We start from the raw sequence: 71,647 nt of genomic DNA, 5'->3' as shown, positions 1-71,647 counted from the left end.
GTCTGGAAAGTCCAGCAGTTCATGTAAACAAAAGGCACTCAGACTAAAACAGATATTGCTACGTTAATCCTACTGTAAAACAATAAAACAAGGTACGACCTCTTCCCATGCTCCCAGGATGTAGGTGTGGATTCCAGAACACTCTGGAATGCGCACCAAGCCTTTGCAGACTATTAAGGATCACACATCCTATCACTACACAATCGATTATACACCTCTAAGCATATATGGTTAAATATTTCTAAGCATAAATGACAATCAACATTACAAAACCTAACACACATCATCCGCATAAAGGCTGATTTTATGTTCCACGTTCTTGCATTTTATGCCCTGAATTACTGAATTCTGTCTAATTGCTGCTGCTAGTGGTTCAATAAAAATTGCAAACAGTGAAGGGGAGAGTGGGCATCCCTGCCTGGTGCCCCTCAGGAGACAGAAGCTGGAGGATGTCTGGTCATTTGTTCTGACACAAGCTGTTGGGGAATTATATAATATTTTTTAACCAGTTAATGAAAGAGGATCCAAAACCAAATTTGTGTAAAGTTGCAAATAGAAATTTCCAGTTAACTCTGTCAAATGCTTTTTCTGCATCTAAAGAAAATATTGTAGTTTTAAGGTTTTTGCTGTATGAGTAGTCTATCAAATTAAGTAATCTACGTGTATTTGTTGATGAGTGTCTACCTTTTATGAAACCAGTTTGATCAGGATGAATTAAGAGGGGGGTTATTTTCTCTAGTCTCTTTGAGAGAGCTTTGCAGATTATTTTAAGGTCTACATTTATAAGGGATATTGGACAATAGCTTGAGGGATATACAGGGTCTTTGCCTGGTTTTAGCAGGAGATTAATGTTTGCAGAATTCATATTTGATGGAAGTCTGCCCTTTTCTTTGATTTCCAACAACGTTCTGTAAAAAACTGGTGCTGAATTCTTTGTAGAATTCTGCAGGAAAGCCGTTTGGACCTGGAGCCTTATTATTGGCTTATTGGGGCTTCCTGGAGTTCACCTGATGTCAGTGGCGAATCCAGTGCTTGAGTGTCTAATAATTTTGGAAGAGAACTGATCAATTTCCTTTTTAGATGGGTTTATTTGTGATGAATACAACGTTTTATAGAAATCCCTGAAAATGTTGTTTATTTGTTTCGGTTCATATATTGTGTTCCCAGATGAATCTTGAACAGCACATATAGTTGTTTTTTATTTATTTATTTTTAGCTGGTTTGCTAGAAATTGACCGGATGTATTACCATGATCATAGTTTTGTAAGCGTAGTCTTTGTACTAAGAATTTTTTATTTATTTTTTATCAATTATCTCATTTAATTCTAGTTTTGTTTTGCGTATTTTGTTCAATGTTTCCTGATCTTGGTGGGATGCAGTAAGGATGTTGGGGGAAACAGGAACTCCACAGGACCAGTCTTTTGTCTCTTCGAGGACTCTGGGAAGTAGCAAGGGAGTGTGAACCTTAAGGTGTGAAACAGCTGTGTACTGCCTTTTGTTCCTGGAGAAGGTATTTAACTGAGAGCCATGCTAGGCTCAGTGAGACTCTGCTGACCCTGCCCCGTGGTCATGCAGGCTCTCCATCAAGCTTGGTTGTATGTTCTTTGTGTGCTTTGATTAAAGAATGTTAGCTACCGCTCACCGCTCGTCTACAGGCTTTATTTAAGTGGAAAACTTCCACAACAACACGTACTAGTCCAACTCCACAAAGCACACCCCCAACCTTAACAACTGCATACCTGAATCAAGTGAAATGCAACAGTTTGCAAAATACCTAATTCGCAAAGACCTAGTCAGCACAGGTCTTTTGCAATTTGATGACAAACCTGAAAACTATTGGGCATGAAAAACCTCATTCATCAGCGCAACCAAAGACCTAAATTTGTCTCCAAGAGAGGAAGTAGACTTGCTAACAAAATGGTTGGGTCCAGCATCATCCGAACAGACTAAGCGCATTCGTGCTGTACACATCCTCAATCCTGCTGCAGGTGCCAAGATGGTCTGGCAACGCCTTGAAGAGTGCTACGGCTCACCTGAGGCTATTGAGGACGTACTCTTACAAAAGGTAGAGGACTTCCCCAAACTCACAAATAAAGACAATGTTAAGCTGCAGGAACATAGTGACATCTTATTGGAGCTACAGTGTGCTAAACAAGATGGCGCGCTCCCAGGACTTGCTTACCTGGACACAGCTAGAGGAGTCAGGCAAATAGTGGAAAAACTTCCCTTAAACCTTCAGGAAAAGTGGACAACTGTAGGAACACAGTACAAGGAGACTCATAGTGTGTCATTTCCTCCTTTCTCAGTTTTCACACAATTTGTCCAGCGGCAAGCGAAAATGAGGAATGACCCAAGCTTTGCTATGCCCAAGGCCTTTCTCCCACAGAAAAACTGAGATCATATAGTCGCAAACCTACTGTGTCAGCACACAAAATGGACATTACGGCAGAGCCGGACCAGAGTAATCTCAGTCCAAAGAAAATGGAGGAACCGGTTCGCCAGTGCCCAATCCACAAAAAACCACATCCACTCAAAAAGTGTAAGCTTTTAAGAGACAAAACTATTGAATATAGACAAGCTTATCTCAAAGAGCACCACATATGCTACAGATGCTGTGGGTCTGTCCAACACATTGCAAAAAACTGCAATGTGCAAAGCAGTGGTTAAGTGTATTGAGTGTGACAGCCTTAAACACTTATCTGCAATGCATCCTGGTCCTACTCCTGCCCCTAAGAGTACTATATCAGGAAACAACGACAATGAAGATCAAACTGAGAGCTCACCTTCAGTCGAGTCGAAGTGCACAGAGGTATGTGGCTAAGGTGATAGCCCACGTTCATGTTCTAAGATCAGTTTAGTCAAAGTGTATCCCGCAGGCCAAAAAGAGAGAGCTATAAAAATGTATGCAGTAATAGATGATCAGTCCAACAGGTCACTGGTTAAGTCAGCCTTTTCAAAATCAATGCCAAACCCACTCCATACACCTTAAAGACTTGTTCTGGCAGAGAACAAACCTCAGGTAGGAGAGCTGTAAACTTCTTCCTCGAGTCCTTGGATGGAGAAGTCAACATTCAGCTACCCCCTTTAATTGAATGTGACTCTGTTCCAGACAATAGATCTGAAATACCCTCTCCAGAGATTGCCCAACATCACTCACATCTTCTTCCAGTCGCAGATAACATCCCACCTGTCGATCACCACGCCCTAATCATTTTGCTCCTAGGAAGGGACGTCATCAGGGTCCATAAGGTACGTGAGCAAATCAACGGACCCAATGATGCACCATACGCCCAAAGGCTAGACCTGGGTTGGGTTATTGTCGGGGAGGTGTGTCTAGGAAAAGCGCACAATCAGTCAGAGGTCAATGTCTACAAAACACACACCTTAGATAATGGACGTGCATCCTATTTTGAGCCTTGCCCAAACACAACTCACGTTAAAGAGAATTATGGGGTCACTATGAATGCTACCTGCATCATAGACAATTTGGGACACTGTGTTTGTTAGATCTGAAGGTGATAACAAACAAGCCATGTCTATCGACAACAAAGCATTCCTGACAATGAAGGACACTGAAGTTTATCAAAACCAAGAGAACAGCTGGGTTGCACCTTTACCCTTTCACTCACCGAGAAGAAGGCTCCCAGACAACAGAGAACAAGCCCTAAAACGCCTCTGCTCTCTCTGAAAGACTTTGGAAAAGAAACCAGAAATGAAAGATCACTACATCCAATCCATGCAGAAAGCATTGGATAACAATCCAGCTGACCAGGCCACTCGGTTCATTCCAGCAGCAGACCTGCAAAACAGTAACTGGTTCTCAGGTCCACCCTTTCTGTACTCTGACACACACACACAGAACCACACACTGGTCCTTTCACGCTCATCGAACCTGAAAAAGACAGAGAGATACGTCCGGACATAAAAGTAATGAAAACTACTGTAGCAGAGCCACAGTTAGGTTCTGACCGTTTCAAAAAGTACTCAAACTGGATCACACTTTGCAGAGTCATAGCCAGACTCATTCATGTAGTTACATCCTTTGCACAAAAGACAAGTGGACAAAGGGGATGGAAAAGTTTCAGTGAGACACCAAACGTCCAAGAACTCACCCGAGCCAAGGTAGTTATCATTCAAGCTGTCCAACAAGAAGCTTACAAAGGGACGCTTGCTTAAAGAAGGAGATGTGGTCCTGCTAAAGGACTCCTAAGCCAGCAGGAACGAATGGCCCATGGGACTAATAGTAAAAACATTCCCCAACAGCGACAAGAAGGTCCGAAAAGTGGAAGTGCGGACTGTAAAAGATGGGACTGTTAAAATGTTTCTCAGACCAGTTTCAGAGATTGTTGTTTTGCTTGCAGAGACTGAATGAATATTCTTCAATGTTAAATGATGTTTGAATATGTTGTATTGATGTTAATTGTGATATAATGCGTGTATATCAAGCGGGGAGTGTTATGCCTTTTGGTCAAAAGTGAGTAGTTAGTGCATAGTCTGATTAAGTTACATAAGCAAAGTGATAAATAAGTTCAAAGTTATATTATAAGTAATTCATGCTAAAAACAGTTAAAATGTCTGGGTTCGAAATTTGCTCAGAGTGAGACATCGTCATCACAAGCGATCTTTGTATTGTATGTGCGGAAATGGGAGCGAGGGAGCGCTCTGATCATTCGCATATCTTTGACGTATTTTCTCCGTTGATGCTGTGAAAAGTGCTTCGGTAGTATTAAAAGAGTGAATAAGTTCATGTAGCTAAAAGTGCCCTACACGCTTGTACCTTGGAAAACGTTCGTCTTTGTGAGTATTAATGTGTTCAGAAATAACTTTTATATGTGTTTACCTGGAGTTAACTGGGATGCTAATGTAACGCACGTGTTAAGCTAGGCTAATCTTTAAGTTTGTCATTAAGATGTGTATTAGCTAGCAATTTATTTTCACTTTCTCTATATTTCAGTTACTAATAAGAAATAGCAAGGAGAAGCCTTGAGAGAGGATAAGGCTTTAAAGGATCTTCATTAAAAGCAAGAAAAGCAAGCCTTGTGTGGAAGATCTTGTCTATTTTGTTCGCTAGCTGTCTAGCTTCACATGGTCACGTGTCGTGAGGGCAGCATAGTGCATACAACGTAAATTAAGCAGAAAAATGTTGTATTAAATTTTTTTTATACATTTTATATTCCACAATAAAAACAATTACTGTTTGAATGTTCTCTTTGTGAAATTGATTCATTTTACTCAGAAAAGAAGTTAAATTAATTTGATTTTCTCTTATCATTCAGTCATTATTTATAAAGTTTAATTGCAAAATTATTGAATCCAGTTTGAGTTTTACATAAAAACAAAAACATTTAATTTCTTTATAATGGATATTTTAGTAATTTTTTTACTAAACCTCTGCCAGCTTGTTAGTAAATTCAAAGTAATTTTTCTCAGAGATTAATTTCAAATGAATTTATTTTTTGTTACAATTAGGCAATTTTAACCTTCAATTTGTTTGAGATTTTGTCCCTAAATCCAAAACAAATTTACAATTGAATTTTATCTACTTTTGTTTTTTGTTGAAATTTAATAAACATTTTCTATATATTTTACATAAATAGCTTGAAATTAAAATCTACTCAAGTAATTTAAGTGTCACTTTGTTGCCATAGGTTTTTAACCTCTAGTCACAGTTTTTACAGTGTGTTAGGAATTTCCCCAAATGTTTCATGGCCTTCAGTTTCACCACTCAGGTTAACTGAGTGGTGAAACTCAGCCGCATACAGCCGGCTGTAGCTTTTCAGCTCACAGCCCGACACATACCAAAACAACAACAGCATAGATAGCACAGACGTTAAGGTGGCGAGGTGTGATTGCAGGTGCCGCTCAGGTGCGTCCTCCTCCCCTGCAGCGGCGCTGCAGACGACGCCCCGCCGCAGACATTAACCAGGTAAAATACATATTTAGGGAGAATTCTGCAAATATCTATTTTTCGTTTTTAGTACTTTTTTCCAATTATTTTTTAAAAGCCAGGCCAAGGCTCCAAAAGCCCAAAGGCAATATAAGGGTGGCGGCTCACAACAGGTTTTGTTCTACATGGATCATTTTAGTTCAGCTGGGTGTCTTTCCTTTTGTTATATTTTTTTAATAGTTCAAAATGTGTTAATTACATAAATAAAATGTAATTTTCTCTGTAGCACTTCAAGGATTTCATAAGCAACACACCTTAGTTGTTCACACAAAGCATAAAAGTAAAAAAAAACAACATATACAGTGTTATCTTCATTTTAGATGTCAAAAAGTATTTGCGGCTCCCAGTGTTTTCTTTTGCATGGAAACCGGGTCCAAATGGCTCTTTGGGTGTTAAAGGTTGCTGACCCTGCCAAAAAATCCAAGGCTTAACCCTATATACCATGGTATATAGGGTTAAGCCTTAGATTTTTGGTATAGTTGATGGAAGCTACATTTTACCACAGTAGACACCTGTTTATCCAGTTTGAAGGAACTATCCATAAAAACCCCAAGATTCCTAACAGCATCAGTGACGTGAATAGCAACCTCACTAATTATCCATAACTGTAAATTTGCAATTCTGTATATATCTTTACATAAACATCTTAATATTGCATACTCTGTATATATTATCACTGTGACAGTGTTGCAACTGTGATAGCATCAGCCACACAGGGGTAAATTAGTCCATTTTTACTTTATTAGTTTGCTTTGCAGTTTTTTTTCATTAATCATTTGGTTAAACCTAACACTGGTATTATGAGGCGCGCACATAGTAACATTGTGTGGTTTTTCTAAAATGTTTTGTTATATTAATTATGTTTCTCTTTCTTTGAGTTACCTGGGTTTGGGTGGTGGCTGTTTCCTGTCTGGGCAAAAGGCATGGCTGAGGACTCTGGGAACAAAATGCCTGCTCAGCAGGACCAAACATGGGCTTACCAGGAGCAGGGGTGTTTTAGGTTTAGTTAGGTTATTCTGTGCTTAGTTAATATTAGTGTGTGTTTTTGTTTTCCCCCCTACTGTGTGTAAATGGTTTGGCCAAATCATTATAAAAGCTACCCTATGTCTTTGTAATTAGGTCAGTTGTAATTAGGTCAGTTTGTGAGTTAAGTTGTGTCTCACTTTGTTTTGTTTAAGTTTCTGGAAATTCCTTTTTGTAGAGTTATATTTAGTTGACCTCTTTTATGGGCCTGCTAAGTATGTTTTTGAATTTTGTTAATTTTGGACTTTTTGAGGATTAAAATAAAGAAAACCCTTTTTGAAGACACTTTTTTTTTGCCTGTGTCCTCTTTGCTTTGGCTGCTTGGTCCCTCGCAATTGGTGGCAGCAGTGGGATCTGCCAGTTGAGGACATAGTTTTTTTTTTCTTTGAGGTTTTTTTCACCCCCAGAAAAAAAGGAAAATGCATTGGGGAGGAAAGGTGAAATGGAAGAAAGGAGTAACTGTTCAGAAGGAAGCTGATGCTGAGGAGGAAATTGGAGTCTCTGAAATGGTGGAGAGCACTGAGGTTGAAGAAAGGGAGCCATCTCTGTCAGATCTGATGTCAATATTGCAAGCTCATATGGGTCAGCAGGAGGCTCGGGAAGCAAGGCAAGAAGAGGTAACTGCACGACAAGAACAAAAATTCAAAGCATTGCAACATCAGTTTAAGCTTTTACAGTTAGAGGTGCAGTCCCGGACATCACCAGTACCAGAGCTACCATTACCTACCACAGAGTCAAGGGAGCTACCTCACATTTCTAGTTCTCCTCAAGCTCAAGCTGAATCCAGTCAGTCATTATCAGGTCAGTTTTCATTGCATGAACCCAGACTGTAAAAGTTGACTGATAGTGATGATATTGAGCATTTTTTTTGACTACATTTGAACGCATTGCCTTAGCATATCGTTGGGAGAAAACAGACTGGGGTTTTTGATTAATACCACTACTAACGGGCAAGGCAAGAGGGGCATACGTTCATATGGATATTGATGACTCTCTCAGCTATGACAAAAAAAAAATACTTTGTCCAAGTATGATGTTAACCCTGAGACCTACTGGCAGCGATTCCGTTCACTGGAAGTCAGGCTTGATGAGAACCCTAAGGAGTTGTATGCTCGACTTAAAGATCTGTACGGGAAATGGATTCAGCCAAAAGGTAAAATGAACCAAGAAATTGGTGAAATAATCATCCTTGAACAATATTTGAGAATGTTGTCCCCTGAGCTACAGGTTTGGATTCGAGAGCACAATCTGTCTTCTGCAGCGAAGGCAGCTGAGCTGGCAGAAGTGTTTGTAGCTGCCAGGAGGAAAGGACAACCCTGGACCTGTAATGCAAATAAAATGCCAAAGGAAGGCCCCAAATCAGCCCAGATGTATCATCAAAGACCATTGTCAGCAGATAAAACTCCTGTGGATGAGAACCAGTTTGCTGGCAGACCATTAAAAAATTCAAAAAATATATTTTGTTACCTCTGTGGGTTAGAGGGCCACACAAAGCCAATGTGCCCAAAAACCTCAGCTAAGATGGTTCAAATGTGTTTCATGCCACGTCCACATGCTGAACATGGGCTCCAGTGTGACCAGACTGTTAAAATGATAAAAATTGAAGCTAGTGGAACAGCTTTAAGAGCTTTACTTGAGTCTGGTAGTTCTCGTACGTTGATACACAGAGATTTTGTGCCCCCCAATATTATCTGTGTCAGTGATACTATCCCATTTGTTGTGTGCACGGAGATGAGAAGATGTACTCAACAGCTGACATGTACATTAAGGTGAATGGACAGAGTTACCTTCTAAATGTTGGGGTGGTTGATAACTCACCATATTCAGCTATTCTGGGACGAGATTTTCCAGTGCTTTTTGATTTGTTGGAGTCAGACCAGAATCATCAATGCAATGTGGCTGTTACTAGAGCCCGAGCTCAAAAATCTAGCGAAACATCAGAGGGTTTCAGTGCCTTGCCTTTTTTTTTTTTTTTTTAAATGAGGAATGGGAAGTTGCACCTGGGAGGCCTCGGAAAAGTCGCAGACAGAGGAGACAGAAGTTCCAGCATACTATAGTACACCTAGAAATGCATACTGACCCAGACTTGCCTTTGGGACTTCAAATTCCTGGCAATATAATAGAGTTGCAAAAAAACTGATCCTAGTTTAGCTTCCTGTTTTCAGCGAGCAATAGACAAGGACCAAGTAGAGGAGGCAGGCATTAACAAAAGTGACTATGTCTTGCAAAATGGCATACTTTACCATCAGGTGGGCTCACTTCTGAAGCTAGTGGTCCCCCAAGAAGCTAGAGAAACAGTGGGACTAGGACACTCTATTCCCTGGGCTGGCCACCTTGGTAAGCACAAAACCACAGCTCGTATTAAACAACATTTTTTCTGGCCTGGCCTCCATAGAGATGTAGCCTACTTCTGTAAGAGCTGTCCTCAGTGCCAGATGACATCCTCCAAAGCTCCACTCCAACCACTGCCTATTATTGGTATCCCATTTGAGCGCCTCGGAATGGATATTGTTGGACCTGTTGAGAAGAGTAAGTCAGGGAATCGCTATATGCTTGTAATCACTGATTATGCAACTAAATATCCAGAGGTCTTCCCACTAAAATCCATCAAGGCAAAATCGGTAGCTTTCTGCCTTGTACAGGTTTAGTTACGTTATTCTGTGCTTGGTTAATATTAGTGTGTGTTTTTGTCTAAACCCCCCCCCCCCCCCCCCCCCCCCCAAAAAAAAATCTACCATCATGTGTCTTTGTAATTAGGTCAGTTTGTGAGTTAAGTTGTGTCTCACTTTGTTTTAAGTTCCTGGAAATTCCTTTTTGTAGAGTTATATTTAGTTGACCTCTTTTATGGGCCTGCTAAGTATGTTTTTGAATTTTGTTAATTTTGGACTTTTTGAGGGTTAAAATAAAGAAAACCCTTTTTGAAGACACTTTTTTTTTTTTGCCTGTGTCCTTTTGGCTGCTTGGTCCCTCACAGCAACTACTTGCACTTTAAATTCTTATTACACCCACACATAAGCTACAAGTGCTACAAAGCACTTGTTTTACCTATTTATTACTTTGCTTTTAGGTCGACTTTCATTGCTCTGTGTAACCGTTTGTGCTGTGTACATGACAATAAACTTCTTGAACCTTGAGATAAGCTTATCTCTGCAACATTTTTGTGTGTGCCTGCAACTTTGGAAATTAGTTTGAGGAAGGGAAGGTTATTCCTGGAAAGGGCAACATGTGCATTTAAATCCCTGTAAAAAACAAAAAAACAAACAAAATCCCCGCACTTTTCTATGTTTGCTCTATGCTTTTATTATGCATTCTTCCTTTCTCCCCTGTTCCTTTCTTTGTTTTTTCTTTCCCATCCTGCCTTTCAGTTTGGACATTGACATACTGCACATGTACTATAATAACAGAAGTGCCACGAATTTGAAATATGTTGGTGATGTATGCTGCGCCGGTGGCGGAGCAATCTTGGCCGCGAGCCGAGCCGCCAGATTCTCAATCCTCTGCATCTGGCGCTCGATACACTCCTGGAGTTCTTCATGCTGGCAGCACGACACCGCCTCCTGCTCCCTATGTGCAGCCGCCAGCTCGGTCACCATTCGGGCTGGCTCCTTCCCAGGCTGCCCCAGTCCTGGGTCTGCCGTGCCCTGCTTCTGGGTTCTGACACCACTGTAACAATACCACGGCACACCCAACTATATGGTAACACTTTTCACACACACTTTATTCTTACAGTTGCTGTTTTACAATCGGCTGCAGCTTGCAGCCGCACACATCACCACCAACAACAATTGCAGCAGGGCCCAATTCAGACTTTAAGCCGGCGAAGCATGATTGCCGATGCCGCTCAGGTACGTCCACCAGCAGCACCGCAGACCAAGCCCCGCCACAGATTCGTATATGTTGCATTAGTCCTTTACACGAATAGCCTTTCTTTCCTGAAACTAATTTCAAGAGTTATAGGTCCACATAAAAAATCTTGACAAGATAAGCTTATCTTATCGTTTGGTTTAATGGAAACTATAAAGCCACACCAGTTTGCTACTATTGCATGTGGCATGGTTTCAATTGTGGCAGGTTTTAGTCTGGTGTTAAAGCATAACATTTCAACCTTGTCGCCGTTATTTACAGCATAACCTGATATTTCATGTAATTTTAAATATATGCCTTTTAAACATGTTAAAAATCATTTTTGTAGTCTTTCTGTGCTAGTTGAGCATGACGAACAGTAATGGCTGATTTAAAGTTATATGCATTATAAACTCCCTTTACTTGCAAGGGAGCAATAGCATACACAGTGAACGTCTATGTAAGTGCGTATCAGGGCAATCTTCCTGAGCCTTTTTATAAACGTCTTTTCTAACGTTATCCTGGGAACAGATATGTGTGTGACACTCTTACAGAGAAACAATTCAGCTATATTGTGTGCTAGTACATGATCTGGGAGATACATTCTCTCAGCTTACTAATAGGTGCCTTACTTAAAATGTCCACCCTATTGTTTTCCAGAAATACAGGGTGAATACACAGTGCTAGGCATGGTGGTCACTGACATTAAATGCATAATTGTATAAATATTTTTAATTTACTTCAAGCAAAACATTCTAGGGGTTTAACCTATAAAACATTTTTAGTTTGAATAATTTTTCAGTGCATTCATAAAATTCTTTCAGATTTTGATATCTAAATCCCCTAACATGTCAGACAGTGAGGCAGCCCATGTAAAGTAAGACAATGGAGAGTATTAAAATTGTGTTTAAGTGATAATAATAGTAAATTTAAAATATAAATGGTTTACTTTATTTTTCTTATTATATTATGTTTTATATATAATCATTTTTAAATAAATGTATATAATTTATATAAATGTCAAAAAAACAACAGTTTTAAAGCTGTTGATATAATTAAAATAAGCAAGCATTTTGTCATGAAATTGATGTTGCCATATGAGACTTTAAATTCGAAGTAAAAAGATAACAATAATGCAAAGTATATTTTACTATCCACAGGGGTCTTTATTACTGGTTGAATTTTGGACCGCTCTCTTAAATATAGATCTAAATAGCTTAATTCAGATTATAGACAGTTGCATTGCATGTCAAGTGGTACAACCATTATAAAACTGGGAAAATATTTGCATATCATAAGCTCTTTTCTTCATCTAAGGTATATGTTTACTACACCCAAAAGCTAATACAGCTGTCCACTTAACTGTCTGTTTGAGGTAAATATACTGTAAAAACAAGTTCTTTTTTTAAAAAAGGCGTTCCATCCAGGCATGCCATCTGCTCAACGGTCTCAAATTTGCATAAAAAATAATGGTATCAATTTTTAATGTATGTATGAGTGCTGTGAAATTTTAGTCTTCATATATCTAATACCTTAAGATATACTTTTATGAAAAATGGTCAGTTGACCCACTGGCCTTTCTTTCACACATTAAACACTCATAAATGTTTGAGGATGAATATCTAAACGACTATTAAAGCAGTCGGTACTCTAATGTAATTGCTTCTAGTGATCTGTAGGTTCCAAAAGTGTTGGAAACATTGCACATTTTTGTTATCACTAAGTACTAGCATCGCAAAATTGTTGAACATTCATGATGCAACCCCCCTCCCCAGTATCTCTATTCAATTCAATTCAGTTTTATTTATATAGCGCCAAGTTACAACAACAGTCGCCTCAAGGCACTTTATACTGGATGGAGATCTTGTGACCTGAAATTTTTTGATATTATGGAAAATAGTTATGTCTCCAACTAACTACAGTACAAAAAAAGAGAAGTGTTAAAAAGAGAGCAGTGTTGCCTAGATATGGCATAATCAAAACCATTTAGTAATGCAGTACTGCAACATTTATTGGTAACCTTATTCAGTTTCATATTTCTAATAAACCATGAAATGTATCTGTCAAACATTATCAGTATTTTGTTGAATTACTAAATTTCTTTTCTTATTTGTAATTCTTGAATTTTATGTTATAGTACACCTAAGGTGGTGAAAAGTGTGTCTGATGAAAATGTTTAACTGAAGAGGACTTATAGAGGACGTTTTATAATAACATTCACGGCTTATGAAAACATCAACAAAATTCATTTTTGTTTTCCCATTTAAAGTGCATATTGCAGACAGCAATTAACACAGTAGATATTGTGGCTCAAAAAACTCTGATAATGATGGAAAATCAGTTGTGCACAATTCATTTTTGAATTTCTTTTTTAATATTTTGTTCAAATAAGATGAAAATATTTGGATTCAATTGGACTTTAAAGGGTTGTTTGAGATTTAAGACTTATCTAAAAATGAAATTGCTTAAAATTAAATGATTATAACAACTCTGGACTGAGCAGTGAAAGAGAAAGCGGCGGTTAAAAGCATGTGACCTTCCATCTAACTTCATTGGCTACAACAAAGCCAACAGCCATTAAAAACACTGTTAGTATTTATTTAATTTTTTTTGCTTAAAAAATCCCTGATAAATACAGAAATGAACCAAAATATAATTAAGTGTTCAAACTTGGTGTTATGAAAAATGTTAAAAATCTGGTTTAGGTAAAGGTAGGGATAAGTAAATATGAATTCTTGCCTATGTATCCAAAAAAAAAGTTTGTGGAGGCGGTACCTCGGGGGTATAAAGTACAACATACAGCAGTAACCACTTCCTGTCCTCTCGCAACTCGGATGCTTTGGTCGTTTGCAATCTGAATTTGAATCATCTGTTCAATTTCTCTGTTAGCAGCATGCCTCTTCAGTTTGCACTATGTCCCGGCAGAATGATCGGTGGCTCCCATCCGTGTTTCATCATTGCAGAAATTGGACAAAACCACCAGGGAGACATTCAGATTGCTAAAAAAATGATCAAGATGGCAAAGGTAAATTAAATGAAATTTTGTCCTTAAAGAGCTTTTCAAGATTATTATTTAAAAAATACTTCTCTTCTCTTCTCTTCTTAGGACTGTGGTGCCGATTGTGCAAAATTCCAGAAAAGTGAATTAGAGTACAAATTCAGCAAGCGAGCCTTGGAGCGCCCCTACAATTCAAAGCACTCCTGGGGGAAAACGTACGGTGACCACAAGCGTCACTTAGAGTTCAGTCATGATCAATACAGGGAGCTAAAAAAGTATGCAGAAGACATTGGCATCTTTCTCACCGCCTCTGGCATGGATGAGGTATAGGATAAAAATTATGATTAATAAGAGTGTGCAGTGAATTTCACTTCAATCAACAGGGACAGTGTGGTACTAAACAATGTGCTGAGTATTGATGCATATTTCTCACACTTGCAGTCCAAGAACATGTTCTGTTGTGTTGTGGGGGGAAATTTAAATTTTGTAAAACCCCATCAAGGGGTTAAGTGGACACAAAATCAAGGTTTATTGCAAATCAATATAAAGTTGATGTCAATAATTACCTTTATCCTCTGTCCTTGTCATTGTGGTCTCTTCCAAGATAAAAAAAAATACTCCACTCCACACAGCACAAGCAATCCCTCAATAATTTGAGAAAATAATGTGAATAGTATGCTATGACCTATTGAGACACCGTAACCTGTCTGAACACCTATGAGAGATAATGGCCAAAGGCAAAATCTTTTGCAGGATAATGTTCCGTCCTTCCTGTAGATCTCGGGAGATTTACACACTCAGTGCCGAGACACAACAAAGCCATTAGGCCTGATGTACTCCATCTTAGCTTTCTTTGGTTATATGATTGAATTTTTCAGTGCATATATGTATCTGATATCCATAGATGGCTGTGGAGTTCCTTCATGAGCTGGATGTGCCCTTCTTCAAAGTTGCCTCGTGTGATGCGAACAACTTTCCATATCTTGAGAAAACTGCCAAAAAAGGTACAAGGCATTTTGCGAGTACTTCAAATCACTCTTACCTAAACTGTCGTGGGAAACAGCAAATCTGCAGTGTACAGTGCATTTTATAGCTGATCCCACCTTGTGGGTGTAGGCCTTAGTAAAAAAAAAAAAAACAGCTCCCTGATAGAGACCTCATTTGAGCGCTGAAATAGTGGGCACCATTAAAACGTACAACAACATGACAACAAAAAAATTACAAAATACTGCTACACTGATATTTTATTTATAAATATCACCTGAATTTTCTCTTTTATTCTGAATCTGTCAGTTTTGTTTGTCTGCTCTGTCATGATTAGCTAATTTTCATTATTAAATTTAACTACCGATCTTGCATTCATGCCCATCTAAACAGTATATTGGATTACATAATGCATATGTCATTGTCAGGGCGACCCATGGTGATATCCACTGGGATGCAGTCTATGGAAACCATACGGCGTGTCTACAAGACAGTAAAGGAGCACAAGCAGAACTTCACCCTCCTGCAATGCACCAGCGCCTACCCTTTGGATCCTAAAGAGGTCAACCTCAGTGTTATCAAGGTAATATTGGTGAATAATTTCCTCATACTCAGTCATCATTTTCTCTGATTATGTGCTTTTATTGCAATCCATAGCAGCAAACAAGGGAACGTTCATGTTACAAAAAAGGTAATCCCTTCAAGCAACATTCCCCAACACTTTTAGTAAAAATGACAATTCTTAGGACACTACCTGAACCTTCAGTTTCCCCATTCGGATTAATGTTGTCCTCAGTGGCAGCTACTCATGGCGTTTTTTGTTTTGTTTTTCTCTCCTTTTTTTGCTCTAGCTGTTTCTGCACACATGAAGTTTAGTTTTAGTTAGTTTCATAAGCATAGGAAGATTTCCCATTGCCTATTATGTTAATTAAAAAAAAATCTGTCAGACAATTCTACTTTATAATATATGATCAATTTTTCACTTATCTTATTTATTCTTTTTTTTTTTTTTAAATGTGGCACCAACTGACACTTCTGAGATGCCACCTGGTATTTGACCTCACTCATAGCTCGTCTCTGGTGATCTGCTCCCACAGTGCAGGGAGGACTCACTAGGGATGGGTATCGAAAACCGGTTCTTGCTGAGAACCGGTTTCCAGTGTTTCAATTCCTTGGAATTGTTTGCCATTTTTGCAAACGATTCCCTTATCGATTCCAGTCGCCCCGAATGACGTCACCACGTTGCGGAACGTCATTTACCTGGCAGGAAACACGGCGCCTAAGCGGCTCAAACGCTCAAAAGTTTGGTTTTGCTTTACGAGAATAGATGACAACAGGGCAACTTGCAATACTTGCAAAGTAGATATTTCATTTAAGGGAGGAAACACTACAAATATACAAAAGCATTTGCTCACAAAACACACGATGACCTTAAATGAATGTCGTGTTTTTAATTCCGCTCCGGACTCGTGAATCTCAACCCAGCAGCAGCGGTAACGTTTGCACGTCCTCTCCCGTTAATGCGGCAGGTAAATAATCAACTAACAGTGCATATTATGTTAGCGCGATCTGCCTTATTACAAAACCTGCCATTACTGTGCATTTAGGTGACCATTATGAGAGAGACAGACAGAGTCTGGCTCAGATGCTGGCAGTTCTCACTGCAGTCTACCGTTAGCGTCTCCTTTCAGGCCAGGATAGACGAATGTCACTGAGCAGTGACTAAGTTTGTGGTCAAAGGTTTGCACCCATTTGCCACAGCAGATGATTTTCGGTAAGTGAATGTGTTTAATTGTAGGCAGGGACATTACTGGATATTCTTGTGTAATTGCTACAGAATAATTGATGTTATACTTTGTTATTGCTACAGAAGAATATTTATTTTATTATTTTACATTTACAATTTTTTTTTCCTGGGGACCCTGTGACACCCCATTGAAGAGCCGTAGGCTGTGGATCTCTTAAGATCTCACTGTTGGGTTTGTAAGGCCATGTTACTCCTAAATTTCTATCTTGTTCAAAGAGAAGATATAAAAGTTCTAAGCTATTAGACCGTAGTGTTCTCCTTTTTTAAAAAGAATCGATAAGAGAATCGATAAAGAATCGAATCGTTAAACAGAATCGAAAATGGAATCGGAATTGTGAAAATCTTATCAATACCCATCCCTAGGACTCACAGTTCTAACTCTTGTGTTATCACTTCCTCAGTAATCTTCTTGAATCACTCTTCGCACCACTAATTATATTTAGCATCTATCAGCAATCACAATACTGGAAAATGCTTTTAACAGATCAAACACAATAAATGTGAGATTAATAATAAAGACATTTAGTAAAAGTAATTATTTGTAGTTTGTACTTATTGGTTCCAGTTGCACTGGAATCAGCTGATTTCAGTTTGAGTGCTGGAGGAGGAAAATAGCAGCACGGTCTACAGTGTGGATATGGGCATGGAAAAGTTTTCTGTACAATATGTTTAATTATTTTTTATTTTTTTTGTAACGCCCTCAACACTGATCACAACAAAGATGGGACTGTCTCCAACATTTGATCCACAGCACACAATTAATTTGCGTGAATGTAGTGTCTTAGATATGTTGCTTAGTACTGGTGGTCACTCTCAAATCAGAGCCACTGAGAACCCAGTGAGAATCAATAAGTGATGTCAATAATGGAATTGGAATTGTTAAATTATTATCAACAGTTTATAAAATAAATACAGTCTTTTCTGTACTCTGCCCTATTTTATACATTTTTATAAACTTCGATGTTGTTCTACTCTGGTACTGAGCCGTTTAGCCTTTTGCACTTGACTCTTTGCAAAAAGTTTAATCTCTAGTGCCTTTTTAAAGATTTATTATTTTCTGCAATTATACCATTAATTGGTCCTATCATTAACGATACAGATTTTGCATCTTAGTGCAATTAAGGAAAAGACTGCCCAAATGTATGCTAGCTTAGCCTGTTATAAGGATCGGCTGTATTAGCATGCCTTCTGAAACAGACCTTCTTAAAGTTACTAATACCAAACAGATGACACATTATATATCCTACTGTCTATACCATGATTTTAATGGTCATTCAGATCATTAAATGCTCTTACAAAAAGTAAATGTACCTTGGTTTGCTGAAAGAGGAAATCATTGAAAATAGCAGATCAAGGGTCTATGGAGCCTTGGCAGTTTCCAGCTGGACCAGTTAGTGACCGGTGTCCATTCAAGTAATCACATCACTGTGGTTGCTGAGAAGGTTTTGAACTGTCTAAACAATAAAGAAAATTATCTCTGGAATATGGTGAACAGTCCCAAAGGAAACTAAAAGTCATATGAAATGGAGTGCACTGGAGAGGCAGGTTATGGGATTGTTTTTCCATCTCTTCATACATGGCACATTGCCAGAGATGAAGACTCATTAACCACATTAGTAGAGCAGGTCATTGTAGTAATAATTTCGAAAGTCCTTCTTGTCAACTGTTAACATCTTGTAAAGACGTACAAGCTAACACAACATTTAGCTCAACAGTTACTTAACTTCAAATCCATTCTTTAAATGTTATATGATATTACAGTGTCGTCTTACACTATCACAAAGTTCTTGTTGAGAACCGGTTTCCAGTGTTTCAATTCCTTGGAATTGTTTGCCATTTTTGCAAACGATTCCCTTATCGATTCCAGTCGCCCCGAATGACGTCACCACGTTGCGGAACGTCATTTACCTGGCAGGAAACACGGCGCCTAAGCGGCTCAAACGCTCAAAAGTTTGGTTTTGCTTTACGAGAATAGATGACAACAGGGCAACTTGCAATACTTGCAAAGTAGATATTTCATTTAAGGGAGGAAACACTACAAATATACAAAAGCATTTGCTCACAAAACACACGATGACCTTAAATGAATGTCGTGTTTTTAATTCCGCTCCGGACTCGTGAATCTCAACCCAGCAGCAGCGGTAACGTTTGCACGTCCTCTCCCGTTAATGCGGCAGGTAAATAATCAACTAACAGTGCATATTATGTTAGCGCGATCTGCCTTATTACAAAACCTGCCATTACTGTGCATTTAGGTGACCATTATGAGAGAGACAGACAGAGTCTGGCTCAGATGCTGGCAGTTCTCACTGCAGTCTACCGTTAGCGTCTCCTTTCAGGCCAGGATAGACGAATGTCACTGAGCAGTGACTAAGTTTGTGGTCAAAGGTTTGCACCCATTTGCCACAGCAGATGATTTTCGGTAAGTGAATGTGTTTAATTGTAGGCAGGGACATTACTGGATATTCTTGTGTAATTGCTACAGAATAATTGATGTTATACTTTGTTATTGCTACAGAAGAATATTTATTTTATTATTTTACATTTACAATTTTTTTTTCCTGGGGACCCTGTGACACCCCATTGAAGAGCCGTAGGCTGTGGATCTCTTAAGATCTCACTGTTGGGTTTGTAAGGCCATGTTACTCCTAAATTTCTATCTTGTTCAAAGAGAAGATATAAAAGTTCTAAGCTATTAGACCGTAGTGTTCTCCTTTTTTAAAAAGAATCGATAAGAGAATCGATAAAGAATCGAATCGTTAAACAGAATCGAAAATGGAATCGGAATTGTGAAAATCTTATCAATACCCATCCCTAGGACTCACAGTTCTAACTCTTGTGTTATCACTTCCTCAGTAATCTTCTTGAATCACTCTTCGCACCACTAATTATATTTAGCATCTATCAGCAATCACAATACTGGAAAATGCTTTTAACAGATCAAACACAATAAATGTGAGATTAATAATAAAGACATTTAGTAAAAGTAATTATTTGTAGTTTGTACTTATTGGTTCCAGTTGCACTGGAATCAGCTGATTTCAGTTTGAGTGCTGGAGGAGGAAAATAGCAGCACGGTCTACAGTGTGGATATGGGCATGGAAAAGTTTTCTGTACAATATGTTTAATTATTTTTTATTTTTTTTGTAACGCCCTCAACACTGATCACAACAAAGATGGGACTGTCTCCAACATTTGATCCACAGCACACAATTAATTTGCGTGAATGTAGTGTCTTAGATATGTTGCTTAGTACTGGTGGTCACTCTCAAATCAGAGCCACTGAGAACCCAGTGAGAATCAATAAGTGATGTCAATAATGGAATTGGAATTGTTAAATTATTATCAACAGTTTATAAAATAAATACAGTCTTTTCTGTACTCTGCCCTATTTTATACATTTTTATAAACTTCGATGTTGTTCTACTCTGGTACTGAGCCGTTTAGCCTTTTGCACTTGACTCTTTGCAAAAAGTTTAATCTCTAGTGCCTTTTTAAAGATTTATTATTTTCTGCAATTATACCATTAATTGGTCCTATCATTAACGATACAGATTTTGCATCTTAGTGCAATTAAGGAAAAGACTGCCCAAATGTATGCTAGCTTAGCCTGTTATAAGGATCGGCTGTATTAGCATGCCTTCTGAAACAGACCTTCTTAAAGTTACTAATACCAAACAGATGACACATTATATATCCTACTGTCTATACCATGATTTTAATGGTCATTCAGATCATTAAATGCTCTTACAAAAAGTAAATGTACCTTGGTTTGCTGAAAGAGGAAATCATTGAAAATAGCAGATCAAGGGTCTATGGAGCCTTGGCAGTTTCCAGCTGGACCAGTTAGTGACCGGTGTCCATTCAAGTAATCACATCACTGTGGTTGCTGAGAAGGTTTTGAACTGTCTAAACAATAAAGAAAATTATCTCTGGAATATGGTGAACAGTCCCAAAGGAAACTAAAAGTCATATGAAATGGAGTGCACTGGAGAGGCAGGTTATGGGATTGTTTTTCCATCTCTTCATACATGGCACATTGCCAGAGATGAAGACTCATTAACCACATTAGTAGAGCAGGTCATTGTAGTAATAATTTCGAAAGTCCTTCTTGTCAACTGTTAACATCTTGTAAAGACGTACAAGCTAACACAACATTTAGCTCAACAGTTACTTAACTTCAAATCCATTCTTTAAATGTTATATGATATTACAGTGTCGTCTTACACTGTCACAAAGTTCTTGTTGAGAACCGGTTTCCAGTGTTTCAATTCCTTGGAATTGTTTGCCATTTTTGCAAACGATTCCCTTATCGATTCCAGTCGCCCCGAATGACGTCACCACGTTGCGGAACGTCATTTACCTGGCAGGAAACACGGCGCCTAAGCGGCTCAAACGCTCAAAAGTTTGGTTTTGCTTTACGAGAATAGATGACAACAGGGCAACTTGCAATACTTGCAAAGTAGATATTTCATTTAAGGGAGGAAACACTACAAATATACAAAAGCATTTGCTCACAAAACACACGATGACCTTAAATGAATGTCGTGTTTTTAATTCCGCTCCGGACTCGTGAATCTCAACCCAGCAGCAGCGGTAACGTTTGCACGTCCTCTCCCGTTAATGCGGCAGGTAAATAATCAACTAACAGTGCATATTATGTTAGCGCGATCTGCCTTATTACAAAACCTGCCATTACTGTGCATTTAGGTGACCATTATGAGAGAGACAGACAGAGTCTGGCTCAGATGCTGGCAGTTCTCACTGCAGTCTACCGTTAGCGTCTCCTTTCAGGCCAGGATAGACGAATGTCACTGAGCAGTGACTAAGTTTGTGGTCAAAGGTTTGCACCCATTTGCCACAGCAGATGATTTTCGGTAAGTGAATGTGTTTAATTGTAGGCAGGGACATTACTGGATATTCTTGTGTAATTGCTACAGAATAATTGATGTTATACTTTGTTATTGCTACAGAAGAATATTTATTTTATTATTTTACATTTACAATTTTTTTTTCCTGGGGACCCTGTGACACCCCATTGAAGAGCCGTAGGCTGTGGATCTCTTAAGATCTCACTGTTGGGTTTGTAAGGCCATGTTACTCCTAAATTTCTATCTTGTTCAAAGAGAAGATATAAAAGTTCTAAGCTATTAGACCGTAGTGTTCTCCTTTTTTAAAAAGAATCGATAAGAGAATCGATAAAGAATCGAATCGTTAAACAGAATCGAAAATGGAATCGGAATTGTGAAAATCTTATCAATACCCATCCCTAGGACTCACAGTTCTAACTCTTGTGTTATCACTTCCTCAGTAATCTTCTTGAATCACTCTTCGCACCACTAATTATATTTAGCATCTATCAGCAATCACAATACTGGAAAATGCTTTTAACAGATCAAACACAATAAATGTGAGATTAATAATAAAGACATTTAGTAAAAGTAATTATTTGTAGTTTGTACTTATTGGTTCCAGTTGCACTGGAATCAGCTGATTTCAGTTTGAGTGCTGGAGGAGGAAAATAGCAGCACGGTCTACAGTGTGGATATGGGCATGGAAAAGTTTTCTGTACAATATGTTTAATTATTTTTTATTTTTTTTGTAACGCCCTCAACACTGATCACAACAAAGATGGGACTGTCTCCAACATTTGATCCACAGCACACAATTAATTTGCGTGAATGTAGTGTCTTAGATATGTTGCTTAGTACTGGTGGTCACTCTCAAATCAGAGCCACTGAGAACCCAGTGAGAATCAATAAGTGATGTCAATAATGGAATTGGAATTGTTAAATTATTATCAACAGTTTATAAAATAAATACAGTCTTTTCTGTACTCTGCCCTATTTTATACATTTTTATAAACTTCGATGTTGTTCTACTCTGGTACTGAGCCGTTTAGCCTTTTGCACTTGACTCTTTGCAAAAAGTTTAATCTCTAGTGCCTTTTTAAAGATTTATTATTTTCTGCAATTATACCATTAATTGGTCCTATCATTAACGATACAGATTTTGCATCTTAGTGCAATTAAGGAAAAGACTGCCCAAATGTATGCTAGCTTAGCCTGTTATAAGGATCGGCTGTATTAGCATGCCTTCTGAAACAGACCTTCTTAAAGTTACTAATACCAAACAGATGACACATTATATATCCTACTGTCTATACCATGATTTTAATGGTCATTCAGATCATTAAATGCTCTTACAAAAAGTAAATGTACCTTGGTTTGCTGAAAGAGGAAATCATTGAAAATAGCAGATCAAGGGTCTATGGAGCCTTGGCAGTTTCCAGCTGGACCAGTTAGTGACCGGTGTCCATTCAAGTAATCACATCACTGTGGTTGCTGAGAAGGTTTTGAACTGTCTAAACAATAAAGAAAATTATCTCTGGAATATGGTGAACAGTCCCAAAGGAAACTAAAAGTCATATGAAATGGAGTGCACTGGAGAGGCAGGTTATGGGATTGTTTTTCCATCTCTTCATACATGGCACATTGCCAGAGATGAAGACTCATTAACCACATTAGTAGAGCAGGTCATTGTAGTAATAATTTCGAAAGTCCTTCTTGTCAACTGTTAACATCTTGTAAAGACGTACAAGCTAACACAACATTTAGCTCAACAGTTACTTAACTTCAAATCCATTCTTTAAATGTTATATGATATTACAGTGTCGTCTTACACTATCACAAAGTTTTGTAGGTACTGTTTTCTAGAGAGAAGGAACCTGCCAATGAAAGACTTGAGAAACCAGTGTTTGTTTACACACTGTGCATAGATGTTAAATTAAATTGTGTATGTGTGACCACTGTATTGTATGAAAGTGGTGGGTACACAAACAGGCAGCAAACAAAATGCAAAAGTTTTTTACTCTGATTTTTCCATTTTTTCTGGAAGACATTCCAGGAAGAATTTCCAGATGTTCCAATTGGATATTCTGGACATGAGCAAGGCATCTACATCACTGTGGCTGCTGTTGCAATGGGAGCAAAAGTTGTGGAGCGCCATGTGACCCTAGATAAGACCTGGAAGGGAAATGACCATGAGGCATCCCTGGAGCCCTCCGAGCTGGTAGAGCTGGTCCGAGCAATCCGACTGGTGGAGACGGCAATGGGATCACCAGTCAAGCAAATGTTGCCATGTGAGAAGACCTGCCATGATAAGGTTAGTTTGATTCATTTAGGATGAACTTTAGCAAAAAGCTAAATGTTGAGACTGGAAGTCTGCATTTCAAGCTTGATTTTTTATTATTTCTCACAAGTGCCACTTCATTAATTTAATTCAATTCAGTTGTATTTATACATCACCAAATCACAACAACAGTTGCATCAAGGCACATTATATTATAAGATAAATAACGCTACAATAATACAGAGAAAACTCCAATAATCACATGAACCCCCATAGCTGAATTAAGGTGCACTAAAAAATTACTGGGGTCCCTTTTGTACAACCACACACCTTTCACATGTCTTTGTGCAAGATATTTCTCTGTTATTCTGTTCCAAATATGTCTATCTTTTTAATTTAAGTGCATATGTGCCAGAAATTAGACACTTGGTTGCTGTTGCATAAAAGAAGGTATATAGTAAGTCTCATTTCATGTAGGGTCTATCCATCACGTTTATTTTAAAGTACCTTTTGAATTTTCTGCCAAAGGGGGCGCTTGGGCCTCTCCCTACCATCACTGGGCATGAGACAGGTTACAGCGTGGACAAACAGAGAGACAACGATACAATGTCACATCCATGATCAATTTAAAATCAATCATTAACCTAAGAAGTCCTTGCACTTTGGAAGAAAACTCACTGTGGGAACTTGCATGGAACTTTCATGCTGCTGAGTGACTGCTGCTCGTAAAACACATTTCATTGCAATGTTGACCCTGTGCTAACTTGCATATGACAAATAAAACTTGAACTTGCAAACACAAATAGATTCGTACATTAATAGTGCTAACAATTTCAGTGCCACATTGTGTAATAGCAGCTTATAATTACCATAAAATACATACTTATGGTATAAATTTTATTTAGAGAAACAAAGACTAAACCTTGGCAACATTTGGCAATGTGGCAATACCTTATTTGTGAGATAGATCAAGTTGTTCCCATAAAAATGATAAATGTTTAGTATTTATATGTTGTTAATCTATCTGTGATTTCTGTATTCTTTGTTTTCTGCACAGCTGGGCAAGTCAGTGATAGCTAAGGTGGCCATTTCCAAAGGTACAGTGCTCAGCCCAGACATGTTTGCCGTGAAGGTTGGTGAGCCAAAGGGCATCCCTCCAGAGAACATGCAGAACCTAGTGGGCAAGAAGATCAAAGTGGATGTGAAGGAAGATGACAGCATCTTGGCAGACATGATAGAATGAATAACCTTCAAAACTGTTGGAATAGAGGCAGGCAGAAAGAGAGGGTTAGAAAATGTAGAAAGAAATTGGAACTGTGTGTGAACAGAAAAGGATACAAAGAAAACTAACCACAATGCTCTATATGTACCTGTTGAATGCTGTGATGAGCATGAGGCGACTGCTAAAGGAAGCAACTGAAAGAAGAAGAAAGCTCTCTCTTATGTAGCATACAGCCATAGTTGGCTTCAGAAACTTTGGCAGTTATGGAAATTCTCTGTGTGCTTTAGGCAAGGGGACTGTTTGGCAAAAACAGGAAGTTACTAATAAAATATTTTTAACCAACCAGTCTCTCAATCAGTTTCTCAAAACTTAATCATAAAATGGAAAGAATTAATTACTTTGTGACAATTCGACACATTTCTTGCAAAATGAAACACCAAAGCAATACACACAGCTATTTCACACAGCTGTGATAAACTCAAAACACTACCACAAACGTATTCATGTACATTTTGGCTTCACTGAGTCATATTACATATACAACTGAATACAAGTGCCTTGAAATAAAATACAAATAAATGTCATGGTTTCAGAATTGTGTGCATAGTTCCATTTCCTTCCATTTTCTAAAAGGCAATCAATGTTTCTTGTATGGCTTTGGACTTTGTAAGACACTTTATAATATTGAATTCATAGTCCAGGTGCTATTCCTGGGCTTCTGGAAGAAGTCCTGTGTTATTATATAGGTACTAATGTGTGACATGAACCAGCTTGTTTGCATTTTCTGTCTTGGGGTTCTCAAAATATACAGAAAAAAAGAAATAAATAAGAAGTACAATCTGTACATCCTTTAAGAAACAAATATGCAGACCAGACAGCAGAGGACACCACAGAACATCCATGTATCATCCACCAAACAACACCATAGCACTCCTTGAGTGTCTTTAAAACAAGTCTCTTAAAAAAACTCTTTGAAAAAATGTTAAAGAAAGGAAAATAACTGTGTCCGTTTTTTTAATTTCAGGTCTTCCCGTTTAAGGCCACCTTCCCTTCCCTGTGAGCAATGATTCTCAAACTGTGGGCGCCCTCTACTGGTGGCCATCCAGCCATTTAAGAATGGGTGCAGACAACCAGAGGAAAATTATTGTGAAATTACTTTGAATTAATATAATAATTTTTTAGCAAAAATATAGAATAGTTAATTGATGCTTTTGTCCCCATCTTAAAAAAACAAACAAAACACATCTAACCTCAGATCCTTTTTCATTAATAACTGTTGATTTAAAGAACACAACAATAAATACACTTAAAAGGTGGAGGTTTTTTTTTTCAGTTACCTTGAAAAAACAACACTAACTCTTACTGGCTTCTCTTCAGAAACAGAAGGCTTGATTACTGGTATATGAGAATACTGTACTTACATTCAAAGCTTCACTGACTATTCACACAGTTCTGAAAGTATGTATCAACCAACTGACTCAAGATTTCAAAACTCTAAACACAGTTCTATTGGTCTCACCAATATTAACTTTATAAATCTTTAAAAATTCCATCATTTAGATGTGTTCGGTCAAGGTAGAAACACTGGTGTTCAAAATGCAACATACTGATTACCAATTAATCTTACTCATGTTGTGCCTGAGCACACTCAATTGGAAGGACAATTCAGCCATGTGTCCGGATAAAAACAAGGCCTCAAGTGACTTATACAGGTGTTACGAAACAAGATGGAGAAGCAAGAGCACAGAGGAAGAGTGATTGGACGAGGCCTGTGAGGCAACAGAAGGCGATGTTCAAATTGTTATTGTCTTTTAAACGGAGCAATTTATGTAGCAAAAACAAATAAATATTTCTTATGTTATCTTTGTGATTTTCTTTGCAGTATTTCCTGCCACACCTACGTTAAAGTACTCAGGTTTGCTACATACACTGAAAAGTTGCTCATACATGTTCTTCTAGAACCATGTTCTTAATTCTGTTGTATAAACAGGTTAAACATGAATTTTCAGTTTGTCTGCACTGAGTCATCTCAAGTGGGTGGATTTATTTATTTAATAAATTCTTCAGACATTGTTTGCTTTGTGTTAAGACTGTCCTCTCTTTGTTTTACTTTCTGTTTTAAGACCGCAGGCTGTTTATGTGAGACCAGGACCTTCATGTCTTTGAATAGGCTAAATCAGTTACTGCTGTTGGGCAGGGCTGAACTGAGATAAAATAATCAGCCCAGGCATTTGTGGTCCAGGCGACTCACCGTGATCTCTATATATCATTTCATTTTGTTTGACTATTGATATTGACATAGGTATTAATCGGGTCGGTACAGTTGTTGTTGGGTTATTTCTCAGTTGCACTGCAGTGTGTGATAATAATTAAAATCTACTATTAGCAAATGGTTTATGGTCAAAGCAGCCATTGATTTTACCCGAATCCCTGAATCTATCCCTTCCTAATTATGTCCCTCCATCTATTTTCTTACCACGTGAAGGTGAAATTCACGCGGTGAGAAATTCACGTGTCTCTTCCTCAGCACCAGCAGCCTTCTGTGCTTGATTATTAGATTCTGCTGGTACTTCTGTTACAGTCACAGCCAGACCGATGCTAACATGTCGGTTAATCTGACACATTTAGCTGCATCTCATATTAGTTTCTTTCAGTGTTCTTTCTCGGCTTTCCAGCTCCACCTTCTCGCTGCTTCTTCCACACCAAACATTATCTTCAAGGTGCAGCGAAGGTAGGAGAGGGGCCGATAGCGTTAGGACATTTGATTGGGTAATCCAGCTTCACTAATGAAAATGAACGAATGGGCTGCTGCCATTTCTTGTATGGCTGGTGCGCAGCGGGCACTTCAGGCCGGCCCATCGGCCCAAAAGTGAGTCGGCTCACCGGGAAAATGGTCGGTATGTGCCCTGCCACTGGGCTAAATTTCATATATATATATATACTTTGCTTGTAGCTTTGAACTTTGGTTGGAAAGCTCAAAGCTTTGGTTGGAAAATGTCTATTCAACCACTTGTTTCACGGGAAGTTTATATCTATAAATATAAATGTACATATCCATAAATATGATTTTCCATAGCTATAAATTTGTCGATGCAAATAAAAACAGAACAGAATGGTTGCTTTTATTTTGAAAGAAAGTCCACGATTGCTACGTTGATCACAAAGGCGGAAGTTGCGGCACATCCTGTTTGTGCATGACGTTAACTGTTCCGGTTATATACCCGGGTTGACACTTTGTAGTTGTCTTTATTACTTTCACTGGTTGTACTTGCTTACTTTTCTACCAACAAAATGCCGTTAGAGTTTGAGCTGTGTCCCGGTCGTATGATCGGAGGGAACCATCCGTGTTTCATCATAGCTGAGATTGGACAGAACCACCAGGGAGACATTGAGATCGCAAAGAAAATGATAAAAATGGCAAAGGTAATGTAAAAAAGCAAACACGTATCGGTTTGTCTTTTAGGTATATTTACGCACAGACAATCAAACACACGCACGCACACGATATACCGTCTGTTTCCTGAACTTCATTCATAAGAAAGCAATATGACACGTTCCTCTGCTTCACCCAAGCAAATCATAAACTTTTCGTTTCAGACATGAAATCCTGAAATCAAAGTTGGATGCTTCATTTAACCCGTTTATGCCATTTAAACGGTGTTTCTGGCATAAGTTGCAAAATATTAAATTACTAGATTTATGAATGGAGTTTGGCTTCTCTTTCTGTGCCTGTCCTATAGCGCCCTCTTGTGCCTGCTGCTGTGTTTGATTCAAACCAGACGTGAATTGTATTCAATTGTAGTAAAATTTGTCTTAAATTCGTTAGCTGTGTTCATGTGCCCATTGAACCTGTTATGAAGGATTTTTATCATGTCCACATCTTTTTAGTACAACACTTACAATTTTTTTTTCCAGAACACTATCAAGTTACAGGTATTTATCAAGTGTGTCTTGTAGGATCTTAAAAGATACGTGAGAGCAACTCAAGAAACTAGTACCATTCAAAAAAAAAAAAAAAAAAATCAAATCTTCTCCCCACCTCCTCAGGACTGTGGTGCAGACTGTGCCAAATTTCAGAAGAGTGAATTAGAGTTTAAGTTCAACAAGAAAGCCTTGGCCCGCCCATACACCTCCAAACACTCCTGGGGGGAAACCTACGGTGAGCACAAGCGCCATCTGGAGTTAAGCCACGATCAGTACAGGGAACTGCAAAAATATGCAGAAGAGGTGGGGATCTACTTTACTGCATCGGGAATGGATGAGGTAAGAGAGAGTTTTGTTCATAGTATTATGGTACTTTACTCAGTGGAGAAGTTTAACCATAAGCTTTTCTGTCTTCAGATGGCGGTGGAGTTTCTTCATGAGCTTAATGTGCCTTTCTTCAAAGTGGGTTCTGGAGACACCAATAACTTCCCCTATCTAGTTAAAACTGCCAAAAAAGGTGAGAGTGAAATACCATGTGTGGAGAAATGGCTCAAGTTTGAAACTCAATCATCGGCATCAGTGTTCAAAATTTATATATATATATATATATATATATATATATATATATATATATATATATATATATATATATATATATTTAAAAATCCTGATTTAAATTCTACTGATTCTTAGTGAACACCTAATTCGTCCTCTCTGTTTAAGGCCACTGTCCCTTTAAGTCACATTTCTTCTGGCTCCCCCTTACAAATAAAAGATTTGAGAAGCACCTGATTGAGGCTTTGTAACCAGAGCCAGAGTTGTATACCTAAGATTATGGTTCTGTGAATAGTTGCTCTTATACAGCAGTAGGAAAAAACTGTGAAATTGTTCAGCTAAAGTTGTTTAAAACATGAACTTAATGCTCAGAGATTACCTTTGCATATACATACCTCATCATTTAAAGCTTTGGTTTTGTTTAATTTGACCATCCACCATTTTAATTAGATATAGATTAAATAGACTATATTACAGAAATCAAGAAAAAGCACAGGTACACTTTAAAAAAAAAAAAAAAAAGAGAAAACGATAGACAACTCAATACATGCACCATGTAATATATAAAATGTGTCTTAAAGGAAGCATACATTTATAATTTTATAAAATGTGACACAGAATTACAATTTAATATTTAGAATGTAATTTAAACTTTAAATATAGTTGGACCTCGAGGAGTCTGTGTCTGTTTTCATTCTGCATAAATATGGATGACATGAACTCTACACTATACAAGCAAGGCAGTGTACAATAACTCCAGAGGAATACTGAGGGGTGTCGTAGCACTTAGCTTACTGCCAGTAACATGAGGTTTCTCATAGTGTTGCTGTCTTTCATTTGCCAGGACGCCCCATGGTGGTGTCCAGCGGGATGCAGTCCATGGAGACGATGCGTCAGGTCTACAAGACGGTCAAAGAGCACAACAAAAACTTTGCCATGCTGCAGTGTACCAGCGCCTATCCTCTGGAAGCTGAAGATGTCAACCTCCGAGTGATTACGGTGAATCTTCTAATCCAAACTGCATGTGGGATTATTTCGAAGGGTGTGTTCCTTTGGGTATCAGTAAAATAATCCAGAGAGTCCAGAATGATCCAGTTTTACGGGTTATGAAGCTTATTTTTTTATCCCTCAGCCTGAAAGGCTTGGGGTATTGTTGTCACCCTGCCAGGTGGATGGTTGGGCAGTGTGGGCAGAGGTCAACTTTACTGAAAATCTTGTAAGCACAAAAAAGACAATGTTGCACGTTTTGATGTTGTTATCTCTACGACATATAACATATAAAAACTTTGTGAAAACTGTGAACATATTATTGGGTTGAATTATGGAAAATGACATCTAACCACAATAATACCACAGAAAGTGACAGCATTCTCAGTGGTTTATATTTATTATGATTTTTGCATTTCTTATTCCTGGTTCTTAGTTATCCATTTACATTTGAATTGATATGGTGAATAAAATCACTAAGGCTCATATGCACCTTATTAGGATCTACTGAGACCTTAAATGTATGTTTTCTATAACTTGTTCTTTGTTCCAGGAGGCTTAGGGGTTGCACTGATCACCGCCATTAATTTTACCATTAAATTCCCTTTGTCTTTAAGAGCTGGACTTAAAATGACTGGTGATCTGCACAACAGCATTTTTATATCATGTCAATAGCAACTGCCTGTAGCATCTTGGCAAAAAAAAAAACCCAAGTGAACATGAGTACATGTTGCAAATTGTAAAATGACTAACTTTTAAGAATAACATGTTTGTCACCCATTTGTTGGCTGCAGGAATACCAGAAGGACTTTCCAGATATTCCCATTGGGTATTCAGGCCATGAGTCTGGAGTCAGTATAACAGTGGCGGCTGTGGCTCTGGGAGCAAAGGTTGTTGAGCGCCACATAACCTTGGACAAGACGTGGAAAGGAAGTGACCACGAAGCATCACTTGAGCCCGCTGAACTGGCTGAGCTGGTTCGCTCTATCCGACTGGTGGAGAGGGCACTGGGAAGCGGAATCAAGCGGATGTTACCCTGTGAGAAGCCGTGCCACGACAAGGTCAGAACGCCTTTCTCTAAAAAAATTAATTAATTAATTAAAAATACTCAGCTTTACTGTTTAGCAAGCTTTTCAAGCAAATGTCCAACTTTTTCCTTTAATAATGTTGCTTTGTTTGCTGTTCCTTCAGCTGGGTAAGTCAGTGGTAGCCAAAGTAAAGATCCCCAAAGGAACAGTTCTGACTGAGGACATGTTGACGGTGAAGGTTGCAGAGCCCATGGGCGTTGTAGCTGAGGACATTTTCCAGTTGGTCGGAAAGACCGTCAAAGATGACGTGGAAGAGGACGACAGCATCGTGCCTGAGGTCGTCGATTGTTATGCCAAGAAGGCAAAGTACTGAAAATGGAAGGGAAGACCGAAGTCACTAGAGAAAGTGTAGTTGATTAATTGAAGGTTAGTTCTGAAGGTGCTTAATCTGAAACGTGGATGAGAGTAAGGGTTATTTTGCTTGGTGTTGCTGAAAGGCATGGGTGATCAGTAATTTGTTACATAATTGGACAGTTCATCAGATGGTTTTAATGTTATCATGGCCCCTGCTTTAGTTCTCTTTAGCCAAAGAGTTTTTACATTTTCTACAAGTGGTCTCACATAATGCACTTTCTGGCAAACACTTTGATCTCAGCATCCAGTTTAAGTCCAACACTTTGAGAGATGGCACAAGAGTTGTTACTGCTAACCTTGCGTTCTTTGTGCTACCGATTTTGCCTACACTTGAGTGATTATATAAATGTTGAATATGCACTGCTGTGGCCCCGTCATCTCATCCCATAGCAGTGAGGTCACGGAGCCTATTTGCTCTTTGTGTACGACTTCATTGACCAGCTGAGGTCGTCAACTTTTGCCAGAAAGAAGTTGTATTTATATAGTTTCTTCAGAAAGAGGAAAATGAGACTAATGGGGAGAGGGAAGCAAAACTAAATCAGACACCTTACACGTTACACATGCATTTGCCCTTTTACCCATTCTTGATTCATTTATTTTATTAATTCTTTTTGGTGGGGGGTCATGAATTGGAAATTTCTTATTTTTGTTCCGGCACTTATAACACACTGCACTTCTACTTTTCAGATTAAAAATGTTTAAAAAACATGTAAAAACATTTTGATATCTGTTGAAGTCTGTAATGTAATGGAAGAATGAAAAATTTTCAAATTAAAATTTTGCCTCAACACTGATGTCGTTTTGTTTTTTGTTTACATAGATGAACTAATTCTCATGGATGAGAATGTTCATGTCATGGATCATTTACTACTACTGCTACTATAGTTGTCATATATGAAGATATAATAATTTCCACATCTTGGGTAATACACATTATTTAGAAATGGAAAAATAAGAACCTGGGTTTTTAAATACTGAGGTGAATAATTATACTATTTTCAAAGTAAATGCTTAGTGAATTCTTAGATGAGTTTTTTTTTTCAAGTAAGTTTCTAAGACACTCTTATATTGTACTTGTTATTTAAATATATTTCATACTATTTCTGTTGTTAAGGTTTAATATTTTTATGCCTGTGTGCAGCTTTGTTTTAGTTGAACCTTTTCCACATCACAGTTAAATCATTTAGATACATTTGATACATTAAATAAATTTGACTGAATATTTACTTCATGGCATGTTGATCTGGTCAGTTAAGTAGTAAAAGGGGTTATTAATTAGTTTCAGTTGATTTAGTGCAATAATGAGACAACCCCCAAAACAACTATGATTTGGGGCCACTGAACTTTTTTTTTACCCTCCTCATCTTTTCTGACTGTGTTTCGTTTTTGTTTGTTTGTGTTTTTTTTTTTAAACTTTGCGTTTGGCTTGGGTCAGTGTCACTGTGATACCATGAGGCGATACCCGGATCGTACATAGGTTGCACAAGTTGTTCATCTTCTCTAGGATGCCGCATCTATGCGTTCCATTGCCAGAAGGTTTGCTGTGTCTCCCAGCACAGTCTCAAGGAGATAGCAGGAGACAGACAGTTACTCTAGGGGAGGTGGACAGGACTGTAGAGGTCCTTAACCTGAAAGCAGGACTACTCTCTAGTACCTTAATCATTAATCATAAATCAGTGCTTCATGATCTGTGAATCACTGTGAAACATGTTTTTATGTTAATGGAGTATTTTCTGTAAAGAAAAGGTTTTACATTGGGACTGTAAAAAAATAATTTCATTCTCCACTAGATGGAGATGTTTGCTCTGGATCCTCTCGTAACTCCATTCACAGCATGACTGCCATTTCAGTAAATGTGAAACATAAATATATCAGATAAGAAACTTTTTTCCTATTGAGCCCCCTGAGCCAGAGCTGAACCAACTTGCTGCTGATTTCCCTGACAATATCATAAAATATATAAGGTTCTGGTTTTGTGATGTGGGTTGGAAATTAAACTGAAGCTAATGCAAACTAATCACTACTCTGGTCTGGCCTTCTAACATCGTTCCTAGCTACTAATATCACAATCTTCATGTGTAACAGAACTTTATCAGTTTGCTGTTGAGAGGAAATACCCTGCTGACAAAATAAGATTAATCTCTAACTGCTGTCGACAGAAATACGAGGAGAAACATTTGCTCCACAATCTTAAAATAAAGTGTCAGCTGCAGAGGAAGCAGGTGCAGTCCTGTGGTAAATGTTGGTTTCGTTCCAGTAAGAACGAAGCATACAGAATTTACCCATTCTGTATGCTAAGTGATTATGCCAAATAACATGCAGTATATATTAGGGTTATATTCTGCTAGGGTTATATATACTGGGTTAGTTTTTTTTCCAAGTAAGTCTCTAATACACTCTTATATTGTACTTGTTATTTAAATATATTTCATACTATTTCTGTTGTCGAGGTTTAATATTTTTATGCCTGTGTGCAGCTTTGCTTTAGTTGAACTTTTTCCACATCAATTCAATTCAATTCAATTTTATTTATATAGCGCCAAATCACAACAAAAGTCGCCTCAAGGCGCTTCATAGATACAGAGAAAAGCCCAACAATCATATGACCCCCTATGAGCAAGCACTTTGGCGACAGTGGGAAGGAAAAACTCCCTTTTAACAGGAAGAAACCTCCGGCAGAACCAGGCTCAGGGAGGGGCGGCCATCTGCTGCGACCGGTTGGGGTGAGAGAAGGAAGACAGGATAAAAGACATGCTGTGGAAGAGAGACAGAGATTAATAACAGGTATGATTCAATACAGAGAGGTCTATTAACACATAGTGAGTGAGAAAGGTGACTGGAAAGGAAAAACTCAATGCATCATGGGAATCCCCCGGCAGCCTACATCTATTGCAGCATAACTAAGGGAGGATTCAGGGTCACCTGGTCCAGCCCTAACTATATGCTTTAGCAAAAAGGAAAGTTTTAAGCCTAATCTTAAAAGTAGAGATAGTGTCTGTCTCCCGAATCCAAACTGGAAGCTGGTTCCACAGAAGAGGGGCCTGAAAACTGAAGGCTCTCCCTCCCATTCTACTTTTAAATACTCTAGGAACAACAAGTAGGCCTGCAGAGCGGGAGCGAAGTGCTCTAATAGGGTAATATGGTACTACAAGGTCATTAAGATAAGATGGGGCCTGATTATTTAAGACCTTGTATGTGAGGAGCAGGATTTTGAATTCAATTCTGGATTTAACAGGAAGCCAATGAAGGGAAGCCAAAACAGGAGAAATATGCTCTCTCTTTCTAGTCCCTGTCAGTACTCTTGCTGCAGCATTTTGGATTAACTGAAGGCTTTTCAGTGAGTTTTTTGGACATCCTGATAATAATGAATTGCAGTAGTCCAGCCTGGAAGTAATAAATGCATGAACTAGTTTTTCAGCGTCACTCTGAGACAGGATATTTCTAATTTTAGAGATGTTGCTCAAATGGAAGAACGCAGACTTACATATTTGTTTAATATGTGCGTTGAAGGACATATCCTGGTCAAAAATGACTCCAAGGTTCCTCACAGTGTTACTGGAGGCCAAGGTAATGCCATCCAGAGTAAGAATCTGGTTAGATACCATATTTCTAAGCTTTTCAGCGCCGAGTACAATGACCTCAGTTTTATCTGAGTTAAGAAGCAGAAAGTTAGTGGCCATCCAAGTCTTTATGTCTTAAGACATTCCTGCAGTTTAACTAATTGGTGTGTGTTATCTGGCTTCATGGACAGATAGAGCTGGGTGTCATCTGCATAGCAGTGAAAATGTATGCTATGTCTTCTAATGATGCTGCCTAGGGGAAGCATGTATAATGTAAACAGAATTGGTCCTAGCACTGAACCCTGTGGAACTCCATAATTAACCTCAGTGTGTGAAGAGGACTCTCCATTTACATGCACAAATTGGAGTCTATTAGATAGATATGATACAAACCACTGCAGTGCAATACCTGTAATACCTACAGCATGTTCTAATCGCTCTAATAGGATATTATGGTCAACAGTATCGAATGCTGCACTAAGGTCAAGAAGGACAAGCACAGAGATGAGTCCACTGTCAGAGGCCATAAGAAGATCATTTGTAACCTTCACTAAAGCTGTTTCTGTGCTGTGATGAGCTCTGAAACCTGACTGAAACTCTTCAAATAAACCATTCCTCTGCAGATGATCTGTTAGCTGTTTGACAACTACTCTTTCAAGGATTTTTGATATGAAAGGAAGGTTGGAGATTGGCCTATAATTAGCTAAGACTGCTGGGTCTAGAGATGGCTTTTTGAGTAAAGGTTTAACTGCAGCCACCTTGAAGGCCTGTGGTACATAGCCGATTATTAGAGATAGGTTGATCATATATAAGATTGAAGAATTAATCAATGGCAGGACTTCTTTGAGCAGTTTTGTAGGAATGGGGTCTAAAAGACACGTTGATGGTTTGGAGGAAGTAATTATTGAAGTTAACTCAGAAAGATCGATTGGAGAAAAAGAGTCTAACTTAACATCAATGGTACTAAGAGTAGCTGTAGATAATATTACATCTGTGGGATGATTATTGGTAATTTTTTCTCTAATGATAAAAATTTTATTTGTGAAGAAGTTCATGAAATCATCACTAGTTAACGTTAAAGGGATGGTTGGCTCAAAAGAGCTCTGACTTTTTGTCAGCCTGGCTACAGTGCTGAAGAGAAACCTGGGGTTGTTCTTATTTTCTTCAATCAGTGATGAGTAGTAAGCTGTTCTGGCTTTGCGGAGGGCTTTCTTATAAAGCAACAAACTATTTCTCCAGGCTAAATGATGATCCTCTAAATTTGTGACACGCCATTTCCTCTCCAGATTACGAGTCATCTGCTTTAGGGTACGTGTTTGAGAATTATACCACGGGGTCAGGTACTTCTGATTAAAGACTTTAGTTTTCACTGGAGCTACAGTATCCAGAGTCGTACGTAGTGAGGAGGTGAAATTATTAACAAGATAATCGACCTCTGTTGGGGTAGCGTTCAGATAACTGCTCTGCTCTGTGTTGGTACAGGGCATTGACGATGATAACAGTGGCTGGATTATATTCTTAAACTTAGTTACAGCACTTTCAGAAAGACATCTACTTTGATAAAGTCCACTCTCCACTGCTGCGTAATCAATTATTGTAAATGTTATCAGGAAATGATCAGACAGGAGAGGGTTTTCAGGAAACACTGTTAAATGTTCAGTTTCTATGCCATATGTTAAAACAAGATCTAGAGTGTGATTAAAGTTAAAGTTAAACATCACAGTTAAATAATTTAGATACATTTGATACATTAAATAAATTTGATGGAATATTTACTTCTCTGATTGAACACTGTAGCTTAGCAGCCGCAAAGAAATGTGAGATATTTCTAGCTTTGCATTTCTCCAGAAACCGCAATCTGCATGGTTTAAATTCATTTAGTTGTTATTGGGAACTAAGCTCAATAGTAACAGCTCAGCTCAAGGCTTAATGTTATAAGCTATATGCATTATAGGGTTTACGTTACAGTGAGAAGCCTTATTCATGACAAGTACAAAGACTGTATCTGACTCAGAGGCCAGTATAAAACACATGTGTTCTGTTCTTCTTTGTGGGACACAAAAGAAGAACAGAACAGGGACAGTCCTGCAAACTTTACTGTGATCCTAACGATTGATATTTTTGAACTGAGCATCATTATCTGCTCAAAACATGCATTCATGAATTTGCTATACATTAGTGTCTCTATCTGCAATCTGAAAATGTAAACTCTACAGTGGATGAGCTGGTTACGCTGTTATGTGGTGCGAGACATTTTGCTAGCATGGGTCTACTGGTCCTGTCAGACAAAAGAATTACTGCAAATCAATACAAATTTATTTTAATTGGTCACTGTAAACCTTTAATTAAACATTTTTGAATCATTGAATCATCAGTAGGCTGCATCATAAATATTTAGGGAATTATTATTATTGTTATTGTTTTAGTTCATATTTTTGGATATATATAAATATACAACCTATGATATAAAATACATTTGAATTTCCTGGTCATTTTCAAATTTTGTGTTCAAACCTTTCAGTTTTTCAACAATTATTCTTATGTCAAATTATTTCTATATTTCTATTAACAGCTAAAGCTGATATATTTGCCACTAACAGTTGAGAGAGATTAACAGCGAACTAGAAATGATCACTGAGCACTTACAAATTTAATTTTCTTTTTTAAATTAGTGTTATATCTAGAAGTCTTTATGACTGTAAATTGCTTTTGTGCCTGGCAGGTGTGGTGACTGAAGGGGTGAGCTTATTGAAAGGTCACTTTTTGGAGAGTAAGTGAACTCAGCTATTCATAGACTCATTATATAGATCTCACCAATTACCTGGGCCGTCCCTGTTCACAGAGAAAATGTCCCTCCCTTTCCAACTTAGCTGCTATTTCAGACAGGAGCTTTTAGCCAATAAGCTGCTGCTGATCCCAGCTTCACACAGGAACATCCATATTGCGTTCTTTTCATTGACCTACCAAGGAAACCCACTTCAGCTCTTAACCTAATATAAAAAATATATATGCAGTTAATTGTGCAGCTTCTTTTTCATGCAAAAGTTCTGCAGGTATATTTATGTTTGCTTAGGTTTGATCAAATTCAGTCACCCAGATGTGGCTAGACCTTTGCACAGAATCTACATCTATTTAAGGGTTATTCCCTAGCTTGTGTTATTGCTCATTGTAATTGTAATTATTTATATTTCAAATTATATACTAGGTGTACCTCGCCTACCCCAAAGGTTAGGTTTGCTTGGCTGATTATGCAACACATTTAGCCTTGCTAGGACTTTACATAGCTCTTAATCTCTCAGCTATAGATACACAGTCACTACAGAGGTCAAACTTGTCTGCACAAAACCAAGTGTCTCTTCAGGACATGGCAATACTATGCTTCCCCATGTGGAAATATATAACCAGAGAGAATGCAAAGTTTTTATAGTTTGTAAGTTCCTTTTTCCTTCCTTCCTTCCCTTCTTCCTTCCTTCCTTCCTTCCTTCCTTCCTTCCTTCCTTCCTTCCTTTATGTGACATGGTCTTAGAGAGTATGCAAACCACCTGGACAAACATTAGAAATAATATCTTTCTTATCCTTTCAAGAAAATTTAACAAAAGTCTCAGTCATGATATTAAAAGGTAGTTAAGATTTTAAATAGTCTTGGTTTGGTGAGAAAACAAAGAAATGAAGATGCAGATTTTGCTTACAAAGGAAAATAAGCAGTCCACTCCATTAAGTATACTCACATTTAATTGGATGAGAGCAATTGGAGGTGGGAAAGGTCCCATAGGATTTAATCCCAGCAGGGTTTGTAAGGGAACTGAAACAGCATTATTGAGATTATTCTTATTCTACATGTTATTCTGATTACACAATTCAAAATGAGTATGTCTTTAGAAGAATTTTCTGAGTGAGATTTTTTATAACGAGGCTAAATCTGTATTTTTTTGTTACAATACATTTGCCTATTCCATGCTTATTCTCCCTCATACATCTGTCTTAGAGACATGCTAGGTAACAGAAATGGCAGCATCATTTGATCTTGCCCTTAGGTAGCTGCTCCGGCTTAACCCTGACCTGACATTAAGAGTGTAGGACTGTTTCCTAAGAGTGGGTGCGGCATTCAAAGCCCATTACATACATTCAGTAAATAAAAGACAGCATGGTGATATCACTTCCATAACAACTTGTTATTTATGACATTAGCATAACTGATCAATCCCAACATCAAAACTACTTGCCTAATATCAGATGATTCTTGTGCTGCCAAAACAGCTCTAATGTAAATTCTTTGAGAGGGGGAGGGGTTAAAGGTCAGTTTTGTTTGACTGCTAAATCTTAGCAGTGAATTGCAGAGTGGGACATCTTTGGAACCCACTACATTGAATGGATCTTCCAAATGCTTGATTGGATTGGGCTCTAGGGAATGTAGAGGTCAGGTCATCAATTTGGACTCTTTGTTATGTTCCTCAAGCAGTTCCTGAACAGCTTTTGCAGCTTTGTACTGTCCAGCAAGATTCCAAGAATTCGCCACTAAAAGGAAAATATATGTTTGTATACATCAGAGCCTTTTTATTTATTTATTAATTTATTTTGAAAACCAGTCTAATATGTGCACAAGATATATGCTGAAGTTTGTTACAAAAACATACAGTCTAAAGTTTGGGGGAAGAAGCACCCAAAGGCATCTTGTTTCATGAATCATTCTGATCTATTTAAACTTGGTATTTATACATCAGGTTAAATGTTTTTCTTAAATTGTTTTTGGTTTTGCTACCTACAAAATAAATGTTAAGTTATTTAGGTTTCTTCTCTGTTAATTGAGTTTTTTGGTGTGGGAGTAGGGGAGCTTAGGTAAGAAAAAGCAGAGCTGCATCATACTTCAAATTTGAAATGTGAAATTTATGGTTTGTCCATCTTTGTAAGAAATCACAGTGACTAATTTTGTACTTTCAAAGTATATACATGCCTCAGAATCTATTCTCTCACATGTAAATACATTTTATGCATCTTAATAAGGTATCTAACCCGCTAAGAAAAAAATTACTTAAATTAATAAAACTAAATGGCAAAATGACATCCTATAACTTTCATTTTTTTTAAAATAGTTTGGCATCCTGTTTATAGGTTATAAACCTCTAACACATACAAATATCATGCATTGTGAACTATGCTGCAAAGTATTGCATAACAGAGTAAGTAGGATCATTTTCAAGCGCTTTATACACAAGACTGTGATCTGATAATTTCAGCCTCATCAAGCTGTAAGCTTATTGTTCTCAATCCATTATCTGTTTGCTTGTTTGTAGAGCTAGGAAGGAATTATGCAGGTGATGTGGAGAGGTGGGGCGATAGGAAGGGTGGCCAGAGGAAGCAGATACGATTGACAGATATAGTGATCCTCATTTTTTAACAGTGACTTGGCGACAGAGAGGACAAGGAAGGAGGAGAAAGTAAAAGGAGGTGGCCAGTGTCAATGGGGGAGGAACACTGAAAAAGAGGGAGGATCTCCTTCAGGACGTGCTGTCCTGAAGCTTTCTGTGCTTAGAGAAGAAAATCTCACTGAGGATTTACTGTTGAGACCTGCACTGAACACCTGGGATCATTTTGTTTTAAGAGTCAATTTACAGGAATATTCACTCAGAGATTCAGGATCTGACAAGCTGTTGACTGCTGTACTTTTCTCCACTGAACTGGAGATATCCAAGAGTGGTATGAGAACCTAAAAGATGAATGTGTGTGTTTGGTGTGTAGCTGCAATTTGTCTTCACTCTAATAACCTAAAAGATTTAGTATTCATCTGACAGCAAATTGTTGCTGTTTTAAAACATTTAAATGATAAAAATGAGGCTGCACAAAATTGTAAGACTTCAGAGATTATTGTTGCTTTTGTAGAATAGAATAAGTGTTTAATAACTCTAATGTGCAAAATAATCTCATCAGGTCTCATTTTTCATTCTGTTCATTTTGTTCGTGTCTACCTTTTGGTACCTGTGTGCAGGACGTGAGGCTAATCTAAGTATATCCTATGGGGGATTAAAAAGCTCTCTAATGCGATTTCACTAATGTTCTAGCTACAGTTAAAGAAAAGCTTTCACTGCATCTTCTCAGGACCAATTACAACACCAAAATTACAAAAACTACAAGTGAAAAAAAATGTTGCTATATGTGATTTTAACTGTTATTTAAAATTAAGTTCTACCAAAATAAAATAATATATTTGAAGGTGTATGTGTTTGAATAAAAATGATTTACTCTAGATTTGAGAATAGCTATTTCTGAAGCTGCTTTTTAACAAAGGGTTTTAGTTTGTGACACTGTTACAAAAACAATACTTGCAGGGATGCTTGAAAGGAAACAAGAATGCTTGAAAGACTAAAGAATAAGAAGGGAACAATTCATCAAACACTTGAGTAAAGTTAAACCAACAAAGTTTCTCTCTGAGAAATAGCAAAGAAGTAGGTGAATGGGCATACTCGAGCCAAGGAGGCCACAGTAAAGCTGATAGCAGGAGTGAAAATGTTTTTTTTAAGGAAAGAAATAAAAGGGAAAAAAAGGATACTCATTAAGATTGCTGATTATTATTGTCATTGGAAGGAAATGGCTCGTGTGATTTCCATTTGATAGATAAATAGTTAATTATTATGCGTATCTTTTTATGTCTATATTTCATTTGCACACTTGTATTATAACTTCTGTTTTCTCTGTCTTGCAGTGTGTAATATGGGGAAACCTTTAAATGGCGTAGATCCTGGAATCAGACTGAAGGGCTTCCGTTGTGTTTAAACCTGGCAGCAGCATGCAAACCAATTGGTAAACCGCCGTGGCCTGTCAAACCCCCACCCTTATAGCCAATATCACCACCAACCCAGCTTTTGGGGGATTACAGACACTTCCACTCTGACAACCTGCACCAAACAGAATGGATTTCATGCTACCCATAAGAAATCAAGACCTGATAGCATATTCCAGCTCACCACCTCTCCTGGGCCCTCAAAGTAGGAGTACCATGCACTTGTACCATGGTGTCAAGAGAAAGCTACGGCCTGGACGGATTTTGGGCTTTATCATCAGCCTGGTGGTTGTCTGCACAGTCTGTTCATGGAGTGCCTTGATGCTGGCCAAATCAGTGACCACTCAGGTAGATTCAGCTGCTGAACGCTCAGCTGAGGGAGCAATGCCCCAAAGAACTCTTCTGCAGTACCGGAACCTTTCAGCAGCACCAGAGGATACACCGGTGGCCATGAAATCCTCCAGTATAGAGATGAATCATGGGGACTACCCAACGGACTATTTCAGTGTGGAGGACAGGCGCCAGGGCTACGTAATGCTTCATATGTTTGGCATGTTGTACATGTTCATAGCTTTAGCCCTTGTCTGTGATGAGTTCTTTGTTCCTGCACTCACGGTCATCACAGAGAAGCTGGAGATCTCTGATGATGTAGCAGGAGCCACCTTTATGGCTGCAGGTGGGTCTGCCCCAGAACTCTTCACATCTGTTATAGGAGTCTTCATCTCCCACAGCAATGTGGGTATTGGTACCATTGTGGGATCGGCTGTCTTCAACATCCTATTTGTAATTGGGATGTGCGCCTTGTTCTCCAAAGAGGTGCTGAATCTCACCTGGTGGCCTCTGTTCAGAGATGTCTCATTCTATATCGTTGGCTTGCTCATGCTCATCTATTTCTTTTTGGATAATCAAATTGTGTTGGCAGAAAGTGTTAGTCTGCTGCTATTCTACACCTTCTATGTAACTTTCATGAAGTTCAATGCCAAATGTGAATTGATCATCAGAAGCATTTTGGGCAGCAACCAGGTGGACGAGCTGGAGAATGCACAGAAGGTGAGCTGACTCCACCCACCCATCCATCCATCCATCCATCCATCCATTTATCCGCCCTACTCTTACCCAGATGTTTTCTACTCAACAACATCCTTGATCATTGTCAAGCGACAGCTTTGTATAGACTATAAATATTCTTCCAAGGTTAAGTTCCAAAACGTAAAACATGAATAAATAAATAAAATAGAAATGCCAAAAAATTTCACAAAAGATTTCATCCACACTTCAATCTACTGGGTCAAACAACCATGAAGACTTTAAATTAAAAGAGTGTATCAGGAGAATGAGTCTTACATCTTGGATACTAAAACTAGGGAGTTTCTCAGAAAGAAAAATGCCTAATTTGATTGATAGATTGATTGATTGATTTACATGAAATCAATCAAAAAAAAAAAAACATGTATATAAAATTAACCAAGAAAAGTGCACTGTAAATAGGTAAACAAAGAAAAAGGACACTGAATCTTCTCCAGCAACACTATACCACTTGATTTGCATACTTGGAAAGGAGTAGTACAAAGTATAAGCTTCAGAATGGTTTATTCTGTTGTTGTTGTTGTTGCTCTTGTTGTTTAAAAATTTTCCCAAGTAAATTACATAACAGTGAAAACTTAAATAGACTGCTGAGCCTTAGAATAATAGTATTCATGGTTTGAGAATTTGAGAGGGTGTTAAAAGAGACCTGAGTACTGAACAGACTGCATTCTGTCATCCATCAAAATCTACTTAATTTCACTTTCAAAGGATATAAACATTTGTGCACCTGTGTACTTCACATGATGTTTGATAGACAGCCATATTACACCATATTCATGCTGACTAAGACCAGGCTTCATCTTTAATCATTACTTCTAGTAATGGAGTTCAGTCCAGAGTCCAGCAGGGCTCTTAGAACAGTAGTGATGTAATAGAGCTAGTCAATGTCCCCATTTAAACTGGATTACAAGACTTAAGATATTTTATGTTTGAAAACTCAAGTAAGTTAAAGATTAGATTAATCTGTCATGCATTTAATTTCATTCAAATTTTGTATTTTTATTAGGGTTTTACTGTATTCCCATCTATCGAGATCATCACAGGTATTATTGAACATTTGCAAAAGACTTGCATTAGCCAAGTTTTGCTTGAACAGATTTAACATATACACTCACTTTACAATTTATTTCAGATAATAACAGGAAAAGGCATGTCATTGCCACCAAAGTGCCACACTAAGATTTTTTTGTGATGACTTAACCATCAATTGGACTCTTTTATTGTTAATTTCTTCATGAATTCCATATAGTCTAAAACGCCAAAACTGAAGCAATGATGTGAGAAGGAAAAGTACTATTAGTACAACCCTCCGTGTGCATTTCTCTGCTCTGTTAAGTCCTGTCCCTCATTTAGCTCTCCCAGCTGTGCCCTTACATTAGAAAAAAAGTGGGCGGGAGCTGTTATCTATGATAGAGTAATGTTTGGCCCTTGTTTTTTTTTTATTTAGGCATCAGTTTCTGTCGTTATTCACATCGTTAATCATTTAAACAAATGGAAACAGAAACAGTTGTTCAGTGACTCACCATCTATCCTATTATTGTTTGGGTACAGCTGGAGTTGAATCTGTTGCTCTGCGATTTCTTAATCATATGTGTGTAACCTCATCTGCCATCATCCACTATCAGTCCATCAGGGTCATATTCAATCCATTGCTATACATGCTGCTTCAGTAATACTCACATTTTACATTGCATATTAGCTCTTGGCCTCTGATGTGATGGTATTTGCTTTAAAGCTCCTCCCATGAAATTTTCTTGTAGGTCTAAACCAGACAAAATGTTCTCCAAATATTACTCCAAGTGGTTTTATTTCAGCATTTTTACCATTAATGGCAAAGGGCATATGAAATATGATATAAATATATTTAAGCTTTTTCAACACAATTTCTTAAGAATTAATTTCCGTTGTAGAGTTGTTATATTTTAGTTCATACTGAATTATTTAAACCTTTGATTACATACACATGTGTGCTAATCAAACTTAATATCACTGTTATTACAGAAGCTCTGTTTGACATCTGTGCCCTTCTGGGAATCAGCTGTTCCTCGAGCTGCCTCACTTGAACCCAAGAACAGCTTTCTTCTTTTGCTGTCCAGTACTGGATGTCAAGCTGTCTTGCTCTCATGTGTTGGTAGCTCCTAAATAATCCCTCAGGTTAATGCTCTCTAATCCCATTAGAGCCACTAATAATAGTCAGGTGGTACCTGGAGGAGCAGGAATCAGCAGATCTCAGAGAGACAAAATCCTGCACAGTTCATTCTCTGCCTGCAGTTATGCTCATAGTGTTGTGAAGCTTGTATTTTGTATGTACTTTGGACTTTTTCAAGTTGGTTTGCTCAGTGCATGCATTTCATTTGGGTAGCAGGAGATGATGAGAAGACTTGCTGGTTTGCTTACTGATGGGACTAAAGATGCTAATTCTTTCTAATCCCCTTATCAACTGCTTACCTGCAGTGACGACAGCAAACATACATTCAAGCACACTTTCACACAGTGTCTGCAGAGCACTGAAGAAATGTTCAAATTACATTTCTCTCATTTACTACAAGGCAGCAAAGGGCAGTGTGATTAAACAGAAAACACCTTTCCATTAGTGCATGAATAAAAAAGATATTTTGGAATTGCATCGTGTTGTCCTAGATTTTTAATACTTTTGCTCTGGTTCAGAAGTACATTTTTTAAATGCTTGTTACCCAAAATGCAAATTTCATTTGATTTATTTATGATAGAAATTGTAGCTGATCTTTTCAGGTTTTTTGAGCGAGTCAGTGTGCAGCTGTGAATATTTTATTATTTATTTGTAATCATTTTTAAAGCAGTAAGGATGATCTCACAGATGAGAGTGGAAGCAAGTTCTTTAACAGCACTTTGACCTGTGAGGGTTTCTGCAAGACTTCACATGAGGGCTTGAAAATTGCTGGTCTAAAAGTGGTGATCTCTGCTGATTAATCCTGGCTAAGTCCCACAGCTCAAATGGTCAGGAAGAGAGAGAGAGAGGAGAAGAGAGACGAAGAGAGAGAGACGTGTACTTTATGTAATTTCTACTTTATGTTTATTATGAAAAGGTGATCTGATTTTGCATCAGTGACATGATGGTCAGTAGAATGATAGGAAATCCATGTGTAAACGTGCTGATCTGAGGTCAGCACTTTACATCTTGGCTGTCTTCCAGTGTCTATAGTTTCCTGCTCGGAGAAGATGAGATCACCCAACTTGAACAGCAGCTTAGTACAATAAATTGTTTAGTAAATCTTTTAATAGCTATAGCTTTAATAGCTAAACAATAGCTATACCAACATAAGGAAAGCTGACCCTGAAAAGAAAAACAAGACTATATGCACTTACTGAAGTTATAGCTGTTAATCCAAAAACTGGCCTGTGCTGAGCTGGTGATTTTTTACATAGCATAGAGGAACTGCTTAACACTAAATATCACAAAGTTAGTCATCTAAAAGAAAAATGTGTAAAACATGTTTTTCAACTAATCTCATAGCATCCCTTGGTGCAAGGAGCTCCACCTCAACTAGCTCTACCATAGCTGAGATGGAGGCGAGTGTATTATTTTCCAATAAAACCGCAAAAAATATGGAAACCAGTATGTTATTAACATCTGTTTTATATATCAGCAGTCCAAAATCAAAACCTTTACACATATACACATATATTTGTACTCTCTTAGGTACTCTCTTTGGTTCTCTATTTTACAAATGTATTATTAGAAATACCAAAACAAAAATTACTGTCATTCATAAAATTTTATTTAACACTTTGTAGTCACAGGAAATGTCACTACTGAAAATCACATCTTGGAAAATACAGGTTAGTTATACATTTTTGAGTCTGCTGGCATTAAATTTTAAAAAGCTGTGGTGGATGGTTGCTGTGCAGGGCAGGTTTACGTGTAAACAACTTGCAGAAGAATTTCATGTGATTGTTTATAGAAATTTAAAAAATGACAACAATCATTTTTTGGGCAAGATATTTTTAGAAATCTCAAAATACAACATGTGGGCTGAAACTGTGCTGCAAAAAGAAAAAATTACTCCATTATTTACAATTTTATTAAATGTAGATTACTAACACAATAGGGATTTTGTTATTATGACACATAATAAGAGCTTGGTAAAATTGTAATATGTAAAATGCAAAAAAACACCCAAACTTTATAAATGATAGTTACTTGTCAGATTGCAGTATCTAATTAACAACTTCAATCAGAAATAAAAAAAATGCTTCTTTCAAAGAGGAATTACCAAAGAACAGCTTCAAGCTCAACAGATTCTACAGCAGGCTGCAAGTGTCTTATGTCATCCAGCCACTCTTATGAGCCATGTGAGCATTAGCTAACATGACCTAATGCCAAGCTGGCTTCTGCTTACAGTGCTCAGAAATCACGAGGCCAAGAAAGACAGGTGACAACAAAAGGCAAGCTTCCTTAACTTTAGGTTTGGTCCTTCATTTGACCATGTTTTTCTCGCTATCATCACCATCATTATTATTACCATTATCATCATCATCATCATCCATATTGTTATTTCATTTTATTTTTTATTTATTTTTTATTTATTTATCTATTTTTTTATTACAAGGGTAAGATGAATGCTGTGAAGTATTCACATCTTCCATCTTCAACCATCAAATGGTTTTAGAAGATTGGCCAAAACTTTCTAAAATTATGTTGTTTAGCTGAGTTTAATAAGTCTAATCAGAAATATGATACAATGTTTGAACTCACAACTATATAAAAAGGAAGAAAAGGCTCTGCCTGATAAGATACATAGTTTTACTAGATTTAAATTGAAAACTGATCTCTATCAAGATTAGACACAATTGTTATTACCAAACAACCAGGTGGACCAAAGCAATTTGGTAGTGATGACTTCAAAAAACAATACTTAACCACCCGTGTCTTGGTTTAGCAACCCTAGCAGCGGCAGGTGTTTTAATTAAAGGGATTATCTGCTCAATCTCTGGAGACTCAGTCATGAAAACGTGCCAGGTGTGGTATTTTGTCTGTGTTTGTATATTTCTCAGAGACCACTTTAGTGCTCGATTTTGTTCATGAGATACTTGTTGAGTATAAGATGACTTTGTGGCTCCAGAGTGTGCCGGTTTAATGGTTTAAGCTTTTGCTTGGCAAGTGAAATGTTGCTGGTTTTGTTTCATTTGGAGACATAAATTCCATTTTGGTGTTGTGGCAGTTGTTGTGCCTGTTGTTAAAAACAAAACCAACCATCAAGTTAGTTAGAAAACCCTCCATTGTTGAGTTTAGCATGTTCACTCTGTGTTTTTAAAACGCCTCATTTAGATTAAGTGGAGACCATTTAGCAATAGGATCACACCAGCAGTGACACCAATGAGGTCTTGGACACATCCAGTATTGAAACTGTACTTTATTACTTTACTTGCATCATTTACCAGTACAAATACAGGCCATTTACCATCATTTACACTACTTTATGGTACCATGGCTTCCTCTTGCACAGTTGTGACCCAGTCTGGTTTCTGGACCACACTGTCATGATTATAAACAACAGACAAGCACAATCACACAACAAATAGGTAAAAGGACCAGAAAATCTATACTAATCTAATATTTGTCTAAATGTTTTTTGTTTTTTTTGGCTGTTGCTTTGCTAATGGAGCTATAATTGCACTCAGGATAGTAACTATATCTTCTCATTTATCTTGTTCTTTGGTTCTATGGAAGCTATTTTACCTTTAATAAGATTTTCATCTTTGGAACAAAGTGAGTGAAAATACAGTATTATCATGTTTATACAAACCTGTCAGAAGTAATATTTTGGGAGACAACTTTGGAACAGTAAACACTGAGAATTTATATTATTTTAATTTGCCTTTCACCTTGGAAATGGTGCAAAAACTCATACTAATATGAATCCAATTTGTGATCCCCCCCCCCCTCCCCCCTACACACACACACACACACACACACACACACACAAAAGAAAAGCCAAATGGTTTGGTAGTTTGTATATATAGTTATGCTGCTCATGGTTTGTCCTTTTAGTCTGTGTGCATGTTTTCTTTTCTTTGTTTTATCTTTGCTAGTTTTTCTGGAGTAAAATCCAGCTTTTTTGTTTTCTTTCACCACGGGTGTAGCTCAGTGGCACAGTGTGAGTTAGGACTGAGGGAGCTTTGACATGTATGTATGTATGTAGCTATATAGTGACATGGCTGTGGTGTATACACCATCTAAAAACATGGCTGGGATTGAGATTAGTGTGAGATCCTCCTGTGTGTGTAGTCTTCGTGTTGGAAAGGTGCCTAAAACGTGCAATGGTTTGCTTTCATGAGGAAGTTTAAATAAATACTGGACATGAACAGCGTGATGTAATCTCCACTGAAGTTATACATCTAAAATAGCTGGGATACTGAATAAGAAGGTGATGATAAATCTTGAGTAAATATTTTTTTAATCTTTTCATTTTTGCATAATTACTTGATTAATGGTGTCTTTACCCTCCCTGCTGTTAGAAATAATTTACATATACTTGATCTAAAAATGCCTTCAAACTGCTTTGTGAATAACTCAAGCTGAGGTCCTATTCTTTCCCTATTCCATCACCATTTCCATGTTTATTTTAATTAACATTTGTTTAAATGCAATCCAATCCAGTGCCACAAATACAAAAAGTGTTTGTGGCATTTTATTAAATATACTGAATATACTGACTACATATTTAATATGTTTATTATATTCTCCATTACAGTAATCTATTATTATGTCTATTATTATATTTTTATTATATTATTGTCTCTGTGTTCTTTCCTAAAGGTAAATGTCCCAAGTGATGATGAGAACAAGCTTACGGTAAGTTTATTTGTACTGTTATATATGCATAACATAGTATACCGCCTGTATATTTCACTGTATATTTCAAATCTTTCAAAAATGTTTATTTAAAAATGTGTTTCTTGTGCTTTCATTTAATTTTTAAATAGCAGCTTAACGTCTTATTATCTTTTCCCCCCCTTTGGAACATTGCAAATTTAATTTTATTTATTTAAAGAATTGAAGCTGTGACCGGCACCACCTGACAATGGTTTAAGACTATAATAAGCCCATGAGTGGACACAGAGAGAAATAATGATGCGTAAAATAAGTGTGCATTTACATTTGAATCCATAAAAACTTGGTATTTGTGCTTTTATGTTTTACAGGCGAAACCCAGGCTGCAGAGGGAAGGCAGCTGTGCTTCTCTACACAACTCGCTGATGAGAAACAGCATCTTCCAGCTCATGATACACACACTGGATCCCCTCAGTAATGAGGGTATGAGTGAGCATGCGCAGATACAAATCATGTACACTCTCACAAACATTATAATCCTCCCAAGTTAGAAATGTTTCAAATAAACACAGAATGTGACACATACAATGTGCTGACATAAAGATTACATTCCTTCACCACAACAAATTCAAATGTGACTTTTCTTGAGATTAAATAAAAGTTAATAACTTCAGGTTTCCAAGAAACAGATTAAGCCTAGCCCAAGATCAAAAGGATATCCTATGAAAGGTTTATATTTAGGATTAGGCTTAAGAGCATAGATAGTTAAGAGAGTTGCAGAATGGCTGAAATCACAGCACTGCAATAAAAATGCACCCTTAGGCCTTCTCCTTGATTCAGAGATGGTCCTTCCCTTGGCCTCCTTGACTCCCCGCTCAAACCAGCGTTCCTCCCTGTCCAGGATGTGTATGTCCTCCTTACTAAAAGAGTGTCCACTGGCCTGTATGTGTAAATAGACTGAGGAGTCCTGAACTGACGAGGTGGCTCTTCTGTGTTGTGCCATCGGCTGAAACAGAGGTTGTTTGGTTTCCCCGATGTATAAATCATGGGAATCCTCCTGGCATTATACTGTAGTACTACCAGGGGACCAGATCCTTGGAGAACACCAATTTTTGGTGCAGCCTGTTTTGGGGTTTAAAAACAACAGAGGCGCTGTGTTTAGAAAAATGTGTCTCAGCTGTTCCAATACTAACCCTAGCCCTTTTTTCCACTTCTTCAATGTACAAGTTGGCCACAGTGGGTGTAAAAGGGGAACCCACAGCATGCCCATATTTCTGCCTGTAGTAATGACCCTTGTATGTGAAATATGCATAATGAAGACAGAGTTCCAAGAACAAACACACTGTTTGTGCTGAGAGTGGTCCTGATGCTGAGGTTAGGGCCATCCTGAAATCTCTTACGAACTACAAACAACACAAGTTAAGAGAGATGTAACATCATACGAGACCATTGTTTCATCTACCTCCATGATGACACCATAGCCACTGATCAATGGTCATGACAATTTACATTGTTCATTCAGTGGGCTGGTTTCAGTCATTGTGCAAATGTACTGTTTATAGGGTTGGGAAAACCTACAGCCAGCTGAGACTAAAGGAGTCACTTGGATGAGTGACGAAACGTCTCCCCCACTGAAAACGCTACGTCCAAATGAACAGAATCAACTTTTTGGGATTTCAATAACTGGATGATTGAGCTTGCATTAAGACATGTTGCATTAAGGACTGTTTCTTTTGTTTTAGGACATTTTAAAGAGAAGGCTTCAATCCTTCACAAAATGGCCAAGAAGAAGTGTAAAGAAGAGGGTGCCACTGCCAACGGAGTAGGTGTGTACCAGTGAATACTGAAACGCCAATGTACTTTTGGTCAACCCCCATCGATAAAGTGACAAATCAGTTGTGCAATTATTTATCGGTTTATTGAGGAATGATTGAAACAGCACACAAATTTATCAGTATGTCAATTTAAAAAATAGTGGAATAGATCATGGGCAGGCTACACAAGAAAGAATTGTTCAGGCAATAAAGGTTTGAAAAAGAAAACTAAATGCTACCTTTTCATTTCACGAGAAGACTAAATCTTTTTTTTTTTTAATGTTTTCCCTCATTAATGTAAGTAACGTGACTGTCCCTTACTTCACTGATGTTAAAGAAACAGTTAAAATGATAAAAGTTTTATATTTTTATAGACAGTGATTGCGTTAATACATTTATGTGTCAGGCTGTAATTTAGAGGGTTTTTTTTCTGGTTGTGGATTAATCTCTGATTTATTTCATTCAATACATTTTAGTTGAACAGCTGATCTGTTATCATCCAAGAATTTTTACACAAAGATGCACAAACTGCTTTATACTTGTAAAAAAAAAGTAAACAAAGAGATTATCTTTTCTTTTTCTCAGTAGAGGAGATTAAATATGATCTTTGATTATTTTATTGGACTACATTTCTAATTATAGTTAATAATAATTATAATTATAATTAATATTGATAAATTATTGCCATGATATTATTGTTTTTTTATTGCCAGTATTGTCCCTCTATATTTCTTGTTTCTTTCTTTTTATTTTTTTTTGTTTCAACACACCTTTTATTGCTTGTTTTAAGCACAGTTTTTAACTGTGCTATATAAATAAAACGCACTTACTTTTTTTTTACTTACTTTCTACCTCCAGCTGATAAAAAGATCACAAACAGTACAAATGTTGCAGTGGAAGTTACACCACCAATGAATGGTGCTGCAGGAGGAGATGAGGTATGGAAGCATCACTCCTTTTCAAAAGCAAAATGTTTGACCTATAAACAATCAGGAAATTTTACTTAGTTATGTTTACCGAAAGAAATATGTCCAAATATATTTATGTACACCATAGGCACAATATTACAATGTAAGGTCATGAACTAATCCTCAGGGTGGTGAGGAAGATGAAGATGAAGACAAGCCTTTGAGCCTGGCATGGCCTGACACTCCCAGGAAACAAATCACCTACGTCTTGATCCTGCCAATCATCCTCCCTCTCTGGCTCACGCTACCTGATGTCAGGAGAGAGGTAGATATACACACAACCAAATATAAAAATACAAACTGAAAACTAACTATTTGAAAATAGAGTAGATCTCCACAGCTCTACTGAATATTACACACAGCTTTAGTTTAGGGGTATAGGGCTGTGCTTTGAATGCTCTCTACTGCTTGATTTTACATGTTAAGTTAGACAAAAAAGAAGTGATAGACTAAGAAGCTACATTGCTTTATTTTATGTTTTTTAGACCTCAGAAAGGTTCTTCCCAGTCACTTTCCTCGGCTCCATCTTTTGGATTGCGTTCTTTTCCTACCTGATGGTGTGGTGGGCTCATCAGGTATTTCCCACACAACGCACTCACAAACAAATGTTAGAGTATGATTGTTTGCAGCATACAACAACCCTGTTGTCTATACACACTATATCTGAGGCCTTTCTCGTCAGAGTGCAGCTGTCAGGGTGTTAAATGTGTGACCGTGGGAACTAATCCTGGCTAATCTGTCTTGAGCCACAGTCAGATCAACCTGTAGCACTCTATTTTAAGACAGGACAAAAGCACAAGGTTACTGACAAGGTGCACCTGCTAATTTAGCTTCTACAGGTGCAGCACGCCACGTGAAAAAGCATTGCCAAAAGTGCAATAAGAATTACTCATTATGCTCTCATCTTGTCCCATGTATTCAAACTGTGAGTTGCAATGAGTAAATGAGTACATTTTCAGATATTGAAAGCCTCATGTCATTTTTAGTTTTTAAAGCAGCATCCATGGACTGATTCCTTTTATCTTCTAAAATACATGAAATATAATTGTTCTCTTAGGTTTGTTTTAATGAAATTATTATAATAATTTTTTTGAGATAGGATTAGATTATATTTAGATATTATTATTTCTTTGTATAGCAGATTTAACTCAATGCATGCAGATGAATGTGCATTATCCAGAAATATTTATTAATGAAAAAAAAGAGGTTGGATGTTCTACCTGTGTCTGTGTGAGTGTTCTCCAGGTTTTTCCCAGAGTCCAAGACATGTATGTTAGGCTAGTTAGTTATTCTGTCTTGGCCGTAGTTGTGAATGTGAGTGCGACTGATGCTGTCTTTTATGTTAGCTCTGGAACAGACTGGTGGTCCAGGGCCACATATCTTGCCCTGTGACAACTGGGATAGGCTCCAGCACCAGTCCAACCCTGTACTGGATAACCAGAAACTAATGGATGGATGAAAGTCAACCCATAAAAAATAAACTGATTAATACAAAGAAATAAGACAATACATCACTCTTTCAGCCAGGGACTCTTTTCTTTATAGACTTCATGTCTCTATGTATTAAATTTAGAAGTGTTATTAGGTTAAAGAAAGTAATGTTTTGTGCATCATTTTCAGTAATATGCAAGCCTGAATGCATGAAACTGCACAAAGCTAGAACTGGACATGTCTAATCAGCTACATTTATCATCTGAAATTCTGTGTGAGGGACAAGAGCAGCTGATACAGTGTGCAACACACACACACACACACACACACACACACACACACACACACACACACACACACACACACAAACCCTGCTCTTAGTGACACTTGTTGACTAAACTAAATGTAACGTCACGTCACAATTACTGTGAAGTGTAGGGGCCCTGTCTTTCACTTTCATGCATACGTCTGAATGACAGAGTTATCATAACTTTAACCTATGTTTTCCTTGACAGATGCTGTCACATTAGTAGATTTAGGTTTTGTGTGGCTGAAAAGAACTGAAGATTTGAGTTGGAATATTATTCATTTTAGGTTGGAGAAACTTTCTGGATCACAGAAGAAATCATGGGTTTGACAATATTAGCAGCTGGCACTTCAATTCCTGACTTGATCACCAGTGTGATTGTAGCTCGAAAGGGCCTCGGTGACATGGCTGTGTCCAGCTCAGTGGGCTCCAACATCTTTGACATCACTGTGGGGTGAGTCTGCCAATAAACAAGAACACACAAGCCATTCATTTTTAAAGAAGAATGTGCCAAGAAAACCCAATTCTTCTCTGTTGTCTTTTCTATGCCTCTGTCCTCCCTCCAGTCTGCCATTCCCCTGGCTAATTTTCAACATTATCAATGACTTCAAGCCAGTGGAGGTGAGCAGCAATGGCCTGTTCTGCGCCATCGTCCTTCTCTTCCTCATGCTGCTGTTTGTCATCATGTCCATTGCCGCTTGCAAGTGGAGAATGAGCAAGAGTCTGGGCTTTCTTATGTTTTTGCTGTACTTTGTTTTCCCTCGTTGTCAGTGTCATGCTGGAGGACAAAATTATTGTCTGCCCCGTTACAGTCTGAGGGAGGGACTCTGGTTAACTGCTGGTCAAACAGCAGAAATTAAGCATAACAGCACATATTGACCATTACATAAAACAAACATATACACACTGTCACTCAATATGCACACGGTAGAGGTCTGCATAGCCACTGTCCACACACAGACATACAGGTTTGCACCCACACACACACGCGTGCGCACACACACACCCACACACACACGCATACGGTTGTTGATGTCAGCTAGGCAGAAGCCGTGACATAAATCAATCTTGCAAATTCAGGCTGGTGCATCCATGGAAAACAGACCTGTGCTTCTTTTATGGATTTCATGCCATCAAATAAGAAGAATTCTCTTTCTCCGACATGACTGCAAGCAGTTTCTGTTGTTGGCTGAAACATGCTGAAAATAATTGATGGTCAGTGAAGAAAAAAGCCAGATTGAAATGTCAGTCAGAAGAAATCTTCAGCTGTTTTTGGTTTGTTGATGAAGATGTCTCAAACCAAGTATGAGACATCATTACTCTTACAAGCAGATATTTAGTATATAAGATCATTATGAGGGTGATGTCCAATACTCCATGTACTTTGCTACATCAGAGAAATGTTATGTGTTTTTAAATACATTTTGACATTTGGGGTCATATTTGGCAGAATTGCTACCCATCCACTGAAATCTATTGTAGCACATATCAAATACTAAATAGTTGCTGTACATGGATAAAACTGGCTAAGGTTGTCAGTACTGCCTAAATATGTATATCCCAACTATCTATAACGAGCTTGTGAACATGACTTCTTCGGTTCTGGCTGCCTTTACATTGCATGACTTTAGTGAAGGGTTGATTCCCAGAGATGCAGTTTGGACAACGAGTGCTGGACTAAAGATTAACAGAGATTGTTTTATTTTACTTGTTAAACTTCAAGGTTATTTTTCAACTTATATGTTCCTGAAAAAAAGAGTGTTCAATATAAGCGATATCACTGCTTTTCATCTGTATTATTTTGATGTAAAACAACTAATGTACTGTAAAAGATAACACAGATTTGTGTTATTTCTGTTAGACTTACAGGTTGTAAGCCATTGTTCAGTTAGTGACATAACACTGAGTAAAAAGCATGGAATTTTACATCCCTAGTAGTAGTAAGAAAACACATCCATTCAAATGTATGCAAATGTTAAAAATTCGGGATTGAATGGAAATGTTTAACGAGGTTGTAATTTTAAATACTTACAAAAAAATACAATAAAGAAATGTTAAACTGAAGAAAGGCTTTTACTTCTTTGGCATTTTCTCTGATGGTGCGAAATTTTTACTCTATTGTTGTTGTTTCATGAGCAAAATCCAACTGCTGTGGCCCATTTAGTAACATGGGGCCTTGCTAAAAAGGCAAGTTAGTATCCATATTGTCCATCTTGAGCATTTTGCACCACCTGTTGCTACCAACCGCCTGTCCTCATATACAGCATAGACCTCAGATGGCTTAAAATCTCTTCTAACCTGCCCCTAAATACTCAAAATAAATAAATCACAAAAAAAAGTTCTAAAGGAAATATTATTTTCCCCTCGGTTCTCAGGAGAATTTGAAGCAGACTTTAATCTGGGCAATAATTTATAATTCTTGAAGAAATGAAAAATAGTTTATCTGAATTTCAGGAGCATGTCCACACCGCAAACAATGCCCTTTCGGTCATACACCTATAAATGCCTACACATATATTTCTGCATTCCCTTCCATTTTTCTCTAGTCAGCCTCTGCTGATTCTTCCCCAAACCCAAACGTTGTCTCTGGCCTACCTTGTTGCTTCATTTGAATAAACCTTTGTCATTTGGGTTGGGGTCCTTGCTAGTTAAATGAGCTGTAGACCATTATCACCTCCCTCTGCTGTTAATTCTTGGAAGTGCAAACATTAGCAGTTAAAACAAGTAAAAAATAAATAAATAATGGAAACAATATATGCATGTTTGTTAAAATTATTCTTGGATTTTTTTAAATTCTGTATGCTAATATTGAAAAGATGTCATGAAGAATATCAGCTTTATTCAGGTACATATATATATGCATATATATTTCTGATTTTTCTTTTCATTTTACTTTAACTTTATTCTTATTTTTTTAAATAAGTGTACAGTTTATTTCCATAAAACTCATACCAACTATTCTGAACGTCAAAATGTGTGTTTATTGTGTATTTTTATGTATACTACTTTTTTGTAATCGTTAATTGAGACTAATGTGATTGTAAGCATTTGTATGTCAAAGTCATAACATACAGCAGCTTATAAAACTCAGCACAATGTTCTCAGACTCCAGCTCAGATTTAGCCAGTCTATGCAGTATCACTACTACATTTTTCATGCTTTGATGGATCATAAGAATGTGAGGAATGTATGTGAATGAGTGCATTTAGAAAGATTCATTCTGACCAGTTTCAACAACAATGTTATAATGTTCTACTTGAAACATGTATTATACTGTAAAAACATATATAATTTATCTCTGTATAAAATGTTATATGGTCAAATAAAAAAAAAAATCAATGTCGGTGAACTTTTTTAGTTAATATTAAGAAATAGATGCTCCCGAGAGCCTTGTCAGCCTAATTTAACTGCAGTATATTTGCAATTTGTGAATGAAAATCATATGAATTACTCTGAAGATTTGGAATACCTTGCCTGCTAGATTCTTAACAAAATGTGACATTGACATATTTAAATCACGTAAATAGGGAGGTCAGTTTACCACTCAACCTTCCTCATAACACAGATTAGCAGTGTCATCCATCAGGATGTGGTCTGCTTTACATAGACACAAGCCTCTTACAAAAGCAGGCATGGCCCGCTGCAAAGACCAGTGAGATGCAACCAAGATTAAATGGACAGCTGAGGACAGCAGTAAAGGTTGTTCTTGGGGGATATCTGAGGACATTAGGACTACCTATAAATTTAGGTAGTGAGTAACTCAAGTACCTGTCTGCCAGTTAACAAGCTACAAAATCACCCCAGCCAAATTCCCATATATGCATCAAGTGTCTTTGTCAGTAACTGAGTAAATGTGTGTGCTATTGATTCCTATAAAAGAATGATCATTTTTGGGGTGGAACTGTTTTAGGATTACAGAAGTTGTATACAGATATAAGTATGATGACATTTAAAATGTGCTTGTTAGGGAGTAACTGTATAACTGAACTGAATATAACTAATGTTGAGTGTGGACACACACAAGCTAATGAGTTTTGCCCTGTAAAGGTTCAAGGGCATTAGGTCAGTGAAAGTCGTAATAGCATGAGTGGCATTCTGGTGCAGCAATAATGAGTTTACAATCTCACAAAACCAGGATTAAGAAAGATTTATAATGTGAAATACTATATTTAGAAGCCATTAAGGGTGCTAGGGTTTTACTTTTGTGCAGGTTCCTTTTCATATTGGAGATCATTTAAAAAAAAAGAAAAGAAAAAAGAAAGCAAGATTATTTAGGAAAAAGAGTTTTGAATGGTGTGAGATATCATATTAGCCGTAATTCCTCTGACTAATACTTCTTGAAATTACAAATAATTTTTAAAAAATCACATTCACATTTCCATGACACTTTCCAGTCAAAATGCTTTACTTTTACATTAGTATGACAGGACTGGTTATAACTGCTGGATAAATTAATAATAAATTAATAATAACTCAGCAGAGGCACAAGCTGATTGTCTCCAGGCCATGCTATGCTGATGCTGTAATTTGCGGCAATCTTTAAGAAGTTTACAAATACAAAGCTCTTCTTTGATGTTGGCGGTGTTTTGCTCCACTCTCTGCCAAGATGATCTCACATAACTTCACTAATATTGAGGTCTGAGCTCTGGGGAAGCCAATTCATGACTGATAGTCTTCCAATGTGTGTTTTTCTATTTGGGAATGCTTTTGCTGCATTACCAGTGTCTTTGGGATCATTGTTAATAGTAAATGGTCTGGTTCTTATGTAGCACTGTTCTACTCGAGTATTCAAAGCACTTTATATGACATTACTCATGGACCCATTTAAACCCATTCATACATTTTTTTTAAATGCTATTTCTACCTAAGTGCTTTCTATCTAATATACAGACTACAATGAAAGCATCTGAGAGCAACTCAGGGTTCAATATCTTCCACAAGGATACTTTAGCATGCAGACTGGAGCAGCTAGTAATAACAACACCAATCTTCTGATTATTAGATAATCTGATCTTCCAATCTGAGCAGCCAATTAGATGTTTTCCAGATGATAATACACAGTGGATCAGAATCTTACCGTACTTTTCCTGTTTGTACATCCATCAATTTTGACAAGACCGCTGACTAAAATGTAACCCCAAACAATAAAAGTGCCTCCCCTGTGTTTGACAAATGACTGTAGGCTCTGCTTAGCTCTTCTTTCCTAATAACTACCATCAGGTCCATAAAACCTGTTGCTACTGAAGGACCATATGCACCTGTCAGGCCCTGGGTCTGGTCTCTGTTGTTTCTTCGAGACATGACTTTCAGATACTGTATGCTGTAGATAGTTTAGATTGTGTTTCAGGCCTGACAATTCTTTTGAATGAAGAAATGTCTGGATAGCTGTTACTAAAGAGTAACTGAAACATTTTAAGAAACTCTAGCTCATTGGGAGCTTTTTTTTAAGGATACATTGTATCCTTTTTTTTGACTAAGTTTAGAAAATAATAATAATAATCATTGGAGATATTGAATTTCTGGTTTTACAATCACTAAGCCATAATAATCAAAATGAATATGCAATATTTTATTTTATAAAGTGTAATAAATAGATATGTGGACGTTTTTTGATTCAGTTACTATTAGTCCGATAGCGGTGTGCTTTTGTCCACACGGGGTCAGACAGAAGGTGGCGGTATTGCCCCCGAAAGCTGTTTGAAAATCACCAAAAGACCCAAAAGAAAAAGAAGCCGGAAGCATACAGCTGTCAGTTTTGTAACAACAATCTAGTGCTAGACTTTGCATGGAGCGAGGGAGACCGGGGCAAGTTCTGCAGAGTAATTTAATTCATTGCTCTGCCGTGATCGCTGTGTTTAGAGACCACCATGGATCCGTCACAGGCAGAGACAGTGGATGGTGGTGCTTCGAGTCCCAAACTCGAGCTTTCTCCGGCGATGCGGGCTAAAATCGAGAGGAACCGGCAGCGGGCGTTGATGCTCCGACAAGCCCGTCTTGCGAGTCGTCCTTTGTCCGCTGTGGAGGGCGCAACAGCGGCCAAAGTTTCCAAGACCATCGACTCTGGAGCTGGGTTCTTTATCGACGAAGAGGGAAATATAGAGGGAGAGCAGAAGATCAAGGTATTGGTGCATCAGCCAGGTGTGTGTTTAGTTAGACAAATACGTGCTCGTCTCGTACTTACATTATTTACCTTTGTTCTTGATCACTGTGGGTCTGCGTTGTGTTTTCAGCTCCGGTGATTGAACTAGAGTACCTGATGTGTGATGAATGTCAGAAACCCTTTATGGACTCGTACCTGAGCAACAGCTTTGACCTGCCTGTGTGCGACAACTGCAGGTATACACTTACACACACACACCTGATGTGTTTGCTGCAGTCTGTGCACAATTATGACGTTTATATTTATTAGATTTATTTGGCGACTTATATTTTAAAACTTTGAACCATAAACACCTGCAAGCCTCACTGATTTCCGGTGTTTAACAGCTGTTTACAGTCATGCTCCCTGAGATCTGGAAGAATTTGGAGGATGAATTAACACCTCCTCATGTTACATGTTACATGTACTGAACCTTTTTTTTTTTTTAAACAAAACTAAACTCAGGCTTCATCATGACGAAATTTAAAAAAAAAAAGGATGATTTGCTGTCATTTACTGTATTTTCTTGTGCATTTTATATTGATCATTAAGATACCTAAACATTTTGTGCTGGTGTCCATCACAGTCTGTGTATTTAGGGGCTTTAAAGTGCAATGTTTTGGTAATTTAGTTGCCTCAAACTTTTTTTGTGTATAACTGTCAACTTTTTTTTAATATAGTGTACAACTAAAGATCTATTTTAAACCTATTTCCTTTTCAGGGACAATGAGGAAAAGCACAAGCTGATCTCCAGGACTGAGGCTAAACAGCGCTACCTGCTAAAGGACTGTGACCTGGACAAGAGGGAGCCTCCTCTCAGGTTTATACTGAAGAAAAACCCCCATAACCCACGTTGGGGAGATATGAAGCTCTACCTCCAGCTGCAGGTATGAAAATATGTGAAGGGCAGTTCATACAACTTTTTTTTTTAACCTATATTCACGTTATGCTAATATTCTTTAGCATTCAGTGTTGTGTGGCTAGACTGCTCACTGTGAACTTAAATATAGTATTTCTATCTTAAAAAGCTTAATGTATGTGAAACTTTATTCATATAAAAAAATGTGAAGTGATTGGTTCGTAAATCTTCACTAAAAACAAGCAGATAATTGTTTTGTTTTGAGTTTACAATGCACACGTTTTATGACACAAGCTTACCAATTAACTCAATCATTGTGTGTTAAAAATCGTTAGTCATTAGATTTGTGATAACATAAATAATGTGAAAAGACTATTACCCAAGAAATGAGAGGCTGAGGTGTGAGTAAACCAAAGTACTGCTAAATGTTAAGGAAATGTATTAGGGTGTATGTTTTGTAGATTATTTAAAAGTCTCTTTTACATCATCTAAAAGTGAAGAAGATGGTAAAAGTGATTTAAACTTGCAGTCTTTCTAATGGACAGCAGGGGGCGATTCCTTTGGTTACAAAAAGATCTATGAAAAAAAACTTAGTTCACACTTGGTTTAATAACTTATTAATCACTTTTAAACATTTAGAATTTACTGGCTACAGTGTGACTGACTAGTCCTCGGTTTTCCAGATATTAGCTTCAACCCCAAACCAAAGATGGCTGCAGCGAAATGCTTAAATTTCAACTTTAAAGCAGAATTTTACAATTCCAAGGGGGGCATCATGGTGCCAGTGTCCATCTTACCTGTACAGTCTATGGTCCTGCTAAAAGGTTTTTGTATATTACAGGTGGAGAAAAGGTGTATGGAGGTGTGGGGCTCAGAGGAAGCTCTAGAAGAAGCCAGAGAAACAAGAGAGGAGAACAGAGAGGTGCAGAAACAAAAACGCTTCAACAAGAAGGTCAAAGGTTGGTGTTTGCTTTGAGCCAAAATTCTCCGCTCCCAAATGGGTTACACTGAGCATTGTTAAACATCAGCTGTGTGTCTCTGTGCGTGTATCAGAGCTACGCAGAGCCGTAAGGAGCAGTATGTGGACCAAAAACACCACCGCTCACCAGCATGAGTTCGGACCAGAAGAGGTTGTAGATGAAGAGGAAGACCTCTACAAGAAAACGTGCCTCACTTGTGGACATGAGCTTAGCTATGAGAAAATGTAGAGACACACATCCACAAACACTGTTAAAGACTGATGTCTGGTGCTTCGACAGGAACACAAATTTCCAAATTCCTATTTGTATTTTTTCCATTTATAATAAATAGCAATAAAATGCTCCACCTAGCTCACATAATAGGGGCCAAAATCATCATTGTATTCAACACATTAGCAGTAAGTTCTTTTTTTTAATGGCTGTTGCACATCTTAGCTTGATTGCTGACTCAGTTGTATTTTTAGCCATACCTTTGCACATTGCTTTTCATTGTTCTGTATCATTTGAAATTTGGCAAGTCAAGGAAAGCATGATACTGAAACTTTGTGTAAAATATTGTGTAAAAAATTGTAGGTCTTTCTTGTGACAAATAGGACATTTTCCAAAGCTGCTGCCTTCATACAAAAAGTCATATCTTAGGAGGGCAGTTATGAAAGAAGTCTGCAGCTGTTGTCAGATGTCTAAGACTAGAAGTTCACCTGCTGTAGTTTTGTTTTCATCATGGCTTTATGCTCAAGGCATTCTGGGAGTCAGCCCAGTGCCAGTCTGCCAAGTATAGTATCAATTTTCAATTGATAAAGACATTATCAAAGAGCACTGGCCAGATGCACCAGTGCACAAACTTCAGTCTGGTCTGACCATTGTGAATTTTCACATCTTGGTTTTTATAAATGTAATTTTGTATTAGCTTTAAGGAAATGTGTAAATTTCTTTATTTGTAACGATGTAATTAAAAATTCTCTAGATGTAAAGTTTTGAAAATGCTTTATTTTTAGGTCACTTCTGTTAGCTAGGTCGTCTGTAATGCTATTCTACAGAGCAAAGCTGTAGTTCGTGATCAGTGTGCAGCCACATCTTGACTACATTTCAGTGGTATGTGAAGAGGATAGGTGGCTTTGGCAATTCATGCTTTTGACTTCTTCTTTGTCTTCTACTTCCTCCTAGCACTTTCCTTGGGCTGAAAAGGGGAAAATTATATTCAAGAGCTTTATTGTCAATACAATACAATAATACAATAAAAATACAATAGTATACAGCATACCAAAATGCTGTTTCACCCCAAGCCTCCCATGGTGCATTAAAGTATATAAAATATATCTCCAAGAGATAACTAGGATTTACAAATAAATAACATGCTACATTTCGGTAAAATTAAGGGATAGAAAGGCACTAATAACTACAATACTAACTGTATGATAAACAGGACAGAGACAATACAAAGTGGATTGTGCAGTAGGTATTGAATACCAGGTTCAAGTTATTGTCAGGATATTGTAGACAAGACACAAAGACATGTGCAAGATGCAAAATATAGTATAATCTAGGTGTTCAGTAACTACGTCACTGATTTTTCAAATAAGCATATTGTTCCCAGGTCCAGTTTGTAGTGGATTTGTGGAAGTTTTTGAATCCTTTGGTCAGTATTGTAAGGAGTTTGTAGAGGTAGGTAGGTGTGTGTGTGTGTGTGTGTGTGTGTGTGTGTGTGTGTGTGTGTGTGTGTCAGTCCTTTGGTGGTAGTGAGTTGAGGGCTCTTACTGCTTGGGGGAAGAAGCTCTTGCAGTGTCTGGTCGTTACGGTTTTGATGCTGCGAAACCGTCTGCCAGATGGAAGGAGGGAGAACAGTGCATGTGAGGGGTGGCAAGTGTACTTCACTATACTGTTTGCACATCAGAGTGTCTGTTTGAATTACCAGTTCAGAGTATAGTCAGCCAGACTTCAATGCTTAAATTTCAATAGAGGAGGGATTGCCAATGCATGCTCAGTTTTAATAAACTTCAGAGTCACCAACTGTAGGAAGCAGGACATGATCCTGACAGTTTAGACACTGGTGGTAGTAAAGATGAAGCAGGTGGGGACGGGATAAAGCAGAGATTGCCACAAATGTTCGAGGCAGAAATAAAGCACCTTTAACTGAGGCCAATTTTCTTGTCAGTCTTCTGCAAGCTAATGATTTGCCCAGAGTGACAAAGAATGAAGTTACAGCGCAGGAAAGTAGTAAAGTGAAACTAGCAACCCGAATTCCAGCAATACTGTTGACATCCAGCCCTTATTCAAGTTTACACTTGAGAAGTTGCAGATTCAACCATTTTAAATGTTGGAAATCTTTTGTAACATTTTAGTTTGCTGTGGTTCACAGGTGCAATGAGATTTGCCCAAGTTACCCATGACTGTTTAGTACCATTGAGATCATTCCTTTATTTAAATTTTCAACATGAATTCAAAACATACATAGTCAGTTTTAAAATTCAAAGGCTTTCTGTACATCAGGGCTTTGAAAAACAAATGCCTCCTCTGTTGCATCAACCTTCTCACCATGAGTGTCACTCTAGATAGAGGGGAAGAAAAAAAAAAAAATTAGTACAAGTTCCCCAACTTCAGATTACAAAGTTTAAGACTTACATTATAACTGTTCATCCACACAGCTAAGACTTACATCACTAAAGTACTTCTCAATTATGTTATGTGCAGTCTGATACACCATTTCATTATCATGATTCTGCAGCATCTCAATGCGGTCCAGTCCTCCCAGCTCTTCAATCAACAGGCTAAGCTTCTCCATCTCACCAAGCTTTTCTGCAGCCTGAAAAGTCACAGCCAAACCCACCAAACATGGTATCATTTAGACTTAAATCTCACTGCATTTTAATTTTCAGTTATCCAACTTAATGCATTTTATAATCTGCGACATCTTCTGCCCTCACCATGAAGATGTTGTTTATGGCATCCAATATGACCAGAATGACTTTAGCATCTTTGACCTGAAGTAGGTTGAGGATTGCTTCCAGAGCACCACTCTGCACCAACTGGACTACCTGCTCCACAGTAGCCCCACTAGTCAAGTTTGTCACAGCCCAAACTGCTTCCCTCTGAGTTTTGAAGTCACCCTTAGACGAGGAAGAATATTTAAAAAAAAATTTAATTTTTTTTTTTATATATATTTTGCAGCTGAACAGATAAGCCCATTGTTACTTGTGAAACTTTTCCTTTAATACAGAAAATTGTCCAAAACAAAAAACCTAACATACTGACGGCTAGCTTACTCAGAATCTGAACGGCACTAGTGTTTAAGTTGAAAGCCAACTTTCGGTGTTGATTTCAGACCATTTATCACAACTTCACTTTGAAAAGAACTAAACTCCTACACTTCATTGTGGCCTTTATCCACAGAGTCATGGCTCATTAAAACTACATTGGATCAAGTAACCCAGTAAACACAAAGGTTGTGTACTCAAACAGTTTTACACTTTAAATTCAGACTACAGATTGAAGGCTACTCACATTTCTCAGTAAGTGTACTAGAGGAGGAAGCAGACCACAGGTGATCAGCTGTTGGATTTGCTTGCATGGACCTGCAGCAATGTTGGACAAGGCCCATGCTGCCTCCTTCTGAATACTGGCCTTTGGATGCCTCATTAACTTGGGTAAGACATTTAGAACTCCAGCATCAATTGCAGTCTGAGTCTGTAGGTCAGAGCCACTCACTATGTTCCCAATGGAGCGGAGAGCTGGGGTCTGGTTGTCAAAGATTTATGGAAAAAAAAAAAAAGAAAATTATATGAAGTGATCATTCATATTCAAATGCAACACTGAGTAATGACAGAGGGGAAGTATTAAATCTTCGTATCTCATGTCAGATTTTTAACTTATGCTCAAGTGACAGACCCTTTAGTTCAAAGTAGGTGTATACACTACCATGACACCAAGCTCCTGGTGACTCATGAGCTCCACCAGTCGAGGAACAATACCAGTTTTCACTACAATTTCAATGCGGTCATTGTCACCATCAGAAAGGTAGGAGATTGCCCAGCATGCATCAGATAAGATGTCCTTGTCACTTAGATGAAGCAGCTGGACCAGTGAAGGAAGCATCTACAGAAGCAGAAGATGTAGCTTATCAACTGGTGGATTTGGAATTAAGATGTGCAGTCTGATCACGTGTCAATACAGCAGTTCCTGATCTTACCTGCTGGACTGCAGACAAGGGTGGAAATGGATTCTTGTTTCGACACAGGTTGGACAGAGTCCATGTCAGGTTACGCAAATAGCCAACCTAGCGTTAGAGTCAATTACAGTTTAGACTTGAAGTTTCTTTCACCATTTTACTAGTTATCTGATAAGACTATAGTTTTACTTTAGTTGGGGCTTTTAGTTGAAGAATCATGCAGTTGAAGTATTATTCTTCCTCATTAGAACTTATTTCATCACATTTGACCAATTTGATGCACTCATTGGCATTGAAAGCCATCAACATGAATTACTATACAATAGAACCACTTAAAGGCAGTCAAGTTCCTTTGTGGGAACTTCAGTTTGACAAATTAAAACCGTATATTTTTCAGCATAATGCATTTAAACCAGTCATGATTTGGCAGTGTGGTTAAAGTGCAAAGCTAAACCTATACTCTACCAAATGCATGACAATCTCAAATCCAGAATATTTAGAAGTTATCAGAAAAAGAGAAAAACGACAAGCACAAACAAAGCTTGCATAAAACTGACCGGTGTGTCTGGAGAGATTCGAGACAACAAGGCTGGGATGACATTGCACTCAATCAGGATATCGCGATAAGTTGCACCATCACCTGAGGAGTAGTTACATTATAAGCAACAATGAAACTGAAGTAGAGGACTGGATTTTATTTTCCATATTCCTTTGTTTAGTGGGAAGACCTCAGTTACTCAGCAACTGAAGCGCTTTTTGAAACTCCTCTCAGATTCCCCATTTTCAACACCCCTTTGTTAGAGCAAAGCTAGACATGACAATACATTGCATTTAAGATTTAACCTGCAATGTTCCCAAGAGCCCAGACAGCCTGTTCACTAATGTGGAGCATTGGCGAGGACAGCAAAGAGATGAAAGCTGGTACAGCCCCATGTTCCACCACCTGAGGGTAGAGACACACACACACACACATTTAGTCTGCTCTGAAAATGGCTTGAGGAGGTTACAAGGTTAACCCAAAGCAGACATGTGACATGTCACTATAATATGTTGAATATTGACAATATCCAACATGTTGATAGATTACTGTGAAATCTGTTCAACATAACATTAATATCAGACAGCTTTAATACCTGCTGCGTATGCCAAGAGGTCCCGGAGGCAATGTTTGTTAGAGCCCAAGCTGCTTCAAACTGCAGAGTTGGCTCATCGTCCATAGACAGGAAGGACACAAAGTTAGACAGCAAACCAGCATCTATAATCTCCTTCAGAGGAGGGTTACGCTCTTGAGAAAGCAGCTTCCTGAGGAGACGATTTAAAAAAAAAAAAAAAAAGTTAAGGTACAGGCTTTACTTTGTTCAGTTCACTTGTACCCAATAAATTCTTGGGTGTCATTAACATTGAATAAACGCCCATTACGGTTTCCCCACAGGTCCCATGTGATCCCTGAAATTGATGTTTTTCTTTACAGACAGACTGAGCTGGTAATCATCTGTGAGATGGCAAAAAGCAAGGGTTACATTTGAAGACAGTATCAGACAGATCATAATCATCCCTGAACACTCACCGGGCTGCTTGACAGCCTCGGGTCTGGAACTTCCTGCAGTCGCTGTTCACGTCTTTAATTATGTCCTCAATGGATAAGTGGGTCACCTGGATTACAGGTATGTTGTTAGAGTCTCTGCTAGTTTTAGTAGAGTTATTAAAGGTTTCTGGAAACTTACCAGCTCGTTGGGGATGTAGTCTGGAGACAGGGCCTCCTCGTCCGGGAGGGACGACAGCGTTAGATTTCTTCTTTTCAAGAAATTTTCATTCTTGTGAGCTTTGCGCAACTCCACGCACTCCGTGATCCTTTTCTCCCGAAGTTTCTACAGGAGTAGATGGTGTAGCTCAGATAAAAAAAAAAAAAAAAACCCAACCTAAAATAAATAAAGAAAGAAAGAAATCATAGTCAACTTACTGCCGGATCTTTCCCCTTATTTTTAAATTTGGAGAGCCGTTCGTCGGTAACGTTTTTGGTGGGCATGTTGGCCTTTGAGCACACGGTAATCCAAGCTCCTGAAACAAAAACTCAATGAAACCAACCGCCGGGTGATTATATTTGTCAAAGCCGCCTCAGGTGAATCAAGTTAGATGTGATTATTGGAGGAAACGTGCTGATTCATTCAAGCGCAGCTGTGCAGGTTTCAATTAAGTAAGGAACTTTAGGGCTCCCGCAAGGTCACTTTCAGTCTACAGCAAGAATAGAACGAACTGCTTCTTTTAAAAATATTCGCAAAAACAATAAAATAAAAGCAAAAAATGTAATTCCATTACAGACTGCCTTTTACTAGATTTAAATGTAAATTTTATTTTAATTTTATCTATAATACACTCTGGAATACACATGATACATGCATAATAATACATATATATGTACACAGTTATGAGAAATAACGCTAGCAGCCTAAATTCCTCGCACTGGAAATTTTGGGGGGTGCAAACGCTTTTGCGTAGGATTAATCTTAGACAGCAGAGGGCAGCACAACATAACAGACAAACTGCTTGCATTTGATCAAAAGAACTGTGCAGAAGTTAAAGTCACTGCTAAATAAAAAGAAGATTTTAAATGTATAATTAATTAGTTCGTCTCTATCGAACAGATGGTTTTAATTCAGTTGTTTATTTTAGCATGAAGAATAAAAGAAAAAGAAAAAAAGGTGGAGCTAAACAGTGAAAATGAGAAAATAAAAAGATCGAAGTAGTGAAAAAGAAGAAAGTCACTGACAGAGAAAGCGAGCTAGAGAAAAAGTGACAGTGATGGAGTCTCGTCTTCCTCTGTAATGACCAGGAAGGGCCGAACAATAGTGAGAGGTTTCCCTCTGACCAAGTTATACAGTAATCACTTCCTCTTGGTAACACTCACACACACAGAGGGTCATGCGACTGTAAGGGCTCAGACTCATGTGCTGTACTGTGCTGTATAAACACACTAATTTTTTCTACTTCCTCGCCTACAATCAAATGCACAACACAATGCTCATCACAGTTGTTTCCTCTAATGCAGCACCTCAATAGTCTTTCCCACACCAACTGCCTCTCTTCTACACACACACACACACACACACACACACACACACACACACACACACACACACACACACATATATATATAGGGCATGCAAACATAAATCTATCCAGCTCAGGTTTACTTTAAATGCGCTTTATATATACAGATATAACAGCTCAGCCCACTGCAGCTCGACCTCTGCCCACCTGTATAGCCCACTGAGAAGGTCACCAAGCAGCTACAAGGCAGATGTTTTACTGAAAAGGTTTTGATGCTGAATATTATACATCAGTGTCAGTCATTTGAATGGATCATTAAAAATGTAATTATAAAACAAGAAAAACTTTTGACCTGGAAGTGCTTATGGTTCCTCAGAGACACCCCTGAGGGTGTGGAGTGTTTCTGTCCTGCCCTGTTGCTTTGACTCGTTGTTCGTGTGAACAATGTGGAGTGATTGGAGGAAATTCCACTGTGCAAGTTCAAGGCATTCACACAGTCACACCATACATACAGAGCCCACATACAAGTTAGCAGAAACGCTTGCGCTTACACAACACAGTATCATATATCAGGAACTCCAATGCAGACCTTAACAGAAAAGTATTAGTTCAATTTTATAATTTATCATAAAAACATTTCTTACCAAATTACAAATGTAAAAATGTACTGAAATGACAAAATATCACTTTCAATTCAATTTTAACAGTTTTCCATATATAAAAACATTTCAAAAAAGTTCAAATGAAATGACAAAACAAGCAAACACAATAAATGCATTTTAGTAATTAATGAAAAAAACCCACAACATATATATTAGAAATGCTAAACAGATAAAAACTGAGAAGGGAAAGAGAGACAGAGGTAGATATAGACAAGGGAAACAAACAAAAGGAGAAGGCCAATATGATATATATGAAGAAAGTAGAGTTTCTTAAAATGCTCCCCTAATATTTTGCCATATAGGCAGAGTTTGTGGACACATGCAAAGTGATTTCTCATATTTGGGGACTTTCAGTACTGTAAAACCAGTCCCTTTCATATTTTTCCTTTTACCATGTTAAGTGTACTTTAATGGCGTGGACAACTTTTACAATATGATGAAAGTCCAGCATGACATTTACGCTCACAAAAGACACATAATCATTACGGTGACTAATACATTGTTTATTGATGCTTTATTGGTCAGTTGTGAGGTATTTCTAAAAGATTTTTAGTAACAAGATTTTTGTTACTGAATGAGCGGTAGAGCTTTTATTGGTGCGGCATCTGGGCTACAAACTACAAACTGTATTTAAGAATTTTTTAGCAGCTGCTAGAATGAGAGTTGCCATTTACACTCATTTCATTAGGTACACATCGCAACCAGTGGGTTGGAACCTTTTCCCAACTGCCTTCGTTGTGTCATCGATTCAACAAGGTGCTGGAAACATTCCTCAGAGATCTCAGACGTCCATACTGACATGATGGTTGATCTGGTTGCTGTAGATTTACCGACACCACATCTGAATCTCCCATTCCACAAAATCCACCACATCCCAAAGGCGCTCTTCTGGATTCAAGTTTGGTGACTGTGAAGTCCATTTGAGTACAGCGAACTCACTGTCACTGTTCAAGAAACTAGTTTGAGGTCATTTGAGCTTTGTTAAGATTTGAGGGCTGAAAGGAGCCATCAGAAGCTGACTCTGACTTCCAAATGCAACACCACACATCAAGATGCAATGGACCAGGCAATATTTTTCCAATTTTGTTTTGTCTATTTTTAATGAGTCAGTGTGAACTGTAGCCTATTTCCTATTCTTACATCAGTTGCACCACGTATGGTCTTCTGCTGCTGTAGCTC

The 71,647-nt window shown here is 37.9% G+C and overlaps 5 protein-coding genes and 1 long non-coding RNA gene across 6 annotated transcripts; 4 read left to right on the top strand and 2 right to left on the bottom strand.

Annotated features, from left to right (window-relative positions):
* The first annotated feature begins 13,515 nt into the window (after positions 1 to 13,515).
* LOC146516580 (N-acetylneuraminate-9-phosphate synthase-like) lies at positions 13,516 to 24,976 on the top strand. Its single transcript, XM_085162602.1, has 6 exons — positions 13,516 to 13,838; positions 13,920 to 14,135; positions 14,716 to 14,815; positions 15,224 to 15,378; positions 23,500 to 23,766; positions 24,791 to 24,976. Exons 1-6 carry the CDS (start codon positions 13,707 to 13,709, stop codon positions 24,974 to 24,976), a joined length of 1,056 nt encoding a protein of 351 aa, XP_085018728.1. The 5' UTR covers positions 13,516 to 13,706.
* LOC146516581 (uncharacterized) lies at positions 21,628 to 24,892 on the bottom strand. Its single transcript, XR_014874527.1, has 2 exons — positions 24,241 to 24,892; positions 21,628 to 23,753 (listed from the first exon to the last, which is right to left on the bottom strand). It is a non-coding gene; the product is annotated as an uncharacterized LOC146516581 (long non-coding RNA).
* A 3,146-nt stretch (positions 24,977 to 28,122) lies between the features above and the next one.
* Positions 28,123 to 32,797, top strand: LOC146516579 (N-acetylneuraminate-9-phosphate synthase-like). Its single transcript, XM_085163784.1, has 6 exons — positions 28,123 to 28,378; positions 29,003 to 29,218; positions 29,297 to 29,396; positions 30,279 to 30,433; positions 31,216 to 31,482; positions 31,613 to 32,797. Exons 1-6 carry the CDS (start codon positions 28,247 to 28,249, stop codon positions 31,820 to 31,822), a joined length of 1,080 nt encoding a protein of 359 aa, XP_085019910.1. The 5' UTR covers positions 28,123 to 28,246; the 3' UTR covers positions 31,823 to 32,797.
* An 8,014-nt stretch (positions 32,798 to 40,811) lies between these two features.
* On the top strand, positions 40,812 to 58,879 carry slc24a2b (solute carrier family 24 member 2b). Its single transcript, XM_085163483.1, is given in 11 exon segments — positions 40,812 to 41,117; positions 42,121 to 43,248; positions 50,084 to 50,119; positions 50,470 to 50,581; positions 51,841 to 51,924; positions 52,771 to 52,850; positions 53,008 to 53,145; positions 53,366 to 53,455; positions 54,906 to 55,072; positions 55,185 to 55,377; positions 55,379 to 58,879. Coding segments are annotated over 10 exon segments (1,878 nt in total). The 5' UTR covers positions 40,812 to 41,117; positions 42,121 to 42,327; the 3' UTR covers positions 55,436 to 58,879.
* Positions 58,880 to 60,349: 1,470 nt separating this feature from the next.
* On the top strand, positions 60,350 to 63,567 carry xpa (xeroderma pigmentosum, complementation group A). Its single transcript, XM_085163783.1, has 5 exons — positions 60,350 to 60,756; positions 60,849 to 60,954; positions 61,479 to 61,644; positions 62,458 to 62,575; positions 62,670 to 63,567. The coding sequence occupies exons 1-5, from the start codon at positions 60,486 to 60,488 to the stop codon at positions 62,822 to 62,824; spliced, it is 816 nt and encodes a 271-aa protein (XP_085019909.1). The 5' UTR covers positions 60,350 to 60,485; the 3' UTR covers positions 62,825 to 63,567.
* Positions 63,568 to 64,986: 1,419 nt separating this feature from the next.
* On the bottom strand, positions 64,987 to 68,855 carry kpna7 (karyopherin alpha 7 (importin alpha 8)). Its single transcript, XM_085163781.1, has 12 exons — positions 68,719 to 68,855; positions 68,483 to 68,626; positions 68,326 to 68,411; positions 67,892 to 68,060; positions 67,602 to 67,701; positions 67,316 to 67,398; positions 66,780 to 66,866; positions 66,509 to 66,685; positions 66,095 to 66,328; positions 65,518 to 65,700; positions 65,250 to 65,396; positions 64,987 to 65,141 (listed from the first exon to the last, which is right to left on the bottom strand). Exons 1-12 carry the CDS (start codon positions 68,782 to 68,784, stop codon positions 65,055 to 65,057), a joined length of 1,563 nt encoding a protein of 520 aa, XP_085019907.1. The 5' UTR covers positions 68,785 to 68,855; the 3' UTR covers positions 64,987 to 65,054.
* Between the last annotated feature and the right edge of the window lie 2,792 nt (positions 68,856 to 71,647).

The sequence above is a fragment of the Neolamprologus multifasciatus genome, chromosome 6, assembly GCF_963576455.1.
Source record: "Neolamprologus multifasciatus chromosome 6, fNeoMul1.2, whole genome shotgun sequence".
Classification (NCBI taxonomy): domain Eukaryota; kingdom Metazoa; phylum Chordata; class Actinopteri; order Cichliformes; family Cichlidae; genus Neolamprologus; species Neolamprologus multifasciatus.
Note: the sequence above shows the minus strand (reverse complement) of the source record. Positions and strands in the feature narration are given on the sequence as shown.

Coding starts and splice junctions, on each gene's coding strand:
- LOC146516580 (XM_085162602.1), top strand. CDS start 13,707: ATGCCTCTTCAGTTTGCACTATGTCCCGGCAGAATGATCGGTGGCTCC. Junction 13,839..13,919: donor AAATGATCAAGATGGCAAAG/GTAAATTAAATG, acceptor TTCTCTTCTTAG/GACTGTGGTGCCGATTGTGC. Junction 14,816..15,223: donor TGAGAAAACTGCCAAAAAAG/GTACAAGGCATT, acceptor TGTCATTGTCAG/GGCGACCCATGGTGATATCC.
- LOC146516579 (XM_085163784.1), top strand. CDS start 28,247: ATGCCGTTAGAGTTTGAGCTGTGTCCCGGTCGTATGATCGGAGGGAAC. Junction 29,397..30,278: donor AGTTAAAACTGCCAAAAAAG/GTGAGAGTGAAA, acceptor TTCATTTGCCAG/GACGCCCCATGGTGGTGTCC. Junction 30,434..31,215: donor TCAACCTCCGAGTGATTACG/GTGAATCTTCTA, acceptor TGTTGGCTGCAG/GAATACCAGAAGGACTTTCC.
- xpa (XM_085163783.1), top strand. CDS start 60,486: ATGGATCCGTCACAGGCAGAGACAGTGGATGGTGGTGCTTCGAGTCCC. Junction 60,757..60,848: donor GGTATTGGTGCATCAGCCAG/GTGTGTGTTTAG, acceptor TTGTGTTTTCAG/CTCCGGTGATTGAACTAGAG. Junction 60,955..61,478: donor CCTGTGTGCGACAACTGCAG/GTATACACTTAC, acceptor TTTCCTTTTCAG/GGACAATGAGGAAAAGCACA.
- kpna7 (XM_085163781.1), bottom strand. CDS start 68,784: ATGCCCACCAAAAACGTTACCGACGAACGGCTCTCCAAATTTAAAAAT. Junction 67,399..67,601: donor GGCTCTTGGGAACATTGCAG/GTTAAATCTTAA, acceptor ACTACTCCTCAG/GTGATGGTGCAACTTATCGC. Junction 65,701..66,094: donor TAGTACACTTACTGAGAAAT/GTGAGTAGCCTT, acceptor TCCTCGTCTAAG/GGTGACTTCAAAACTCAGAG.